The sequence below is a fragment of the Perca flavescens genome, chromosome 2 (genome assembly GCF_004354835.1).
Source record: "Perca flavescens isolate YP-PL-M2 chromosome 2, PFLA_1.0, whole genome shotgun sequence".
Classification (NCBI taxonomy): domain Eukaryota; kingdom Metazoa; phylum Chordata; class Actinopteri; order Perciformes; family Percidae; genus Perca; species Perca flavescens.
In genome coordinates this window covers 1,515,086-1,578,033 of record NC_041332.1, presented here as the reverse complement: position 1 = coordinate 1,578,033, position 62,948 = coordinate 1,515,086, and the positions used below count along the sequence as shown (strand labels likewise).

At 41.2% G+C, this 62,948-nt stretch overlaps 1 pseudogene; it reads left to right on the top strand.

The window, feature by feature from the left end:
• The first annotated feature begins 3,807 nt into the window (after positions 1–3,807).
• LOC114569771 (NACHT, LRR and PYD domains-containing protein 12-like) lies at positions 3,808–28,729 on the top strand (annotated as a pseudogene).
• The last annotated feature ends 34,219 nt before the right edge of the window (positions 28,730–62,948 follow it).

The following is a 62,948-nucleotide window of genomic DNA, read 5'->3' as shown; positions in this document are numbered from 1 at the left end:
TCTTATTACTGGTTCAAGAATCTAGTTTGTTGTAAGTGACCAAACAGGTAAACAATACGACAAAGTGGACATAATGATGGCATGAAGATAAGTCTTTGAGACAGAGAGCAGCAAATATGATCTTATTTTACTATAAACAAATAACTTTTGGTTTAACTTTCTGGTTAAGATTCGGACATGCTCACAATAAGTAAGATGTGAGTCAAGAGAGACTCCAAGATACTTATAAGTGGATACAACTGAAAGTGTTTGATTAGAAAACATGATGGGATTGGATATGGATAAATATATAAAAATGTTGTCAGAAAAGATAGTATTTCAACTTAGCATGTTTCCTTAATACCTGATGACATATTGGGGTCATTTTTGGATGTAATACAGTAAATATATTACATATTGCACCTTTAAGATGGTGGCAGGGATTCCCCCGAGGGCAAGTGCTTAGGGGAAGTGTAGGAGGATATGTTGAAACACTAATGAAACAGACCATTTCCTCATTTTTCATTTCTTGTAAACTGACTTGATTTAAACGCAGCAGCCAGACCGCAGAGCGAGCGGACTTTGATGTTGTCGACACATTTTTCCAAACCTTCAGGTGAGAGTTTTTATTTTTATGCTTCAGATCATCATGTAGAAACCTGAGGCTGGAGTCATGCTGCACTCTTTACTGGATTCCTACTGGTCCAGTTGAACAGACTGTAAAACTTAAACAGAGTACAGTTGAAAGAACATTGGATAAATATATTTCAGTTTTACATTTAAATGTTAATATTCTTACAATATTCTAGTATTAGACTACTACAATACTCTCAGTACTGGGTAATATTTACTACAAGTATCTGTATCTCTAACATAGTAAACAATATACTGTATCATGCTGATGAGTGGACCATTACAAAACGTGATGGACTCTTTAGAAGAGGTCATTATCTTCACTCGAGTTTTTGTGCGGGAAAGTCACCTGACGCCACAATCTTCTGAACATATTCATACTGAAAAATCCAGAGAGAGTTGTGTGGAGCTGATAGTCTTAATTAGCTTTGTAGCAACTCATTTGGCAACGGCTTGAATGTAACAGACGTTTATTAATATCCAACCCTGTCTCACGGCAGTTCGTGAAATGGTCACATTATTTTGATCTATTGATATGTGTACTGGAACACGATTTTCTCGTTTATGTCGTGTTGGTGAGGACGAAATAGGAATGTGACAATTTCACAAACTGCCATGAGACTGCAGCTGTTGCAGCCTGCTCTGAAATTCCAATACTTTGATGAAATATTACTCAAGTACAAGTAAAAATACCTATCTGAAAAATTCAAGTAAAAGTAATAATTAGCTCATTTTAAATGTACTTTAAGTAAAAGTTACTTAGTTACCAAAAAACACCCCTGTATAACGGGGCGGGGGGGAAGGGGCGGGGGATCTCTCCCATGTAGTAAAAATAGGACAAGGGTTCAGAAATCCAAAACTAAAAATCTATACAAATATATACAAATGTAATAACAATATAACACGTCACACATGACATTTCATGCTACAATCCTCTCTCCCTTTACCACTCACACTGCTGATAAATTTGATGTCTCTAAATTTGCTAGTAAAAACACTGGCGGACTTTCAAATAAAGAAAATAATATGAATTTATACCTAACACGCCTATTGTTGTTCGATATTTTCACTTTCTTACTGAATTAATGCTATATTTTTTTAACATGTATTAGTGTGAGCAAACTCCTAAAAAACATGTAAACTCCATAATGATAACTGGCTCTTTAACTAGAAAAAGATCTCAGACTAGGAATCAGTTCACTGAGGAGTGATGGTTAAAGTCTGTGATTATGGAAACATTACTGTAGTATGCAGCATCCTGATTGGTGGAAAATGCTTGCAGAAAGAAACGTTGTTGTCAGGTAAACATGTCACTGTCAAAGAGGCTGAAGAGAAAAGTTGACGTGGAAAAGCCAAAAGCCCAGCTTTAATGATGAATGACTGATAAGCTGGCCATTACACTCGTCATGTATGCCTCATTTGCAATGAAACAATGCTGTTGCAAAAAAATACAACCAGCATCATCATTATCACGAATGAAGAACGCGAATATAACAATCACGTCATTCACATGCATATTAAGTAGCCACATGCATATGTTTTGGTCTTATAATACATCCATAGGTTTACCGCTCCAGTGGAGAAGATGGTTTGTTCAGCCAGCAGTTAGGTCCATAAGAATTTGTCAAAATTTCAAGATTCCTAGCAAGCTAAGATAAACAGTTAGACTAAAAACCGAGCTTTTGTTTTATCTTGTTGGTAAAAATTCTCTATTTGCAGAGTAGAGCTGTGTTTGTGTAAAACAGCATGGAGGACGAGAGTGGACTGAGCAGACAGAGCAGATTCAATATCGCTTCCTACATGTTTATGCCGGTCTACACAGGTGAGTGCATTGTTAAGTATTGACTTTTTACTCACAAAGGTTTTATTGTAGCCTACAGTAACAAGACATGAGTTCATCTGCCCCCCCAGCGGCCATGGTAATCCTCTTTGTATCATTCCCTGCTGTAGTGGTTCCAGGCGCGACTTTTTTTTCTTCCTTTCAGTTTTCGTCAGTCAAAGTTTATTTTTTTTTTTACTCAGTAACGGATGGGATTTTTAATGTAGCGAAATACAATACTTCACTCAAAACGTAATAGTACATTTTAAAATATCGATTTTAAAAACTACTTGAAAACTACAAAATACACAACAAAACTACTCAATAAAGTAACGTGAATAAATGTATTTCGTTACTTTCCACCTCTGAAAATAGGCTAACGATTGTGTCATAACCACGCGACTTACTGTCACATAAGAGATAAATTACTGTACAGTAGCTACAGGAGTAGCTTGCAGGCAGTTTGGACTTCCATTAGCTGTTTAAGTTTAATTCCTAATGTTAACTAGCATGTTAGTGATCAGTAATTAGCCTGTGTCTATGTTATCTCCTTACATATACCTACACTCTCCGTCTCTGTGAGATTGGGAATGATTGAGATTTCTCTCTCACAGCTACCAGAAGACTTCACACTTTCAGACACGTTGCTCACGTCACATCTACGTCTTCAAGCTCAGTTGGAGGCTGCTCAGTAACACTCAGCCAGCACCGGGAAAGAGACTTCTGATATCCTCCACTGGTCTCAGACCAGAGACACAGGATCTGTTTCTTGTTTCTGGTTTTTAACGGTCCATGGATGAAACAGATAGGCCTACATTTTAATCACCACAGCTGTCATACAGTGGCCATGTTGGGACTCAAATGGCAGATGACTTTCTGGAGCGTCAGTAGTGAGACATTAATACATACAAAAAGTCTGAGAGAAAAGAAAAACTAGGATTATTATTTTCTCTTTTATTGACAGAATACAGTTTAGATGGAGACCGGACATGTGGACAGACAGAGAGAGGGAAGATGTTATATACAGTACAGGCCAAAGGTTTGGACACACCTTCTCATTCAATGAGTTTCCTTTTTATCTTCATGACTATTTACATTGTAGATTCTCACTGAAGGCATCAAAACTATGAATGAACAAATATGGAATTATGTACTTAACAAAAAAGTGTGAAATAACTGAAAACATGTCTTATATTTTAGATTCTTCAAAGTAGCCACCCTTTGCTTTTTTTGATAACTCTGCAAACCCTTGGTGTTCTCTCAATGAGCTTCATGAGGTAGTCACCTGAAATGGTTTTACCTTCACAGGTGTGCCTTGTCAGGGTTCATTAGTGGAATTATTTCCCTTATTAATAAAAAAAACATGAATGAGAAGGTGTGTCCAAACTTTGGCCTGTACTGTACATAGCTTACATTCCTCGGCCACGTCACATCTAAAAGAAACTCTCGTCAGCGGTGGAGCCAGACGTTGTAAACATTTGGGGCTTAGCCCAACCCTAGAGGGGGCGGATGCATGAGATTTATTTTCCCATTCATAGCAGCTGTATGCACAATTCTTCATAAACAGGAGAGAAAACTATAGAAAATGAATCAACAGAATTCATTTTTTGCCTCAAAGCAACTAATCAAATCATGTATCACTCAAATTTTTCGATTCATATGCATTTTCATAATGTCCATTTTTATGAAATGTTTTTCACTTCCACCCCTCACAGATCTGCAGTGTGTCAAAAAGTGGCAGAATTATACATTTACACCTGTTTGTTCTGGTGGTTTTGCCTTGTGTACGCTAATTCTCCTTAAAATATGATTTGTTTTTGCCTTGACACATTATTTATAACTGTTAAGGTCTCAACATCAAACAAATGCTGCTTGTGACTGTGTTTAGTGTTGAAGCCCAGAGCAGCAGCAGAGACCAGACTCTCCTGAACCTGAACCCAGCTGTGTGTCCATCAAGAGCCACCAGTCCATGGATCCACCTTTAGTGTTTAAAGGACAGCTTCCTGCAGAGACTCAGTAAGTCAACCTAGTCCCAGCTTTAACATTGCATCATGGTCTGTACATGTTCTAACAATGTTGTTATTGCTTTTCATATATACCATATATACACCCCTATCACATGACCCTTTTCCAGAAGAACATCAACTTTGACCAGTGTTGCCACAGTTACTTTGAAAAAGTAACTTAGTTACTTTACAGATTACTTGATTTTAAAAGTAACAAAGTTAGATTACAAGTTACTTTATTAGTTACATTCAACAACTGCCGACAACCCCCCCCCCACAGCCTCAACATAAAAATGACAACCGGTTTACTGTGAGGCAGCTCGGCGTGGCCAGTAGTAGGATCTGGTTTATTATGGCATCAAAGAGAGCCAGTCAACCGTGTTTAAGGGCAGCATTTCCTCGACAACATACTGCCCCAACAACTTCTTCAACTCTCCCCCACTTACTGGTTTTGCACCGAAGTCCAGCTTTTGTTGTTTGGGTGGTGGGGGGGCCTCCTCTCTGCTTCGCACCACCTGCTGGGACTTGCTCTGTAAGTTTGACTGCAGTGCTGCGACTCCAAGGGCCCTATTTTAACGATCTGAAACGCAAGTATGAAACGCAAAACGCAAGAAGCTTTGTGGGCGGATCTCGAGCGCTGTTGCTATGATACCGGCGGGATAAATGACTCTTGTGCCCGACACAAATCTAAAATGGGTTGGTCTGAAGTAGCTAGGTGTGGTTTGGGTGTAACGTGCAATAAACCAATCAGAGCGTCATCTCACATTCCCTTTAAGAGCAGGCACGCTTGTTCCATGGCGGATTGTTATTATAACGGTGGATTACTCCCAGACCAGATCCCGCCGTAGTTCAACACCACGTCTCCTTAATTCCTCTAATATTTCCTCATTTATGTCATCAACACATCCATGATTCATGGAAATGTTGTGTAAATCACAACAAGCCACAAAGAATGCTGGGACTTTTTGAGGGATGTACTGTAAAGTGCCTCCTGACCAATCCAAACACCTGAAGCGCGTTTTCAGTAATATTTTTCCTTGTAATTATGTATGGTTTGCAAAAATGGGAACTGCTGCGTCCGTTTAGATGAGAGAAGTGTATGCGCATTGTGCAAGCATGCGCCCCTAAAATACCATCTGAATAACGCATACTGACTTTAGACTAAACCACTACCATCTGAATAGCACCACTGACTTTAGACTAGCACCACTGACTTTAGACTAGCACCACTGACTTTAGACTAGCACCACTGACTTTAGACTAGCACCACTGACTTTAGACTAGCACCACCACTGACCACTTTTAGACCAGGACCACTGACTTTAGACTTAGCACCACTGACGACCACCACTGACTTTAGACCAGCACCACTGACTTTAGACTAGCGCCACTGACTTTAGACCAGCACCACTGACTTTAGACTAGCGCCACTGACTTTAGACCAGCACCACTGACTTTAGACCAGCACCACTGACTTTAGACCAGGTTTTTCCTGGTCAGTGGCGGAATTGTTTTCTGAAACTGTAAAATAGCACCAAGTAATGTTTGCGCCAGAACACGCCTCTTCTTTTCGCTGAACCACCCCCGGGAGCGCAAATACATTCCCTATTTTACCGACGTGCGTCTGTGGAGGGAAAAGTCCGCCGTGCGTCGGGTGCAAAATAGGAATGATACATGCGTCGGTGTACAAAGGCAATTGCGCTGGATGCAAGATAGGGCCCCAAATGTTTCTTAAAATTTGACGTATGTTTTTGTAGCTAGATAGCACTTTGTCACCACCAGCACAGAGTGTACAACCAACCTTAATATTGCCGTCTTTAGCTGACACAAACTCAAAACAGTGACTGTATTTCCAGCTAGAAAACGCGCATCTCCCTCCTCCTTCCATTGTTGTTTACGTTTGTTTTGTGCGTGGTACACGTGAACTGTCCTCATGCTGAAAACGTGACCTGACTTCACTCCCCGAGACGCAAGAAGAAAGCAAAAATTTATATTTTTACTAAGGAAAGTGACAAAAATAGTAACGCACAGTGACTTTGGATAAGTAACTTTAATCTGATTACATGTTTGGAAATAGTAACGCGTTAGTTTACTCGTTACTGAAAAAAGTGATCACATTAGAGTAATGCGTTACTAAGTAACGTGTTACTGGCATCCCTGACTTTGACTACCGATGGTTTTCCTGATCTTGTTGCTGTTGCTAGCAGCTGTTGTGCAGTTAAACGCTGCTGCTGCCCACACGTCCTCAACAATGTTCAAGAGGGAAGATATTATTTGAGTCATTTGCAACAATTATTGTGTTCATAATTATCTTACACTGTATTTCATGTGGATGAGGCCTTAGAATCATGTTGTTTTCGTTAGAATGAGCCCTTCATATCAACTTAGGGAGCAGGTCTTCTTTACAAAGTCTGCCATGAGGGAAGACCACCGTAGGTTTTTGTACTCGCTTGGAAAAGGGAGGTTTGCAGGTATTCAGTTGGTCGCAATCTGCAAACTCACCACGAGATCCTACACACTGGACCCACAGAGCAACAGCAGGACCTCTAACTGGCCAGACTCTGCACATAAATCCCACCAACACAGCTCCGGTGTCGACCAATTAGAACTCCTGTTGCTGCTCTTATACATTTGTGTTACAGTTTTACTTCAGTTTGACAGAACTGTCTGATTTTTAGCAGGAAACCACAATGACGGCAGAGGACCTTTTAAACACTCTGGAGGATTTAAAAGAAGAGGAATTTAAGCAATTCAAATGGTATCTGCAGCAGCAAGACATCCTGGAAGGCTACCAAAGCATCAAAGAATCCAAGCTGGAGAAGGCGGATAGGCCAGACACGGTGGATGTGATGGTTAAAACCTTTCATCTTCATGGAGCTCTGAAGGTGACGAAGAAGGTTTTAGAGAAGATCAACAGGAATGATCTGGTGCAGAGTCTGCCAGACACCAGGTCAGGACCAGAAGGTCAGTCAATCTTTTTAATATGTATTTTCAGTCAGAAAGACTGGGGAATGAAGTGTGCTTTTGCATCACAGTGACATACTGTATGTAGTGGGTTGACTGACTGTGAGGAGTATTTGCTTGTCTTTTAATTTTATTTAAATTAATTGTAACAGTACATCCTTTTCGGGTGAGTGCTGTTGCTGTTAATGACAGTGATTCGTCAATGATCATTTAAATGTTACTACACATTTCCACACAGAGTCAGTGGATGTCACTGATGTTGGAGAGACGTCAGAGAACAGAGGAACTCCCTCCTCTCAGAGCAAAGGTAAGCTGCTGTATTCTCTGGTTCGTATGGAAGCTCTGAGTGACAAAGTCCGCTTTTAAAGTTTGAAAAAATATAGTCCAAGTAAGTTAGTGACTTCATTCTCCAACAAGTTAATTATGGTGTACTACAATGTACTTCAAGAACCAGATTTACAACTCTTTAAATATAAATTACATTACATGTCATTTAGCAGATGCTTTTATCCAAAGCGACTTACAATTGCTATATGTGCTATATGTCAGACGCCACATGGCTCTGGAGCAACTATGGGTTAAGTTTCTTGGTCAGGGACACATTGGTTGATGTATCGCAGTGGGAATTGAACCCAGATCTAGGGCTGCAGCTATTGATTATTTTAGTAATCGAGTATTCTACCGATTATTCCATTGATTTATCGAGTAATTGATACCTGTCGTTTGTATATATACACAATACATGTTTCCTTTCTTAGAAAAAGCAACATTTTATATTGCCAAATTCCAAAACCCTTAAAAAAAAATACATTAGAATACTACATTTTTAGTGGCCCAAATGTTAATATTTTTCTTCTTGCCTCTGGCTCTTTGCACTGGATAGGCAAAAGAGCTGTTCACTGACCAGAGGGTAAATGTGACTATACAAAGCTTACAGCAGGTCTTTACAACTACACTGTTCTGGGGGAAAACATTTTCCGAAGCCTTATACACAGTGAGGAGACAGAATAAATAATGCATGATGACGTCATTCACGTGCATATTAAGTGGCCATGCTGAGGGGGGGGGAGCCGGTTTGTCTCCGGCAGCAGCTAAGTTTCCAAAGATTATTGTAGGCTAGTTGTGTAAAACATGGCTGTCAGCAGAGTAGCATGATGTAGCCTAGTTATGTAAAACATGGCTATTAGCAGAGTAGCATGCTGTAGGCTAGTTGTGTAAAACATGGCTATTAGCAGAGTAGCATGCTGTAGGCTAGTTATGTAAAACATGGCTATTAGCAGAGTAGCATGCTGTAGGCTAGTTGTGTAAAACATGGCTGTCAGCAGAGTAGCATGCTGTAGGCTAGTTATGTAAAACATGGCTATTAGCAGAGTAGCATGCTGTAGGCTAGTTTTGTAAACAGCGCTGTGGACAAGAGCAGCAGCGTTAGCTACCTTGTGTCGGGTTTGTTCTGTGGAATGGATGAGTACACTGGATGTTTTCTACAGAGGTGATGTAGCAGCATGTTTGCAGCTTAAAATGATCCCAAACTTTCTGTCGTTTTCTCTCGGCTGTCTCTTCTCTTAGACCTTCGCTATTTTCGTCTTCCTTCATTAGTAATCTGGGCCATCAGTCTTGTGTTTATATGCTGTCTGTGCTTGTGTTGTGTCCGCAGAAGCGCCAACCTCTTGTGCGCTAGTAATAGTCCTCCGTGCGGAAACCCAGTGAGCCGTACAACCTTAATTACATTGATTAAACGAAGCTTGAAGGCAAAGAATTTTGCTTTGAGGATTTTTTGTAATCAAATTATTCAAGTTATTCGAGGAATCGTTTCAGCCCTACACAGATCTCCCACACCAAAAGCATGTGTCATATCCACTGCGCCAAGGCTATAATGTTACAGTCATCAAATATCAAGCTCTGATAAGTTAGTGTGTAAAGCTGGTATGAAAATATGCAACCGATTTAGACATTTTAGTCATAAAGAGAGTCATTTTGCATACCTAATGCAGGGGTGTAAAAGATTAATGGATTGTGCTTGCATGTCAATCAAGCGTAGTCTGCAGCTGGCACGCACCTCGGTGACAAGAAGCAGAATGCACAGAGCCGGAGTTAAACAGTCTTTTTTCCTGCTGTGCGCACCTTCTGCTTCTTTTACAAACCTCCTGTCAAAATGTTTTTCTGCCACGGACAAAACTGTTGCCGAACCCACCATGTAGGGTGTGCGCGCTGGGGGATATTGTGGTTCGGGAAGAACACAGCGTGAACCGCGGCTTGCTGGTGGTGTGTGGGATTAGGTAATGGCCGTAGATTACAGCAGTTCTTCTGTGTCCGGCTGAGGCACAGTACTCCAGCAACCCGTGTTACCATTAACGAGGTTTATAGGCCTATATCCCACCCGCCAAAGTGGCTAGTAAGAGTTACTGTGTTAACCACCAAATTCAGGTGCTAATGTCAAGCCCTGGTAGTAATAACATGATTTCTATCTGTTTCAGTGGATGTTAAAAAAATAAATAAAATCAATCAGACAGCTGCAGCTGATTCAGAACTCTGCTGCCCGAGTCCTCACTAAAACCAAGAAAGTGGATCACATCACTCCAGTTCTGAAGTCTCTACACTGGCTTCCAGTGCCTCAAAGAATTGATTTCAAAATACTTTTCTGATCTGCTGCTACACTACGACCCACCCAGACCTCTCAGGTGGTCTGGGACAGGTCTACTTGTTGTTCCCAGAGTCAGAACTAAACAGGGGGAAGCAGCTTTCAGTTTTTATGCTCCACATATCTGGAACAAACTCCCAGATAACTGCAGGTCCGCTGCAACTCTCAGTTCTTTTAAATCAAGGCTGAAGACCTATCTTTTTGATCTTGCCTTTCTTTAAATAACCTATTTTATCTGCTTTTATGTTTAACTTTAACTTTCTTTAAATTCTTAACATTTTTTATACTGAAGTTGACACTGTATGACAATCTATAACTGCTCTTTAATGTTTAATTTCTTATACTGCACTGTAACTTGTATTCACATATTTTATCCCTCAGTTCTTTGGGGTTCTAGTTAGATCAATTAATAGAATTGAATTTATGATTATTCCAGTGAGATTTTGCAGAAACTGACATATTTCTGATTATTTCTTTGATACGGGTGTGACAATAGATTACAGAAGAGACAAGCTGTGGACTGTCAAGAAAGTTAGTTTGATAACTAACAAAAAAAAAAATAATTACAATTGAACAGAAATTCTAAAGACCGTTCCGGGTTTTGCAAGGTTTGCCGAAGAAAAGAACTAAGCCTTATGGTGACGACTCCATTGAAAAAGAAAAAGAGTATACTAAAGCTTCTGTAACTATGGGGAATGTATCCTCCATGGGAATCATCTGGACCCATTGTTGGTGAGATGAACCAGAAATATTGACCAAACTGCAAGGTGGAGGGTGGGGGTGTGGTCTTGACCAACTGCCATTTTGCTCATTTGAAAGCCATGATGTCTCTCTCTCTCTCTCTCATGGGTTGGCCAAATTCTCTGGGCGGGCAAAGCAGAGAAAGGGGAGGTAACCTTGCTCCTTATTCAATTCAATTCAATTCAATTTTATTTATAGTATCAAATCATAACAGAGTTATCTCGAGATACTTTACAGATAGAGTAGGTCTAGACCACACTCTATAATTTACAATTTACAAAGCCCCAACAATTACAGTAATTCCCTCAAGAGCAAGCATTATAAATGGCTATTGCGACAGTGGCGAGGAAAAACTCCCTCTTGGGAAGAAACCTCGGCAGACCCAGACTCTTGGTAGGCGGTGTCTGACGGGGCCGGTTGGGGGTGTGAAGGCGATAATAGTCGCATTGAAAATAGTGGAACAGTGATTTTGAAGGTAGTCGTTGTAGTTCATGTCACAGCAGGACGTTGCGGGATGAAACGTGGCGCTGCAGAGCACGGGTGGGTGCAGCAGACGCAGCAGGACGCGGCCGGGCGTTGAAGGGAAGAAGAAACATAAGGACTCCGGGGAGTAAACTCCCCAGAGCTAGGTTAATAACAAGCAGTTCTGGGACAGGATGCATACAAAAGGAAACAAATGAAAACATTGATGAGAGGCTGTACTGGCCTGCCTCCCTCTACTCTCACTATATTATTGATTATATGATCAATAAATCTGATGAATACGAAGAGAAGCAGGTGGGCCGGGTTAGGCGGACGCTGCAACTCCTCACTCCACCATAGACCCATATCTAACCTAACTATAAGCTTTATCAAAGAGGAGAGTTTTCAGTTTACTCTTAAATGAGGTGACGGTGTCTGCCCCCCTAACCCAGACTGGGAGCTGGTTCCACAGGAGAGGACCCTGGTAGCTGAAGGCTCTGGCTCCCAGTCTACTTTTGGAGACTCTAGGTACCACAAGTAACTCTGCATTCTGGGAGCGCAGTGCTCTAGTGGGACAATAAGGTACTAAGAGCTGTTCTAGATAGGATGGTGCTTGACCATTTAGGGCTTTGTAGGTCAGGAGAAGGACTTTAAAGTCAATCCTGTATTTTACAGGAAGCCAATGCAGAGAAGCTAAAACAGGAGAAATATGATCTCTTTTCTTAGTTCTCGTCAGAACACGTGCTGCAGCATTCTGGATCAGCTGGAGAGTCTTAAGGGACTTATTTGACCAACCTGACAGTAGGGAGTTACAATATTCCAGCCTGGAAGTAACGAATGCATGGACCAGTTTTTCTGCATCGTTTTGAGACAGGATATTCCTAATTTTGGCAATATTACGAAGATGAAAAAAGGCTGTTCTCGATGATTGTTTTAGATGGGCGTTAAAGGATATATCCTGATCAAAAATAACTCTGACAGTAATAATTTCTGACAGTAGTGCTGGAGGCCAGGACAACACCATCCAGAGTAGCTATATCTGTAGATAATGAAGTTCGGAGGTGTTTAGGACCCAGCACAATGACCTCATAACAAGCAAGATTCCAGATCGGCCCATCTGAGCTTTCATTTTCTCAAAGGTAGAGCAGGATACCCAGGGCTCGGTTTACACCTATCACCATTTCAAGCCAATTGGGGACTATAGCTAGGCTGGGGGAACGCATATTAATGTTAAAAAACTTTTCATGCCATGGGACCTTTAAGAAACTTCAGACAACAGAGGAGCTTCCTCTCCTCACACTGAAGTACATTAGCAACAGATTATTTACAGTAAGTGTGATTTTGGGAAGCGGAGGGTCCGTGGGGTGTGCTAATAATTACTAGGTTACTAAGTAAGCTTCCAAAGTGCTGCATTCAAACGCTGTTGGAAATTTTACAATCATTCTAAAATGAACGCAGAAAATAGCACAGTAAACACGGCTGGGAAATATTCAGGTTACTACAACATGAACACGAAGAGTAAACACAATTGTTACCAGATGGCTGTTGTTTGAATTAAATAATTTAACTTTAAATATCAGATTTGTATGTTTCATAATTTAAGAACAATATTCAATATATACCAAAACCATATCCGAAAAGTTATCGATGCTTACTCTTTTTCAACCATGCAAGCCATACTCTGGCCTTTCAACGTAAATTAAAACAAGCATTACTGTAGAATAATTATGAATTATTAGAGTGGAAATCCAACTAAATTGACTGAACTCACATTTGTAGATCAGAATAGTTGTTTTTGTTTGTTGTTTGGATGAATTGTTACAATGTATATTTGATTAATAAATTAATAAGAATCATTTTTTTTGGTTTGGCAGCGCGCATAAACTTTGTACATCATCCCACCAAACAGCATTGTTATGTGTTTTACTAGCAGACGGCATTGACAAGAAGGAACCTTCAGGCAACACAAAGTCAATGGAGAACAGAGAATTATTTCCCCTCCGATGGGATCGGGAACTAAATGCACTCAGTCCCTATGTAGTTCTACTCTTTACAGTCACTGTATCGTCCGGGTTAGTGAACAAACATTACAACATTAATGCAACAGATATGATAAAATCTAACCTAGGTCCTTATATACTGTTATTTCCTTTAACAATGTCATTAAATTCACCATTAACTATGCACCTGAACAGTTTATGATGTTGTAATCCTCTACAATCAAAACTCATGTATTCTGTTTTCATGTCCTCTTTTTTTATGTGTGGTGAAGGAGACATGATGCAATATGCATTATTTGGTTATGGCGGAGAGAAAATGGAAGCCATGGCCACCTTGAGGAGTCTTTGCATAACTCCATTTCTAAAAATGATCGGGGCCCCATTCTGCAAAAGTGTCCCACATTCCATGCTTTTTATAAAAAAGTGAACATATCAACCGGGCTACAGTATAATGCTTCTACACTTGAGACAAATAGCCTCATACTTTATATTTTTTATATTTGTGTTCAACACAGATGGGATGGTTCCAGTACCAAAGCCAGCACGGCACATCTCAAAATACCAAGAAAAGATTCAGCCAAACTTCAAAGACCGTTACATGCAACTACAAGAAGGGTTGACGGAGGTGAAACAACCTCTGGATGAGATGTACACACATCTGTTTGTCACAACTGGGGGTGACGTACACAACACACAGCATGAGGTTGGGCAGATTGAGACAGTGAAGCCAGCAGATATAGAGACAACAATTAAACCTTGCGACATGTTCAAACATCCCTCTGGAAAAGACAGACCCATAAGAACAGTGCTGACCAAGGGAATCGCAGGAATTGGAAAAACATTTCTTGTGCACAGGTTTGTGTTGGACTGGTGTAAAAGAGAAACCAATCAAGATGTGCATCTCATTTTCCCCTTCACCTTCCGTGAGCTGAATTCATGGAAGGGAGAGAAGGTATGTTTGGCAGAGCTCATTCATGAATGTATCTGGGAGACCAAAGACATCAAGGAAGAAGCTCTTAATCACATCTTTACAGCTCTGCAGTCATCAGGAAACACCAACTTTGACAGGAGTGAATTCAAACTTCTGTTTGTTTTGGATGGACTGGATGAGAGCCGCCTTGATCTGGACTGCTCCACCAATAAAAACAAGGCAGTTAAAATTGATGTGACAAAGCCGACCTCAGTGGATGAGCTGCTGACGAACCTCATCAAGAAGAAACTGCTTCCGTCTGCTCGCATCTGGATAACCACACGACCTGCAGCAGCCAATCAGATCCATTCTGATTTTGTTGACATCACAACGGAGGTCAGAGGGTTCACTGACCCACAGAAGGAGGAGTACTTCAGGAAGAGATTCAGAAATGAGGAGCAGGCCGGCAGAATCATCTCCCACATCAAGACATCACGAAGCCTCCACATCATGTGCCACATCCCAGTCTTCTGCTGGATCACTGCTACAGTTCTGGAGGACGTGTTGAAGACCAGAGAGGGAGGAGAGCTGCCCAAGACCCTGACTGAGATGTACGCAGAATTCCTGGTGTTTCAGATTCATCAGACAAAAAAGAAGTATGACCCAGAAAAGTGCAGCCCAGAAGAGAAGTATGACCAAAAGTGCATTCAGTACATTAAGTCATTAGCAAAACTTGCTTACCGTCAGCTGGAAATGCGTAACCTGATCTTCTATTAAGAAGACCTGAAAGAGAGTGGCATTGATGTCAGAGGAGCTTCGCTATGCTCAGGAGTGTTCACAGAGATCTTCAAAGAGGAAAGTCGGAGGAAGAAAGAAAAAAAAAAGATGTTTAGCTTCATCCATCTGAGCGTTCAAGAGTTTCTGGCTGCTCTTCATGTAGAGAGGGCAGTAATTAACAGAAACAAAAATGTGATGTTTGGCCAAAATTTGCGTGATCAAGGGCGAATGGTTTTCAGCAAAAAATCTGTGATGTCTAAGGTCCACAGGTTTGCTATTGACAAGGCCTTACAGAGTCCAAACGGCCACCTGGACTTGTTCCTTCGCTTCCTCCTGGGTCTTTCCCTGCAGACCAATCAGGATCTCCTTAAAGACCTGCTGGCTCAGACAGGAACTAGCTCAGAGACCAATCAGGAAACAGTCAACTACATCAAGAAGAAGATCAGTGAGAATCTGTCTCCAGAGAGAAGCATCAATCTGTTTCACTGTCTGAATGAACTGAATGATCGTTCTCTAGTGGAGGAGATCCAACAGTACCTGAGTTCAGGAAGTCTCTCCACAGATAAACTCTATCCTGCTCAGTGGTCAGCTCTGGTCTTCATCTTACTGTCATCAGGAAACGATCTGGACATGTTTGACCTGAAGAAATACTGTGCTTCAGAAGAGGCTCTTCTGAAGCTGCTGCCAGTGGTCAAAGCCTCAAAAACAGCTCTGTAAGTAACAGATAACTGCAGATACTAACTGTATTGAATGTGTAGTGTTCTTCTTAACTCAGACGTGCTGGAAGTTATTTTTCGCCAGGGGTGTTTGGGTGTGGGGGGTCTGTCTCTCCCCTCCCCTCCTGACGGTGCGTACTGCACAGCGAACTCTAAACAATGAGCAGTGAAGTATGTGACAAATTCTAAAAAGTTACAGACTATTTGTTTCTTAATAGGCATACATAAATCACAATCATACTAGGCTATATATATATATATATATATATATATATATATATATATATATATATATATATATTTCGGAACACCAAACGTAGATTTGTGCTCTGGAGTTCGGCTGATAAACTCAGCCGAACTCAGAGACCCTGAATATCCAGATCATCCAAAATTTCTTTGTGGACGTGAAGCAGTGCGATATGTGAAAGTCTACTCTGAGTGATAGTGGTATGGAGCCATGTTTTCAGGCGGTGAAGAGCTGATAAAGGAGTCTTAAGATTTAGTTAAGAATTTGATTAGTTGATCAATTGAAAAACCTGCAAATTGTTTCTTCGGTTTCATTGTACCTCCACAGAGTAATGCAGCCAAATAAAGAAAAAAAGATCCGCCACTTTGTAGTTCATTTGAGGCTGAAATTAATTAGTGTGAATGATTGGGATCCAACAGATGTGACTTTTTTTTATTTCCTTTAATAGTTTTCGGACTCCAGTAATATATACAATACAATACATACATTTGTTGTGTTAAAATCATTAACTCAGTTTGGACAACCATAGAAATTGTTGACAAGTTCACCATATCGCTCAGTCTCATTTACAGGTTTTGATAAAGTGTCCACACCATGACATTGAGGGAGTAAAAGTCAAGTCATTTGTTGGTGTTAAATAGCCTGATGGCTGTGGGGACAAAGGATCTCCTGAACCTCTCTGTCCTACAGTGCAGCGAGAGCAGTCGCTCACTGTAACTGCTCCTCTGTCCAGCCAGGACCTTGTAGAGGGGGGGGTTGTCATTACCCATTATGGCGTAAAGTTTGTTGCATGCACGCCCCTCTACTACAGTTCTCAGTGAGTCCAGTCTTCTGCGCAGCACTGAGCTGGCCTTTTTGACCAGCTTATCGAGACGTCTGCTGTTCTTGTCTTGTCATGTTGCCACCCCAACAAACCGCCCCATAAAACAGGACACTCGCCTGATAAAACATGAGCAGTAGATCGCTACTAATGTCAAAAGATCTGAGCCTCCTGAGAAAAAAGAGACGGCTCTGTCCCTTTTTGTACAGAGCAACATATTAGCGGACCAGTCAAGCTTACTGTCCAGGAGTACACCCAAGTACTTGTAGGTCTGCACAACCTCAATGGCCTCCCCCTTTATGCAGACCGGCTGACAGTTTGGCTTTGACTTCCTAAAATCCACCACCATCTCTTTAGTCTTGGTGGTGTTCAGGAGGAGACAGTTGTTATTGCTCCAGTCACAGAAGTCCTCCACAAGGTCCCTGTACTCCTCCTCCCGTCCACCTCGCACACATGCCACAACAGCCGTATCATTGGAGTACTTCTGGATGTGGCAGGACTCAGAATTGTACTTAAAGTCCGATGTGTGCAAAGTGAACAGGAACGGAGCCAGAACTGTCCCCTGTGGAGCCCCCGTACTGCACTCCAGTGACCCCGAAACACAATTCCCCAACTTGACAAACTGCAGCCTTGATGTTAAGTAATCCGTTATCCAGTTGGTCAAGGAGGGGCCACCCCTATACTTACGAGCTTGTCTCTCAGTATAAGGGGCTGGATGGATTTAAATACACTAGAAAAGTCAAAAAACTTGATCCTTACATAAGAACCAGGCACATCCAGATAGGCATAGGCCCGGTGCAACATGCAGATGACCGCATCCTCCACTCCTATATGTTCCTGGTAGGCAAACTGAAGGGGATCTAATTCTTGTGCAACCTGCGGTTTCAGGTGGCGGAGGAGCAGCCGCTCCAGAGCCATAATGTGGGATGTTAACGCCACTGGCCTGTAGTCCTTCATCTCCACTGGGCGTCCTGTTTTGGGCACTGGTACAAGACAGGATGTTTTCCACAACACCGGGACTTTCTCTGTCTGTAGACTCAGGTTGAAGAGGTTATGGAGGGGCTCCGCTAATTGAATCGAAAGCAAAGTTGTAGTGGGGGCTGCAGATACAGGTTTGGGGATGCCGCTACATAGCGGGTACACCAGAGAGGATGAAAAAACAGCAGCAGAAGGGGTATCTGAAGTAGTGGAGGTGACGGAGGTGACAGCGCCCCCCTGTTGAACCTATTGTAGAACTGGTTGAAGTCATTGGCTTTGTCCACATCTTCCTCAAAAACCTGGCCATTCTTCTTTTTAAATCCAGTGATGTTTCTCATCCCCTTCCACACCTCTTTAATGTTGTTATCCCGTAGTTTCCCTTCCACTTTGTTTTTATAGTCCACCTTTGCCTGCTTCAGTGTCCTCCTCAACTCATGTTGCACCCCTCTGAGCCTCACTCTGTCTCCATTCCTGAATGCCTGCTTTTTCTGATTCAGTAGCTGTTTGATGTCACTGGTAATCCAAGGTTTATTATTAGCAAAGCAGCGTACAGTCTTTACAGGTATCATAGTGTCCCTACAGAAGTTGATGTAGTCTGTGATGATGCCCACCCTTGCATCAATGTCCATGCTGTTTCCCTGGGACTCCAACAGCACATCCCAGTCTGTGCATTCGAAACAGTCCCTCAGGGCATCGCTGGCCTCTGGTGACCATTTCCTAAACGAACGCGTTGTAACTGGCAGCTTCTGTACACAAGGTTTGTATGTGGGCTGGAGAAAGACTAAACTATGGTCTGATCTGCCAAGTGGTGGTAGAGGTACAGCACTATAGGCCTCCTTGACATTTGCATTGAACAGATCAAGTGTATTATTCTCTCGTGTGGGACAGGCCACATACTGAACAAAACCAGTCAGATGGGAGGTGAGGGTAACATGATTAAAATCCCCTGTGATTACAATAAAAGCCTCAGGATGCTGGGTCTGTAATCGAGCCACAGCGTCATGAATGACGTCACACGCAGCCGCGGCCCCGCCCTCGGTGGAATGTAAACAACAATGGCAACCACATGTGAGAACTCCCTCGGAACATAGTATGGTCTAAGACCGACAGCCAGCAGTTCAATGTCCTGACAGCAGATCTTCTCATACACTGTACAATGTCGGGAGTTACACCATCTGCTGTTCACAAACAGAACCAGTCCCCCACCTTTACACTTGCCACTGGCCTTCGCATCTCTGTCAGCTCGCACAACAGAGAAGCCAGGTTAGTCCACACATGAGTCCGGTATGTTGTTGTTCAGCCAGGTCTCGGTAAAACAAATCAGACTGCACTCACGGTACAGTCGCTGATTCCTCACGAGTGCCTCCAACTCGTCACACTTATTAGTGAGCGAGTTTACGTTACCCGTGAGGACTGAAGGTAGAAAAGACTTGTACCTCCATCTCCTAGCTCTTAGCTTAGCCCCGGCTCTACATCCTCGATACGGCTTACACAGCACAGCCGGTATGGGATGTCTGGCTCCGTATCTGGTCTTCTGTATTACCAGAAGTTCCTCTCTTGTGTACACTACTCTTCGCAAAGTAGTATTCATCATACAACACAGGGAAACTCACGCAAAAACAGGACATACTGGAGCTACTCGGACCTTGGCTTCTTGGGAACAGGGATGATGGTTGAGGTCTTGAAGCAGGCTGGCACATGACATGTCTTCAGTGAGGTGTTAAAAATGTCTGTGAACATTGGAGACAGCTGATCAGCGCAGTGCTTCAAGCTTGATGGGGAGACAGCATCCGGTCCAGCAGCTTTCCGGGGGTTCTGTCTCCTGAAGAGTCTGTTGACGTCCCTCTTGTGGATGGAGAGAGTCGTCACTGAGGTGTGTGGGGAGGTGGAGGGGGGTACCATTAAGGAGGGCATTGGTGGGGGCACCCAGGACCCTGACTGAGGTGGGGGAGGTGATGCACTGTAGCTGGAGCTGTGGGGAGGTGTCGTGGGGGATGGTTTCAGGACTGTTCTTTTGTCTTTCAAATCGACAGTAGAACTCGTTCAGGTCATTGGCTAGGTGTCGGTCGTTGAAGGAGTGGGGGGCTTTAGGCTTATAGGTGGTGATCTGTCTAAGTCCTTTCCAGATAGTCACAGAGTTGTTAGCTTAAAACTGGTGTTGGAACTTCTCAGAGTACCACTGTTTAGCCTCCTTCACTGCCTTCCTAAACTTGTACTTTGCCTTTTTAATTCTGTCTTTGTCCCCACTCCTGAATGCGTCTTCCTTAGCCAGCCTTAACCTTCTGAGTTTGGCAGTGAACCAGGGATTGTCGTTGTTGTAACTCACCCTGGTGCTTGATGAAACACAGCAATCCTCACAGAAGCTGATGTATGATGTCACAGCCTCTGTGTACTCATCCAGACTGTTGGTAGCAGTCGTGAACACATCCCAGTCAGTAGAATCCAAACACGTCTGAAGATCCTCCACAGCCTCACTGATCCACTTCTTTGATGTCCTCACTACAAGTTTGCAGAGCATTAATTTCTGCCTGTACGCAGGGATCAGGTGGACCATGACATGGTCAGAGAGTCCCAGAGCTGCGTGGGGGATGGCGTGATAAGAATCCCTGACTGTGGTGTAACAGTGATCCAGAATGTTCTCCTCTCTGATCGGACATTTAATATGCTGTCTATATTTAGGGAGTTCATGAGTGAGGTTTCCTTTATTAAGGTAACCAAGGACAATAACTGGGGAGTCCGGGTTTGTCCACTCCACACTCAGTATCTGGTTAGCGAGCATGCGCTGCGCGTCCTGCACGTTGGCCTGCGGTGGGATGTAAACACCGACCAGAATGAATGAAGCAAACTCACGGGGTGAATAAAAAGGCTTGCAGTTTATAATTAAATATTCCAGGTCAGGAGAACAGTGCTGCTGAGTCAAGAAAAAGGCGACTCTAACAAGCGTTACACGCGGGACGCGAACCCGGGTCTCCTGCGGGAAAGCCACCCCAACCAACCTCCTTACGCAGCAATTCTTCCTTACATACTGCTCGCTAAATCTTATCTAAGTTTGGGTGTCCCCGCTTCGTTACATAAATACGCTGAAGGGTGCCTTTAACTTCGCATCAGACGCTGACAGCCACTGTCCAAAGGTCAAATTTTACGAGTTTGGAATGAGAACGGGCTGCATATACACGCCACTTGCCGTGTTATCGCAAGAAGAAACTGTTATTGCGAAGAAAGCTATGGTTGAGTTTAGAAAAACAAAACCGGTTGGGTTTAGGAAAAGAAGAATGGGGTTGGCTTTAGTAAAAGAAGAAAGCGATGGTTGAGTTTAGGAAACGCGACACGTGGGACAAGGAAACGTGACACGAGTGACACGATCCCCGGTCTCCTAGGTGAAAGTCCTGTGTTTTAGCCATCCACTACCCTGACCAACCTTTCAAACTACTCGTTACAGCGTAAATTCACATGCATTCACAAGGGAATGTAAGTCAATGGAGGCCAAACGGCATGATATACACGCAAAAAAGCCAGTATGCGTCTTGATAACATGCCAATAATGGCATACAAATTGGCGTGTCATACATACGCCATTTCATGAGATCAGTCTGCATTGTGAGTGCACAATGTTCTGACACAGATTCTCTCAAAGTTACCTGGTTGGTGCGCTCTATGAGGTAAGATGTGGACAGAGAGTGTGCAGAAACTGAGACACAGATCCTGAAGGATGGAAATGAGGTTCTGGTGGTTCACTGTTTCAAAGGCAGCAGAATGGTCCAGAAGGATGACCACAGAGGGGAGAGAGGCTGCTCTAGTAGATTCAAGCCGCTCAGTGACAGGCATGAGGGAAGTTTAAGTTGAGTGGCCTGCCTTGAAACAAAAATAGTTGGGATCAAGAAGATTCTGGTGAAGATAACAAGTTTGAGTGTTTTGGAGAAAAACGGAAGAAGAGAGACAGGTCTGTTGTTGTTAACTTCAGACAGGTTGAGTGTGACTTTCTTTTGGAGAGGGGTCAATCTCGCTTCTTTGAGAGAGTCCAGGAAACAGCCGGTTGACTAGGTGGTGATAATAAGATGAGTGAGAAAAGGATGACCCAAATCTTTCACAAGGTTTTTTTTTTTTTTCCTGGTAGCTACCTAAATATAAGTGTATGTCATATCAAATACAGATAAACATGTTTTCACTTACAGTCCCCTCCAAAATTAAATGTTCATATGTTTAGGCTGAGTGGCTGTGATCTGTCAGATAGAAGCTCTGTAAAGGGGGAGCCAGATCTGTCAAATGGTGTTGTCATTTTTATTTAGCTAACCACTTTATTTTCTGATAATAGTAATGCCTACCTAAACATCGGTGTAATTAAAATCAATGTGTTCTGTACATATTTTTAGGCTGAGTGGCTGTAATCTGTCAGAGAGAAGCTGTGAAGATCTGTCCTCAGTTCTCAGCTCAGAGTCCTCTAGTCTGACAGAGCTGGACCTGAGTAACAACGACTTGCAGGATTCAGGAGGGAAGCTGCTCTCTGCTGGACTGGAGAGTCCACACTGTACACTAGAGACTCTCAGGTCAGGAATAATAAACCTATAAAGGGGGAACCAGATCTGTCACACAGTGTTTTCATTTTTTGTTTGACAGTTAACCACTTTATTTTATGAAAGTAGATGCTATCTAAATATCAGTGTAAGTAATATCAAATACAGATAGAAATGTTTTTACATATGTTCTGTACATATTTTTAGGCTGAGCGGCTGTAATCTGTCAGAGAGAAGCTGTAAAGATCTGTCCGCAGTTCTCAGCTCCAAGTCCTCTAGTCTGAGAGAGCTGGACCTGAGTAACAACAACCTAAATGATTCAGGAGGGAAGCTGCTTTCTACTGGAGTGAAGAGTCCACACTGTACACTGGATACTCTCAGGTCAGGAATAATAAACCTGTAAAGGGGGAACCAGTTCTGTCACACAGTGTTTTCATTTTTCTTCAGTCAATTAACCATTTGTCTTTGATTATAGTAATGCCTACCTAAATATAAGTGTAAGTACAATCAAATACAGATATAAATGTTTTTTTTACATATGTTTTGTACATATGTTTAGGCTGAGTGGCTGTAATCTGTCAGAGAGAAGCTGTGAAGATCTGTCCTCAGTTCTCAGCTCCAAGTCCTGTAGTCTGAGAGAGCTGGACCTGAGTAACAATGACCTCAGGTCAGGAATAAAAACATATAAAGGGGTAACCAGATCAGGATGGAAGCTTTGATTATAGTAATGTCTACCTAAATATAAGTCTACAATCAAATACAGATAGAAATGGAGTTCTGAAGAGTCCACACTGTACACAGAGAGAAGCTGGATCTGTCCTCACTCTCAGGTCAGGAATAATAAACCTAAGAGTGAATAATGCAGGAGAGAAGCTGGATCTGAGTCCACACTGGCTGTCAAACCTGTAAAGGGGGGAACCAGTTCTGTCAACCAGTTTTTCTTTTTCTTCAGGTCTTTGATTATAGTAATGCCTACCTAAATATAAGTGTATATCAAATACAAGATCTTTCCTCTACACCTGAGTAACAGTGTTTTCTTTAAACCTGTAAAGGGGGTACAAGATCTTTCACACAGTGTTTTCTTTAGTCAGTTAATCATTTGTCTTTGATAATAGTAAAGCCTACTTAAATATATTAGTGTAAGTGATAACTACAGATATAACTGTTTTTTACATATGTTCTGTACATATTTTTAGGCTGAGTGGTTGTAACCTGTCAGAGCGAAGCTGTGAAGATATGTCCTCAGTTCTCAGCTTAGAGTCCTCTAGTCTGAGAGCGCTGGACCTGAGTAACAACGACCTGAAGGATTCAGGTGTTAAGCTGCTCTCTGCTGGACTAAAGAGTCAGCACTGTAAACTGGAGACTCTCAGGTCAGGATTCAGCTTCTGTTAAATAACCATTTAAATGTTGCTTGATATACAAGTTAATGTATGTTAAAAAATATACTCAACATCTTTCAGCCAATTTTTGTGTTTTCATGGCCCACAACTTCTGTGTTTTGATTCAGTCTCACTAGCCTCATCAGCACCTTCTTCAGAAGCAGCATGCAGCTGTTCCATCTATCAAGATCTCATAAACTAACTGTACACTACCTGCCCAGCAGCCAACAGCAGACAGATGCAGTTAGACACTAGCCAAAATTCTTTCTTAAGGGTTTATGGAGACCATTTAAAAAAAAATCAGAACTCTGTACGATACTCCGTGATTCGCTCACATATCATTCCCAGTGCAGCTGGCTGCATCATAAAGATCTTTTGTGATCTTATAGATGTCTGGGGTCTACCAGCCGTGCTAGAGAAAGCTTTAGGGCTATATCAACATAAGTCAAATTACTTTGTTGTTTCTATGCCAACTTTCAAATCTAATATTTCCACAGACTCCGCTTTATTTTGCTGTTTGGTTGGACTGGCTTTGGGTCACTGCAGAAGTTTGCCAATTGAGTCAAAAATAAATTAATGCAGTTCTGGTGGGATATGATTGTTTGGCAACAATATATTTCAAAGAAGTGGACTGATGAGACAATTTAACATTTAGCTAAAATTATGAAATTCACACTGAAGAAGAAAGACATGATGCAAATGAATTAATTATTATTATTGTAAATTTAAATCATTGTCTGTGTGTGTGTTTGTGCATGTGTGTGTATTCAGTTTTTCAGGCTGTCTGATCACAGAGGAAGGCTGTACTTCTCTGGCTTCAGCTCTGAGCTCCAACCCCTCCCATCTGAGAGTTCTGGACCTGAGCTACAATAATCCTGGAGACTTGGGAGTGAAGCTGCTTTCAGCTAGACGGGAAGATCCACACTGGAGACTGGACACTCTAAGGTATGAACAGACAGCAGAGCTCACTGTTGGTTCACAGTAACTGGTGTGCTGAGAATCTCCTCCCCGCTGAGACTCAACTCCTGTTAATAAATTACATTGTTATTGGAGTACTTTGAGGATTATGTTGATGATCAGCGTTAAACTTTGACCTTAGAAACCTGTGATGTTTGATATATTTTGAAGATGAGAGATGATGAAGCTTCTGAAGGTTCATTTTGACTTTGTTTTTTCCTCCAGTCTCGATCATTGTGGAGAGCAGAGGCTGAAACCTGGTCTGAGGAAGTGTAAGTGTGCTTTCACTTTGATTCATTAAAACAAGGCACAGCATCTTATAGTACAATTAGTTTTGTGTTAGTATTTTTTTATTGCTAACAAGCATCAGTTAAAATGGAAGTCACATTGTCAAAACTATTCACATGGACCAAACTGTGGATCATTTTTCATTGCTTTAACACAAGTCTTTTCTCATGCAGACTCCACCACCAGCAGAACACTTTATTTCTGCAGCACATTGTTCAAATGCTAAGAAACATGTAACCCCTGGTTACCAGAACCTTGTGAAATAGATTAGACTATAGGAAAGTTACTACATAGTGAAATGATTTGCTATTGAATATGAATAGATATATAACTAAATGCTAAGTCCATGCCCCCCCCCCCTCCCCCAAATAGAAAGGATGAGACCATGAATATGACACAGTAATTGAACTCTTCATGAAAATATCTTCGTACATTAATTTGTTATTGAATGTATGGTTATGTTATGTATTAATTGTGTTCAATTTTCACATTCAAGTTGGTATGTGTATTAGGAATATTATTGGGATTTTTGATGAGGAGGAAAAATTTAAATTGAATAAAATAGGATTTATAAGAGACAAAATAAGAAGAACAAATGAACTCAATCCGTGCCTAACTAATAATAATAAATTAAAATAGCATTTGAATCTGAAATAAACTAGGAAATGTAGTTAAACTAGATATTTACCTAACAGGTGGATTCCGAAATAAACCTTAAAACGAAAAGAGAACAGGTGAGTTAAGCCCAAGACACACTGAGCCGATAATCGGCCATTGGACAGTCTGGCGAGGTCAGTGACTCGAGTCTGTTTGGTGTGTCCTGTGCCGTTGTCCGTCTGAGGGGCTGTCGGCCTTCATTTTGGCCGACCTGACATGTTCAGTCGGAGGCAGGGAAGTCAGAACTCACCCAGATATGGCGAGAGGAATGAGCCTGACTAGAGTCTCTCAAAATCTGACAAAAATCTTTTAAACTGACCTTTGTTGAGTTGAAATGAAGACAGATTCAGCAACTGCATGGCCTATTTCTCGCTTAAAAGTTTTTCAGAAACATGTTTCAGTGAACTATTTTAGTACAATATGAGATTGTATTCTGAACAAGCCGCCATGACAGTCTGGTTTGAATTTCCGGAGAAAACAAACCCATGTGACGCGTTCGTCCAATCAGCTGCCGGTTTTCATTTCTTGGGCAACAATACAGAGTAGCGCCTCCTGCTGCTATGGAGACGTATTACGTTTCTCAAGTCGGTGTCGCCTCAGTGTGTTCCTAGGCAGTTTTTGGGACCTCTGGGACCCAAATGATCATTCCATTCCATCTAGCTATTAGAAGTGAAACGAATGTTTGAAATTAGTATTGCATCTTGATATCTGGTTTCACTTGTATATTGTTGTCATTATGTGTTGAATGGTATTTTAAGACAAACTAGCTAGAAAAACAAGATAACTGAAAGATGAAAAAATACTTTTTTTTTAAACATAACTGTAGAGTCTGTTTCTTGTTTCACCATTGCTGCCTGAGCGACCTTGGACAATATTTACAAATATAAACACAGGACAGAGACAAACACACGTCTGCATGCTATGTCATTCTTGGTTTAATTAACAGTTAGTCTGTTAAAAAGCAACAAATAAACCATCATGTGTGTTATATCATAAACTGCTGCTGTGTTGTGTCTTGTTCTCGTCATCAGATTCCTGTGAACTCAGACTGGACACAAACACTGTGAACAGAAAACTCAAACTGTCTGACAACAACAGGACAGTGACACGGGTGGCAGAGGATCAGCCATATCCTGATCATCCAGAGAGGTTTGAGAGGTTGGAACAGCTGATGTGTAGGGATGGTCTGACTGGTCGCTGTTACTGGGAGGTCGAGAGGAGAGGAGATGTTGATATATCAGTAAGTTACAAAGGAATCAGCAGGAGAGGATACAGTGCAGACTGTTTGTTTGGAGGTAATGATCAGTCCTGGCGTCTGTTCTGCTATGATAGTGGTTACTCTGTCAGTCACAATAAAAGAGACAGACACCTCTCCTCCTCCCCCTCCTCCTCTGTCTCTAGTAGAGTAGGGGTGTATGTGGACTGTCCTGCTGGTTCTCTGTCCTTCTACAGAGTCTCATCTGACTCACTGATCCACCTCTACACCTTCAACACCACATTCACTCAACCTCTTTATCCTGGGTTTAGGTTCTGGTCTGCACGGTATGGTTCTTCAGTGTCTTTGTGTTCTCTGTAGGTGGAGAGTCTCCTCCTGTGCACAGAAACCCACACACTGCTGACCAACACACACAATCTCTTTGTAAATCAAACTCAAAATTACAAGAGAACAATGCATTAAAGTCTTCACTAATATATACACTTTATAATCACCACTAATTAATGGTAAATTGAAAGTTAAACTTTAGTTAATAGTTATTTTACTGTCAACAAACAATTAAATGATTTATAATGTTTACTAATAATTAGTAATGTTATAATGTATGTTATTTTATCATTATGTTAATGTCACATAACATCATTAGTTTATACACTTAGATAGTTAATTAATAATTGTTTTGTAAACCATCTATCAACATTACTTGGATGCTATTATAACTAATACTTATAATAATCAGCTAATGATTAATACATGGTTTATAAAGCATCAAGTAAAATTAATTTAAATCTTTTTCGGCGATCTATAGAAGGAATGATGATTTGTACACTGATCATATATAAATGATGTTTATAGCTGCTTAACAAAGTCTTAAATAACTATTATCAAGGTATTATATTCATCAGATACAACTTTATGATCACCATCCAAATAATGTTTATTGACGGTTTATAAACAATTTCTTAAAAATTAATGAATCCTTTTAAAATATATAAAATGTCATGACGTGAGCAACAAACTGTTAAAACAACATAACGTATAGCATAACTAATAATTAGTCAACGTTATTAATTATCATTTTGTTGGTAGTTAACAGTAGAAACACTGTTAACTATAGTGTAGTTAACTATCAATTTACCATTTATTAGTCATAAACGGTACCCAATTCCTGTCTCCTGAACGGGTTTAGCCTCGTTTGAAAGTTTAGTGAATGTTGTGTGGATGGAAGAAAAGTTATATTTGTAAAGTTAGGTAATATTTTCTGTTGCTAAAAGTAGATATTTGCGCAGCTAAAAGACATATTAAGCATAAGGAACATTAGTTTTGTTTGAACATTAGATAATCAGAGTGTCAGCCTGCAGAGTGAACAGCAGGAAGCAGCAAATCCACAAATACTGAAATATTCTGCAACATTCAAATTGGAGAGAAACACTGAAGTCTTCAGATCAAAAGTGTCACATTAAAAATGTGTTGCAGAAAAATGTTTGCGTCCTCTGCAGCTGTTTGAACTTTTAAATACATAAATAAAGGAAATAATGAGATGGCTTTCTGTCTGGCTCATTGAGCTTTTAATCTCATCTCATGTCTGTATTAAAAACTGTGTAGCAAGAAAAATGATTTACAGTTTGAGTTTAATCTGATAATTGTGACTATGAGATGAATGTTTCTGTGATTCTGTAATGAAAGGCTTGTTAAATCACTTTTCTTCTGATTATAATGAATGTAATAAGTTGAATGTTTTTGATTCAGTAATGAAGAGAAAGAAATATAATAAAAACATCTTTTCTTAGTGTTCATGAGTTTGAGCATGAATAAATTCTTTAATTTCATATACTGTAAACATCCAGTGAAATTTGGCTTAACGTTTGTTATTTTGCATTTATGTATACACATCTTTACCAAATGCTATAAAATGAAGATTCCAGTGTTGTATTTATTATGTTTAAAATGTAAAATGACATTTTTACACTCAGTTTTGATATCATGATTAGTTTTAGTCATTCAAGTCCAAAAAGTAACTGATTGGATACAATGGTCAAATAAATGCAATAAATATTCTGCTTCAAATTACATTTGTTTTGTTTTAAATATATAACAATTTGGAGGAATATAGCTAGAATATAGCTAGACAAAACAAGTAAATAGGAAATAAGAAAATCAGAACACTGCATGCCAAAACAGCAGTATGCGCGCAAGCGTGAACCACTAGTGTTTCTTCTTACTTCGTATCTTTTACTGTCTATGGTGTCTGCCACTGCAACACATTTCTCCTTGAGACCAGAGTTGAAGAATGTATGGCTGCAGCCTGGAAAAACAAAAACACAGCAGTCTCTGAACTCGCGTTGGGAGTTTCGTTGAAGTTGGATGTAGTCCAGTTTGTTGTCTAATGAGCGGACACTTGCAAGCAGGATTGATGGGACATTTGGCCGGCTAGCGTTAGCTTTCCACCTAGCCGCTGAGGATGTCCCCTTACCCAGCTACCGACATCAAGCGACACCGCAGGCTGAGGTGCTGGTTTCCATTGCAGGCGAAGCTTGCGTAGTGTGTTGAGTGTTCCGTCCGTAATAACGTTTCCTGCATATTCTCCGATCTGTACCCATGTATCCCAGTGGTACATATGTGCGGTAGTTTGAATGCACATAATTGTTGTAAAAGTTTGCTGCTGAAAAGAGAGCACCTGTTTAGCGAAGCTTCAAGATGGCTGACAGTCGTTTTTCTTCAGCTTACTTCAACTCGCCAGTCCAACCCCCTATGGGCGGGTTAAAATCATGCGGGATTAGCTGATGACGCAAAAATCGTCTTTTTCCATCACCGGAAGATACAATACAATACAGAGATCGCTCATCTCAGGGGGACATGATGGAGGGGAAGCACGGTCATTTGAAAATACTACCATGTTTCTACTGATACAAAGCTTAATGCTAAATCGGTGAAGTATCCCTTTAAGAAAAGGAACCGTGAAAAGGACGGAAACTGCATCAGACCAGATGTGTTCGTATATGGTCCATACCCGCAAAGGTGTCCGATCATCAGCACAGTAATGGTACACAAAGTTCCTATTTTTACAGGCGACCCCTCCCCAGGGTTCCTCTCATCTTGTGCCTTGCACTCAAATTGGCTTTAGCTCTAAAAATGTATGTTTCAGATATTTTATTGAAAGCATTTGTGCATAAGTCTTGACATTTATATGCATTCACAAGCCAAGTACAGATTAAAGAAGGAAAAAGAAGGGAAAAGAGAACAAGTGGAAAGGGAAAACTCCTGATCTTTAGCTTGCTTGATATTTTGAATGCATCTGCGAATCACCTGTTTGTATCTTTAAACAGTTCACACATCACCTTAGAGCTTCCAATCTGGGGCTTTTATTCCAAAATGTGTTGACAAGTGAAAAATCACAGCTGGAGTCTTGTCTTGTTAACTAGGCTTTAATGTATTAATGTATTAAGGATCTATTAGATTACCATTATTCTAGAAACATTATATGAGAAATATATTATTTTCTGGGTCCTCTCCGTGAACCATCACCTTATTGTGGTGGAGAGGTTTGTGCGTCTCTGTGAACCTGAGGGCTGTGTTGTCTGGAGCTTTGTGCTCCTGGTAGGGTCTCCCAAGGCAAAGTGGTCTCAGGTGAGGGGCCAGACAAAGAATGGTTCAAAAACCCCAATGAAAAAGCTAAGTAGAGGTGAAGTTACCCTGCCGGAGGAAGCCCGGGGCCCCTGTCTGGAGCCAGGCCCAGACGGCGGGCTCGTCGGCGAGCGCCTGGTGGCCGGGTTTGCCACGGAGCCCGGCCGGGCACAGCCCGAACAAGCTACGTGGCAACTCCCTCTCCATCCCATGGGCCCACCACCTGTGGGAGGAACCGTTGGGGTCGGGTGCGATGCCACATGGGTGGCAGTGAAGGTCAGGGGCCTCGACGGACCAGACCCGGGCAGCAGACGCTGGCTCTGGGGACGTGGAACGTCACCTCTCTGTGGGGGAAGGAGCCGGAACTGGTGCGGGAGGTGGAGCGCTACCGGTTAGATCTGGTGAGGCTTACCTCTACGCACAGTCTTGGCTCTGGAACCATACTCCTGGATAGGGGTTGGACTCTTTTCTTCTCCGGAGTTGCCCAGGGTGTGAGGCGCCGGGCGGGTGTGGGGATACTCACAAGCCCCCGGCTGAGCGCCGCTGTGTTGGAGTTTACCCCGGTGGACGAGAGGGTCGCCTCCCTACGCCTGCGGGTTTTCGGGGGGAAAACTCTGACTGTTGTTTGTGCATATGCACCAAACAGGAGTTCGGAGTATTCGGCCTTCTTGGAGACCTCGACTGGAGTCCTGCATGGGGCTCCAGTGGGGGACTCCATTGTTCTGCTGGGGGACTTCAACGCACACGTGGGCAATGATGGAGACACCTGGAGAGGCGTGATAGGGAGGAACGGCCTTCCTGATCTAAACCAGAGTGGTTGTTTGTTGTTGGACTTCTGTGCTAGTCATGGATTGTCTATAACGAACACCATGTTCGAACATAGGGATGCTCATAAGTGTACCTGGTACCAGAGCACCCTAGGCCGAAGGTCAATGATCGATTTCATAATCGTTTCATCTGATCTGAGGCCGTATGTTTTGGACACTCGGGTGAAGAGAGGGGCAGAGCTGTCAACCGATCACCATCTGGTGATAAGTTGGGTCAGAGGGTGGGGGAAGACTCTGGACAGACCTGGTAAGCCCAAACGTGTAGTGCGGGTAAATTGGGAACGTCTGGAGGAGGCCCCTGTTCAACAGACTTTCAACTCACACCTCCGGCGGAGCTTTTCGTGCATCCCTGTGGAGGCTGGGGGCATTGAACCCGAGTGGACAATGTTCAAAGTTTCCATTGCTGAAGCTGCGGCGAGGAGCTGTGGTCTTAGGGTCTTAGGTGCCTCAAGGGGCGGTAACCCACGAACACCGTGGTGGACACCGGTGGTCAGGGAAGCCGTCCGACTGAAGAAGGAGTCTTTCCGGGATATGTTATCCCGGAGGACTCCGGAGGCAGTTGCAGGGCACCGGCGGGGCCCGAAGGGCTGCAGCCTCTGCCGTGAAAGAGGCAAAGCAGCGGGTGTGGGAGAAGTTTGGAGAAGACATGGAGAAGGACTTTCGGTCGGCACCAAAGTGCTTCTGGAAAACTGTTCGCCACCTCAGGAGGGGGAAGCGGGGAACCATCCAAGCTGTGTACAGTAAGGAGGGGACACTGTTGACCTCAACTGAGGAGGTAATAGGGCGGTGGAAGGAGTACTTTGAGGAACTCCTGAATCCGACTAATACGCCCTCTATGTTAGAGGCAGAGCTGGAGGATGATGGGGGATTGTCGTCGATTTCCCAGGCGGAAGTCATTGATGTAGTCAAACAACTACACAGTGGCAAAGCCCCGGGGATTGATGAGATCCGTCCAGAAATGCTCAAGGCTCTGGGTGTGGAGGGGCTGTCCTGGTTGACACGCCTCTTCAACATTGCGTGGAAGTCTGGGACGGTGCCAAAGGAGTGGCAGACTGGGGTGGTGGTTCCCCTTTTTAAAAAGGGGGACCAGAGGGTGTGTGCCAATTATAGGGGTATCACACTTCTCAGCCTCCCTGGTAAAGTCTACTCCAAGGTGCTGGAAAGGAGGGTTCGGCCGATAGTCGAACCTTGGGTTGAGGAGGAACAATGCGGATTCCGTCCTGGTCGTGGAACAACGGACCAGCTCTTCACTCGCAAGGATCCTGGAGGGAGCCTGGGAGTATGCCCAACCGGTCTACATGTGTTTTGTGGATTTGGAGAAGGCGTATGACCAGGTCCCCCGGGAGATACTGTGGGAGGTGCTGCGGGAGTATGGGGTGAGGGGGTCTCTACTCAGAGCCATCCAATCTCTGTATGACCAAAGTGAGAGCTGTGTCCGGGTTCTCGGTAGTAAGTCGGACTCGTTTCAGGTGAGGGTTGGCCTCCGCCAGGGCTGCGCTTTGTCACCAATCCTGTTTGTAATATTTATGGACAGGATATCGAGGCGTAGTCGGGGTGGGGAGGGGTTGCAGTTTGGTGGGCTGGGGATCTCATCGCTGCTCTTTGCAGATGATGTGGTCCTGATGGCCTCATCGGCCTGCGACCTTCAGCACTCACTGGATCGGTTCGCAACCGAGTGTGAAGCGGTTGGGATGAGAATCAGCACCTCTAAATCTGAGGCCATGGTTCTCAGCAGGAAACCGATGGAATGCCTTCTCCGGGTAGGGAATGAGTCCTTACCCCAAGTGAAGGAGTTCAAGTACCTTGGGGTTGTGTTCGCGAGTGAGGGGACAACGGAGCGGGAGATTGGTCGGAGAATCGGCGCAGCGGGTGCGGTATTGCATTCAATATATCGCACCGTTGTGACGAAAAGAGAGCTTAGCCAGAAGGCAAAGCTCTCGATCTACCGGTCAGTTTTCGTTCCTACCCTCACCTATGGTCATGAAGGCTGGGTCATGACCGAAAGAACGAGATCCAGGGTACAAGCGGCCAAAATGGGTTTCCTCAGGAGGGTGGCTGGCGTCTCCCTTAGAGATAGGGTGAGAAGCTCAGTCATCCGTGAGGAGCTCGGAGTAGAGCCGCTGCTCCTTTGCGTCGAAAGGAGCCAGTTGAGGTGGTTTGGGCATCTGGTAAGGATGCCCCCTGGGCGCCTCCCTAGGGAGGTGTTCCAGGCACGTCCAGCTGGGAGGAGGCCTCGGGGAAGACCCAGGACTAGGTGGAGGGATTATATCTCCAACCTGGCCTGGGAACGCCTCGATCCCCAGTCGGAGCTGGTTAATGTTGCTCGGGAAAGGGAAGTTTGGGGTCCCCTGCTGGAGCTGCTCCCCCCGCGACCCGACACCGGATAAGCGGACGAAGATGGATGGATGGATGGATGGATTATTTTCTGGGTGGATGTACAGTAAATATGTTTGATGTTGTAAATGTTTCCATTAAGATGAGCTGAGCGCCATGACTATGCAGAAGAAGCATCAGATCAGGGAGCAGGCGGTGGAGGACTATGCCGAGATGGTCCACCAGATATGGGTCACGACGCTGAAGTTGGCTTCTGATTCACAGCATCCAATTCAGCAGGATAATTTATATTGCTGAGTGACTGATCCTCCGTTTTTTGAACCTCTTACTGTATTGAAAGCGTGTTTGTCATTAAGGTTAATAATTAATTATGTCTAAAACACACTTTTTTAGATTTGTGAAAGCTTTATTCTATTTGTGAAAATGCAATTAAAGGAGATTTCACAGTTTTTCTTCATATGTAGACCCCATTAGACCAGGTCCAGATCCAAAACCACTACTCCAAGAGTTGTCAAATCTGGACTAAATTATCACAGAGAGGCTAAGGATTCTTACAAACACAGTCTCAGATTTGTAAAGGCTTTATTCTATTTATTTCCTTGTTCTTTTTCATATGTAGACCCCATTGGACAAGGTCCAGATCCAAAACCACTACTTATAAATTAGCCCAGATTTGACTAATCTAGGTATAGTGGTTTTGGATCTGGTCCAATGTGGTCTACATATGAAAAAGAACATGGAAATCCCCCTTTATTGCATTTTAACAAATATAATGTATGATGTAATATGTGCTAATGTAATCGCTTTTACAAATCTGAGATTGTGTTTTTAAGAATCCTTAGCCTCTCTGTGATAATTTAGTCCAGATTTGACAACTCTTGGTGTAGTGGTTTTGGATCTGGACCTGGTCTAATGTGGTCTACATTTAAAAAAAAACTGTGAAAATATCCCTTTATTGCATTCTCATGAACATCTAAAAATCTAAAAGTGTGTTTTAGACATAATCAATAATTTACCTTAATGACTAACACGCTTTCAATACTGTAAGAGGTTAAAAAAATGGAGGATCAGTCACTCAGCAATGTAATGAATCGGACGCTGCGAATCGGAAGCTAACTTCAGCTTAAGTTTCCCTTAAATTTCCGCTTAACCGCCGAATCGGAAGCCAACTACAGCGTCGTATAAAGGTCTCAGCCAAAATCCTGAAGCAAGCATCCAGTTCTTGTGTCTCTCAGCTCTACAGCCCCAACACATCAAACACACAACAGAGTCCCGGAGCAGTGTAGAGAGGCATCTCCAGGCAGCAGGCGCCCATAGGAAGGGGCTTACAAATATATTTATATATTAAGACATGGAAAATGTAAAGTAATCCTTAGAACTCAGGCACCAAAACATGGAATGTTATTGTTATGTAATTAATATTAATAAAGAGAAAGTTTGACTGTAGATTTATGTCAGATATCTGTTGGTTAGTTTCATGCCACCACTCTCTGTTGATGCAGATTGTACGGTGGCCCAGACGGTTCAAGAGAAATGCAAAAGTCACAACACAAATATAACTGAAATGAGCGACAACAGAAGTGAGCGTCTACATTAGTGTTGACCCTGCTGGGCCACTGTACGTTTTAGTTTGCTGTCATGAGTTTATAGACTGTTGTTCCTCCATCATTTAATAATGAACCTGTTGTTGTGTTTCTTCTTCTTTTGGGGCTTCAGTCTTCCTGCAGTTTGGACTCTTTGGAGTTGGGTCAGTGTCTCCAGCTGCCATCAGAGTGCTGACTGACAGCTTTAGTAACGCTGCCAGCTGCTTCTGATTGGCTGAACTACAGCTCAGACCGGCCCTCTGCTCTGACGTCAGACTGACATTTCTAGGTTGGGATTTAAAGGTGTGAGGAAGTGATGAACACAGACAGCAGCAGCGTCTGTCAGAGTCTGCAGACGGAGGAGGAGGAGGAGGAGGAGGAGGAGGAGGAGGAGGAGGAGGACGTCTCTCTGACCTCATCTGGACTTTAACAGGTGAGCAGCCTGACAGGTAAAATCACACACCTTTGATGGAGAAACTCTGCTGTTGCTCCTTATATTTGGGGGATTCATAACATACGTCAACACTGGGGTTTATTCAGATCTACAATTATTCTGCGATTTGTGACTTTTTCTCCAAAGTGAGTCTTTATATGTTCAGTGAAGTCAGATTTAATCAACAGGAAACAAGTTAGATTTGAATCCCTTCACTTCTGAGGAATGAGGGAGTGTCTTTCTGCTCCAACAGCCTGAAGACTTTTTACTCTCTGACTGAACCTTGATCAGCTGGTTACTCACTGACAGTACTAAACTACCCCCCCACAGCTGTTTGTAGTCTTTACCTGGAGACAAAGTTAGGAGACTCCATCCTTGGGGAGGCGGGGCCTGTGTTGTACTCCTCAGAGAGGTGTTTTTGATTGGCAGGTGTATGTCACAAACTTCATTGTATCCAAATTGTGAACGTGTGTTGGTTTGGATTGATGCTCAGCAGAACAGTCTTTTAATCCTGAACTACAGACTGAATGAAAACACACCCAGAAGTTTCTGAAGAGACATTTCAAACCTGCAGTTTGTCTCTGACAGTCACTGGAACCAGGAAATCCTAATATGGGCAAAGAGGGTGCAGCCTGGGTGGAGCTGAGCATCACATTTCACTAAATGTGGGAGTATTTCTGACTTGTTTGACTCCACATCAACATGTGACAGACACTGTTTGTTACGGAGATATGTGATGCTTAAATAAAACAAAAATTTTCCTAATGTGAAAAGTCACGTTTATTCATATTAGTGCAACGCCCGTTGAAAATGTGCCTGTTTGGAACGGGCTGATTACCTGGCCTGCGGTATTGCTGCTTGTAGAATTCTTCAAAACCAAATTGTAGCCTAGCCCAAAATTACGGAAGGACCCCAAACCACTTAATGTGCAACTCCACTGTATAGCCTACTACTGACTTACAGTGTAGGCTACTTCTAAATAAGAGGAAGACATTGTAGTACTGCATTTACCTGACAGAGAACGCTGCTGATTGCTGCAGAATGTAATAACAAAATATCACAATGACAATGTGGAGTAATCAGACATTAGCTTCATGGACTCATGGCAGTGCGCTACCCACCCGGCCCGTTATGAGAGCTAATCAGCACACATCTGCGGTCATCAACCACCAGAACCGGACTGTGTGTGTGTGTGTGTGTGTGTGTGTGTGTGTTGTGTGTGTCTGAAAGAGAGAGAGAGAGAGAGAGAGAGAGAGAGAGAGAGAGAGAGAGAGAGAGGGAGAGAGAGACGGTGTTGTCGCGTGTCATATGATCGTTAACTAATTTAACATTTCAGCAGAGGTGATCATTTCCACCAGAGCGGCAAAAGCCAATGTGTGCTTCTTTTACTGATATATACAGAATTTAACGATATATTTTGCATTTCTAATCCAAACAACGTCAAACTTGGCACTGCACGTAGTCGTGCCCGTAGAAAGACACCTGTCAAGTATGATTTATTACGACTGGTTCTGATTACTGGTTAGTTGTGTATTGTGTTCGATTGCTGTATGGTTGGTGGCAAACCAGTTTCCCTATCGGGATTAATAAAGTTTTTTCAATTCAATTCAATTCAATTCAATTTCTGAGGTGTTTGGTGTTTTAAGACCCCAATGTCGCCTTCCAGGCAGCGCGGCAATGGTTATGTTTAGGGTTAAGTTTAGGGTTACTTGCCTGGAAGGCGACGTTGGAGGCTTAAAACACCATCGATCGATTTCTGACTTCCACATTAGCAGGTAAAGGGGACATATCATGAAACTCTCACTTTATCAGAGCATGTTTACATTTAGGTATCTGGAGTACCGACCTACCCACAAACTGAAATAGTTTTTCCAGTCAGTCTACAGTCTAAGTTTACATAAAGGTCCTCTGTTGTATTAAAACAACAAATCTGCCAGATCCTGCTTTGAGTGTCTCGCAATTACAATTTTAATAAAAGTTCTCTGTCTTTTTGGTTTAGCGCACAACTAGGGGGGCCAAAATCTATTGTGAACCTAAATTAACAGGTGGGATGGATCAAAATGTGAGAGGGGCCGGGTTTGGCCCGCGGGCCTCAAGTTTGATGCATTAATGAATGAACTGTTCATTAACTCATGCATGAGATACCATTCATCCTCACAATACTGCTAGTTTATGAATATATTATATATAATGTACCTACCAAAACATCATACCAGCTTTCTTTAACAAAGAAAAGGAGATTATTAAGGTGTAACTGTTTAAAACTCCCAAAGTCAACCAGTCAGACGTTCTGACAGCAGAGACGGATCAGATCTCAGATCTCAGATCTCAGATCAGAGGGTTAGAACCCCTGTACGGTTCACATCAGTAAAAACAAACTGTATAATCAAGCTATTCTTTATTTGCCGTTCCCCTTTATCTTAAAAAAAGTCATCATAATGTGTAATATTTGGTTGAACAATACATTTCTGTCTACACATAATTGAAATCATGAAAATGTCATTATTTTTCTATCCATCTTGTATAAGAATAAAAACAAAAGAAAAAAAGAACCATTGGTTTGTTTTGTGACTGAGTGTAAAGTTAAATTACTGTATTCCACTGTGGTTGAACTAGGAGCTTTTATTTTGGTATTTCGCGTCTGAACGGTAGTGTTTTATTTTGAAAGGAAACTGCTCTTAAGTGAAAAACGTCACTTGACAGAAACCCAAACAGTAGAAACGTCAGCGGCAGTAGACTGTTTACTTTAGAGAGTGTTTGGGCGTAGTTTCCGGTCTTTAATGTGGACTAAAACGGGTCTAAATGTGCTGAAAGTTCGGAGAAGCTCGAGTCCAAGAGGTAACAAAGTAGTTTATGTAATGAACGTCTTGGTAAAGATTGTCTAAACTACTTTTAGATGAAGTTAGCTGACCGCTGATGTGTTGTAACGTTCCTCTAGCTTTACTGCTCCAGGTAGCTAGTTCCACTGGGTCAGTAGTTGAGAGGTAACTAGTTCCACTGGGTCAGTAGTTGAGAGGTAACTAGCTACACTGGGTCAGTAGTTGAGAGGTAACTAGCTACACTGGGTCAGTAGTTGAGAGGTAAGTAGTTACACTGGGTCTGTAGTAGAGAGGTATCTAGCTACACTGGGTCAGTAGCAGTGTTGGGCAAGTTACTTTCAAAATGTAATACATTATAAATTACTAGTTACTGTCATTTGAGAGTAATTATATTACAATATTACTGTCTCTGAATTGTAATGTGTTACACTACTTTTGCATTACTTTTGAGTTACTTTCACCAAAATAATAGCGGAAGTTTGACTTGGCAGCTAGCTTGTGAATTTCACCACTGGATCAATAAAGTCTCCTCTTTATCTACTTTGATACATCATAGATTATTCATAATATTTTGTATAATTAATATGGACATGCAAAGTAACTAAAGCTATAAAAAATAGATAAGTAAAACGTACAATATACAAGTAGGAGAAAATGAAAATACTCAATTAAAAGTATCTAATGGTTGTATTGAAGTACAGCATTGTTGTAAAATGTTTGTTTAAAGCACTTGAATAAGAAATTCATGTTATTTAGTTTAAAACAGTCTAAAGGAAATGGTCAATTATAGTGTGATTAAAACTAACTATTTACATTATTTACAGTACTTGATTTACGGCTGATATGTGAAAAGGTCCACAACCTTATTTTTTTAACAGTAATATAGTTTTACTGCGAACTGTCACAGGAAGTGCTTTTATTTTGAAGTAGCCTACACAGACGTTGTCTGTTGTGTACTTTTGCTAGCTTACTGAGATGCAACATGTCCGTCAAGCTAAGTTGCTCACTTTCTTGTTTGTAAAACTGCAACTGTAATAATTATTACCGTTGATGACAGAAACATATTGAACAGTAAATGGTCACAGTAAAAGACAAGCGTTTTTGGTCGTCATTCGAAGCAGTTCCACTACAGGCAGAGTTACTCTCCACGGCTGATAAACTGCAATGATTTACGTGTAACAACCTAAACATTAATTCCCGACATGTTTAAATCTGTCAGCGGCTCTGACACACTGCTGTCCGAGCTGACGTACCGTCACATGTTGGGACACAGATGTTATGAAATAATACTCACAGCTTCTTTCCCCCCTGTGAACAAATGCTTCACGGTGTTGGGAAATTCTTAAAAAATGTTGCATTAAAATGCGTTGTAACTCGCGTTACTGAGATTGTAACGGGTAATAATATTACCGAAATTTAATTAGTAATGCGTTATATTACTGCGTTACAGCAAAAAGGAATACATTACTGTAATTGCGTTACTTTTGTAACGCCTTACTCTCAACACTGGTCAGTAGTTGAGAGGTAACTAGCTACACTGGGTCAGTAGTTGAGAAGTAACTAGTAACACTGGGTCAGTAGTTGAGAGGTAACTAGTTACACTGGGCCAGTAGTTGAGAGGTAACTAGTTACATTGGGTCAGTAGTTGTGAGGTAACTAGTTACACTGGGTCAGTAGTTGAGAGGTAACTAGTTCCACTGGTCAGTAGTTGAGAGGTAATTAGCTACACTGTGTCAGTAGTTGAGAGGTAACTAGTGACACTGTGTCAGTAGTTGAGAGGTAACTAGTTACACTGTGTCAGTAGTTGAGAGGTAACTAGTTACACTGGGTCAGTAATTGAGAGGTAACTAGCTACACTGGGTCAGTAGTTGAGAAGTAACTAGTAACACTGTGTCAGTAGTTAAGAGGTAACTAGTGACACTGTGTCAGTAGTTGAGAGGTAATTAGCTACACTGTGTCAGTAGTTGAGAGGTAACTAGTTACACTGTGTCAGTAGTTGAGAGGTAACTAGTTACACTGTGTCAGTAGTTGAGAGGTAATTAGCTACACTGGGTCAGTAGTTGAGAGGTAACTAGTTACACTGTGTCAGTAGTTGAGAGGTAATTAGCTACACTGTGTCAGTAGTTGAGAGGTAACTAGTTACACTGTGTCAGTAGTTGAGAGGTAATTAGCTACACTGTGTCAGTAGTTGAGAGGTAACTAGTGACACTGGGTCAGTAGTTGAGAGGTAATTAGCTACACTGTGTCAGTAGTTGAGAGGTAACTAGTTCCACAGGGTCAGTAGTTGAGAGGTAACTAGTGACACTGTGTCAGTAGTTGAGAGGTAACTAGTTCCACTGGGTCAGTAGTTGAGAGGTAACTAGTTACACTGGGTCAGCTTTTAAAGGGTTTGAATGTGTGAGAGCTGATAACAGGCAGTAAGAATCAGTGTGGGAGCTTCTTTATTGTTCCAGCCATTTGTTTTTTTTTAATGTAGTTTATAATTTATGCTTGTTATTTTTCAGGATGTTTTCAAACAGGGAGGTAAAGAGAGAGAAACAGAGAGAGAGAGAGAGAGAGAGAGAGAGAGAGAGAGGTAAACCAGGTTAACATCTGTTTTCTTTCTGTCCCTCTAACTTTCCCATCTCAGATGATTTCCTCTCCCTCTAGACCCAAAGGGTCAGAGTGTGTTTTTAATGCTGGAGTTCTCTGACTGGTTGGGCCTCCTGTTCTAGTCTGACTCAGTCAGTCTGCTCTCCAGCTCTGTGGAGATGGTGTCGGTAAAAGTCTCCATCTAGTGGACTGATAGCACAACTACAGCTCATCTGGGCTTTCTCTGCCTCACACATGTTGGAACCATGGTTACCAACATGTGGTTACAGCTGCTCAACCATGGCTCATTAAATGTCACATTGTTATTTTTTTGTATTTTCCTCCTAAGTGCTACAAAAAATGACTCTCTTGAACCCAGCTGTGTGTCCATCAAGAGCCACCGGTCCATGGATCCACCTTTTAGTGTTTAAAGGACAGCTTCCTGCAGAGACTCAGTAAGTCAACATAGTCCCAGCTTTAACATTGCATCATGGTCTGTACACGTTGTAACAATATTGTTGTTGCATTCATCTCTAGCATTCAGATGCCTGCTGGATCAAGTCATTATCAGCTCATTTCAGACCTTTACATCCTGTAAAATACCTGCAGCACTACCAGTAATATTCTGAGTCATATCACTGCAGACTGATGGAACTGTCAGCAGAAAGTTCCACATTAAAGTGAGGGACTCATCAGTTGAGATGTTTTATCAGTGTGGTTGTCTGAGCTACTTCTCCATAGTCAGTGTGTTAGCTCCAGTAGGTTTCAGTTTGGTGAAGCAGGCAGGAGTACTGACACAGAAGCTAAGCAATGTCCTGCTGTGGACGGGGGCAGCAGCTAAACACATTTCAAACCCCTAAAAACATCTGTATCAGTGTCAGTGTAGGCTATGTTTACAATATTTTCATCCCTTTACCTTGCTGTCAGACGGCCCTTTAGGACGGGGAACTAAAGCCGTATCTCTGCTCTCTTCAAAGCCACCAGACTCCTTCGATAAAAACAGTCATGGGTGCGTGAATTTTGCATATTGCATCAATCAAGTAAAAATCAGTAGTAATCACATGATTTTCTGTTTCAGTGGATGTTGAAGGAACTTCAGGGAACAGAGGAGCTTCCTCTCCTCACCTTGAAGGTAATATAGCAACAGATTATTAAAGTGTGATTTGGATTTGTCATGTGTTTGTGTAAGATAATTGCCTTAAATGTTTATTTTATTCATTTTTAAAGAATTAAATATTTTCTGATATGTTCATCAGATGTGCTGTGCAAAGCATTTTAAGTTTATCACATTTCTACCATCAGGGTTTCTGTGGGGTCTTAAAAATAAAAAATTTCAAAATCAAAATTTTAGTTTTATACATTTTCCTACATCCATGTAACCTCTATAGTGCTTATTGAAATATACTTTCTAAATTCTGTGGTGTTGTAGTTCTTTTGCTAGTCCAAATATAATTTGCTGTATATGTACAGATCATTATTACTCTGTGTCGCTTTTAGTCAATTTGAATACATTTATTTACTATGCAAGTACTTTAGTGACTCTGCATTTCGTTGTACTTTGATGTCATGATATAGGTCTTAAATTGTATTCATACATGTCTTAAAAAGGTCTTTAAAAGTCCTAAATGTGACTTGGTAAAACCTCCAGAAACCCTGTACCAAGCTTTATTTGTTCTTGATCCTACAGGTCTTTGCTAAATCAGCTCTAACAAAAAATCATATCTGAACCCTTCTAGCAGTTCAGGATGTGATGAGTTCTGGTTTCTGATTATTTTGTCTATTCTCAATCAGCTGAAACTCAGAGGGGGGCAGGAAGCCCATCAGTCTCCGCCCAGTATGGAGGTGTCGTCAGCTCACCTCAGTTTACAGATGTCCATGTGGGAGGGAATATAACGCTTAATGTCAGCAACACATTTGGTAATGTTTCTGCTGAATTCATAAATGAAATAAAGCCTTATTCATGTTTAACTACGTACAGTCTTAAATTGTATTTAACGAAATGCCTTCAATTATTTTGTATTTCTCAAGAGCTGTTGCATGTTTGTGTTTCAGTCACGTCTCCTGACAGGACAGATGAGACGAAAGCCGTTTCTCCCAAAACCGAAGGTATTGTGTGTGTGTGTGTGTGTGTGTGTGTGTGTGTGTGTGTGTGTGTGTGTGGCTGCTAATTAAACATAACTACACTGAAGTACTACTGACAGAGGTAGTCTGAGAGGGAGGTGTGTGAATTTTAATGCAAATCAGATCAATCAAATAAAAAGTGGATGGTAATAATTACATTATTTCTGTTTCAGTGGATGCCAGTGGTGTTGAAGAAGCTAAAGGTACATTAGCAAAAGATTATTAAAGTGTGTGTGTGTGTGTGTGTGTGTGTGTGTGTGTGTGTGTGTGTGTGTGTGTGTGTGTGTGTGTGTGTGTGTGTGTGTGTGTGTGTGTGTGTGTGTGTGTCTGTCACCAGATTTTATTCTGAAGGTAAAGGGGTGTTCTATTGCATGCAAATAAAATCGGTAAAAATTGGGAACAATAAAGCCATTTGGAGTAGGTTGCTGTCAGCACACAAACATAGCACTCAGTGTAAACTAACAGAGGAGCAGCCATAAACTGTGTGTTGGATAGAGATGAGCATCTTAACCGCTTCCTCAAGTTCATCTCGGCATCATCAGCTCACACCTCTCTCTCCACCAGCTGGGTGTATTTGCCTCTTTTCATCTCGTTAGATTCCTAGATGCATTCTTCCCAAGGGACTATAGGTTCTAGGAGAATTACCAAGGCTTTGAGGCTTCGGAGAGCAGCACCATGTCTTGCCTCAAGGTGTGACAGCAACATTTACTGGATAATAGAGTTGCTTCCCCAGGTCAACTTTCAGTTCCCAGTGCTACCGAGTTGAGAGCAGAATGGAGAAGGAGGTCCTTAAAGCTTCTTCCTCCCACCAGTTTTAATGAAAGGTGGATGGTTTGACTGAGGACATGAGGGTGACTTTCCCATGGATTCACATGAAACAAGAACTTGATGCAGTTGGGCTCCGACCTCCAGAGCTTGTGTCACCTTTTGCTGCACTGCTTGCTTCTGTCTTGCCCAGGCTCCCTGCTTCTGTATTTCAACCATCCAAGTGGCAATGACAAATGCTCTACCCTGGGGCTGGTGCCTTTTTGACCACCTCCTGAATCTGCTTCAAGTTGGCCTTGCCCACGGTTGGTGAAGGTGGATTAATCAAAGACTTGAATTGACCAAGATCTTACTCCCTTTTTGCATCACTATAAAGGTGTCTCTGAGGTAGCTGTCAATCTCAGATTTGGAAGTGGTGAGCGATGTCCGCTGCAAATTGCAGTTTGCATAGTGGCCCTCTCCTTCCTCTCAGCTCTTGTCAAGGTAGTGAATATTTTGTGAAGAATGTGGCGCAGAAAGGGCTATCCTCTTCACTCGCTTCCTTTTACTGTCACTTCCGGCTCTTCAGCTCCTTCCTGAGCTGGAGGATCTTGGTCATTCTCTTGCTCATGATGAATGGGGCCTTTGCTCCTTTCTTTTCCTCCAGCCCAAATCCCTAGAAATAAAATGGATAGAAAGGGCATTGACTGTTTGCCGTGTTAACTTGATTGGTACACATCTAAATGCCGATTGATTTTAATTGTCAAGGTGACAATATGCGTCAATGGGGCGTTAAACTGTAGCAGCTCGCTGGGAGGAAAGATGCCCGACACAGCTCAGGGGACATTAGGGTTGTTTGAAATTAACTGTGCCTCGCCTGTAAAGTGGACGAGAGCAGGCGGCAGCAGCCGGGTCAAGTCGGACAGCCGGTGGATGACTTGTTAGTTGGCTAACTTTAGCTTGCTAAATCTGCCTTACCCCCTCGCCACATCAATCCCAGAAAACAAGACAAATGACTGAGAATCAGTACACTTGGGTATCAATTCACATAAGTACTGAGATGGGCTGATGCAACACATGCACCAAAAGCTACTGCTGTAATAGTAGAACATACTGTATATAACACATATCACTGCCAAATGATTGTTCATTTTGACAAGCTCAGCTGCTAAGCCTCCACACTGCCTCCTCATTATTTACAAGCCCAGTTTGTTTTGTGTCTAGTTCTGATCCTTCGGTGTCTAAAATGATGACGATAAAACTTCAGTAAAAGTGTTATGACGGTATCAGTGAGTAGTGTGCGATTATAAAGGCAGTGCTGTGCACCTGCTTGAATATCACTTAGAAGTTACTCATTGATGGTGAATCAATGCAAGATTCAGTTCAATGCTCTGCCCAAAATAACACAGAGACATTACTGACTGTATAAAATATGTTTGGTTGACCATAATGATATTTTAGATGGCTCCATTTTATGTTATTTAAAAGGAAAAATCTTTAAGTTATTGGTTATTCTCAGGAAGCAAATTATTTAGTTGAAGAGTATTTGTGTACTGATTTTGTCATCTGTAGACAAAGATCATCATACTTTATATTTTTTATTTTTGTTTTCAACACAGACGGGATTGTTCCAGTACCAAAGCCACCACGACACATCTCATATTACCAACAAAAGCTTCAGCCAAACCTCCAGAATGAGTTTTTGTGTGCACAAGAGGGGTGGGCACAGAATAAAGATGGGCGACCTCTGGATGATATCTACACAGATCTGTACGTCAAAGCTACTGGTGACGTACACATCAACACACAGCATGAGGTCAGGCAGATTGAGACAGTGAAGCCAACAGATACAGAGACAGCAATTACACCTTGTGACATGTTCAAACACCCCTCTGTAAAAAACAGACCCATAAGAACAGTGCTCACCAATGGAATCGCAGGAATTGGAAAAACATTTCTTGTGCATAAGTTTGTGTTGGACTGGGCTGAAGGAAGAGCCAATCAAGATGTGCATCTCGTTTTCCCCTTCACCTTCCGCCAGCTGAATTTAAAGAAGGGGGAAAAGTGGTGTTTGGCAGAGCTCATTCATGAATGTATCTGGGAGACCAGAGACATCAAAGAAGAAGCTCTTAATCACATCTTTACAGCTCTGCAGTCATCAGGAAACACCAACTTTGACAAGAGTGAATTCAAACTTCTGTTTGTTTTGGATGGACTGGATGAGAGCCGCCTTGATCTGGACTGCTCCACCAATAAAAACCAGACAGTTAAAATTGATGTGACAGCACCGACCTCAGTGGATGAGCTGCTGACGAACCTCATCAAGAAGAAACTGCTTCCCTCTGCTCGCATCTGGATAACCACACGACCTGCAGCAGCCAATCAGATCCATTCTGATTTTGTAGACATCGTGACAGAGGTCAGAGGGTTCACTGACCCACAGAAGGAGGAGTACTTTAGAAAGAGATTCACAGATCAGGAGCAGGCCAGCAGAATCATCTCCCACATCAAGACATCACGGAGCCTCCACATCATGTGCCACATCCCAGTCTTCTGCTGGATCACTGCTACAGTTCTGGAGGACGTGTTGAAGACCAGAGAGGGAGGAGAGCTGCCCAAGACCCTGACTGAGATGTACGCAGAATTCCTGGTGTATCGGATTCATCAGACAAAAGAGAAGTATGACCCAGAAGAGTACATTCAGTACATTGAGTCATTAGCAAAACTGGCTTACCATCAGCTGGAAAAGGGCAACCTGATCTTCTACGAGAAAAATCTAGAAGAGAGTGGCATTGACATCAGTGGAGCCCCGGTGTGCTCAGGAGTGTTCACAGAGATCTTCAAAGAGCAACGTGGGAGGAAGAATGATAAAAAAAAAGATGTTTAGCTTCATCCATCTGAGTGTTCAGGAGTTTCTGGCTGCTTTTCATGTAGCGAGTGCAGTCATTAACAGAAATGAGAATGTGATGTTCGGGCAAAGTATCTTCAAAAAAGTGTGGGAAGTTTTCAGCAGAACATCTACGACAGAGGTCCACAGGTTTGCTATTGACACAACACAGTCTCACTCCCTACTCGTCAAATGTATGACGCATGGTCAAGGACCCTGGCGTCAAGTTTCAACCAAATAGGGGTACCCTTGACGTTGTTTTTCGACGAGGGGGTCCGTCAGATAGACATTCATGTTATTCCCTCACCGTCGGATATCGACAAAAGAAATAAACACGCCCCCGGCCCCTTAACTCGAAATCTGTGACAGTTATTATTGGTATTTTTAGCCCAATAACCACTGTTTTAATCAACAATATTCACGAGATAGTATCATGGTTTATATGTATTTCTTTTTATGTTATTATTTCGGTATATTTCGCCAGGGAAGCTGGATTGCTTTTTTTTGATTTATATTTTTAAACTATAATGCTACATCTATCAACATTTATTTAGATGTTATCATGGTATTCATTTCTTTACTTTAATAATATTATTTCGGTCTTATTACCGGTGAAATATTACAGTATATGCTGTAATACAGAACATTACGATATGATCCGAGCAGGAAGCATTCAAAGCCGATAGGCCTATCCCACAATGCAATGCGGCCATTCATTTCAAAGAATCGGGCAGCGATCAGCTGGTCTTTAACGCCAGGATCGCTTCAATATACATATATACAGTCAGTGGTCAGTATTACTTCAATATACATATATACAGTCAGTGGTCAGTATCACTTCAATATACATATATACAGTCAGTGGTCAGTATCACTTCAATATACATATATACAGTCAGTGGTCAGTATCACTACAATATACATATATACAGTCAGTGGTCAGTATCACTTCAATATACATATATACAGTCAGTGGTCAGTATCACTACAATATACATATATACAGTCAGTGGTCAGTATCACTTCAATATACATATATACAGTCAGTGGTCAGTATCACTACAATATACATATATACAGTCAGTGGTCAGTATCACTACAATATACATATATACAGTCAGTGGTCAGTATCACTTCAATATACATATATACAGTCAGTGGTCAGTATCACTTCAATATACATATATACAGTCAGTGGTCAGTATCACTTCAATATACATATATACAGTCAGTGGTCAGTATCACTTCAATATACATATATACAGTCAGTGATTGTGTCACCAGCAACAACACGTTGCTCAGTTTTGTTCCAGTAAGTTATGAACCATAATAACGTTTAAACGAATCCGCGGAAAACTCCGGAAGTGACGTAGTACGTTCCGCTCAGCGGATACGAAGATAAAAATATATAATAATCATAATATTGATGTTTTTTTCTAACGTTGTATTTGAGGAGTTAAACAATAAAGATAGTTATAATAATAAAATACAGTTTCATGTATTTGTCTCATATATTGTGTGCTCGGCCGGCCGGCGGGCCATTTCACGGCAGACAGCAGAAAGAGGAGCGAGCGAGTCCCCCCACCCACCCCGAAAAACTACAAGTGCTCAAGCTTTGTAACAGCTTCTGTGGCGTTTCTTATGGGAGTTGTAGTTTTAAAGTATATTGGTATATTTCTCATAAGTAGAAGTTGGCATTGTATAATTTTGGATACACCCTGGGGTTTTTTGGGATGGAGAACACACTGGTGTCATCAGATTTTAAAAATCGAATCGTTAAATAGGTGAAAATAGCTTATTACCATATTTGACAGTGCTTACAGTAGGTAATTTGGTGACCATATCTACATGCCAGCTGAGGTCCAGAGCTTTCTATAACAGCTGGTTTTATGTGTGTAGAACCTTCTGTTGCTAAATGACAGGCCTTCATACATGTACTGGGTTCAAGGTTCAGAGGTCAATATTTCAAAGCAGGAGTAATGTATGCTCTTCAGACTGACATATGTTACTCTCCAGGTTGAGACCTTTCCAACGATGTGTTTGCTATAGTCCTACGACAACGTTTTAATTTTTACACATCATGGAGACCACTTAGCAGGAGATACTTTATTGTCCCCAGAGGGATATTTGCCTTGAGTTCAAATGCTTCGCAAATAAGACTTGACATATTGTTTTATCATACAGCTGACATACTTAAAATAAAAACAACATGAACAAAGTGATATAGGCTAGACTGAAGCACATCACACAGCAACAATCTATTGCTCATCTTTCACAAACAGTGACAAGAGCAACACAACCATGCTTCATATCATGAAGCTATTGCACACCCTCAATCTCAAGCAACATTATTTAAAGTTTTAATTGAGGTAGGTCCAAATTAGGCCTATATCATCATCAACGTTTTTATAGTTTAGAAATGTTAAGTTTACCCATATCTTCTGCCAGAGGATAAGAGCTCATACTTGGCATGGAGAATAAAGATAGAGCAGACCATATTCTGTGTGCTTGCCTGGAGACACTGGTTTCTATTCCTCTACACAACCTTCATGAGAGTCATAATAAAATTCTCTGTAATGCAGCCTTGTATAACATAAACCATCTGATTCACCGTGGGTGTCTGCTCTAAATGATAACACACACTTTCAACACGGGCCTTCCAGCCAAAGGTGCATGTTGTCCATATGAACACCATTGGGCCAATAGGAGCAGAGCCGATGATTGGTTCATCATTTATGACCTCTGATATCCTCTGACCCAGCTCTATCTCCAGAGTTACCTCAACTTCAGTTTCAAAGTGGGGGGGTGGTCAGCTTTTCTTAGACATGAGTAGGGGGGGGGCACCAAGGAAAAAAGGTTGGGAACCACTGCTCTGACCCATGTCATGACCCTTTTCTCAGCTTGTGAAATGGTTGAATGAGATGTGTGAGTTTTGTCTTTGTGCAGTAGTGCTGAGGTAGAAGTGTGCCAGAAATGCCAAAACGCATGTTGTATATGTAAACATATCCAAACAAAGCTATATACATCTAACTCAGTGAACAAAAACCTCGGTAACAATCTGCTTATCCTTTTAATTTCCTGAAAATGCTTTTTAAAACTAGTCCCTTCTTAATTTTGAAAAGGTAGTCTCAGTAAAGGCTACAAAGGTTAGGATGGCTACAAACTGTAACCACGGTGATTGATATGAGGATCATCTTCTGAATATAATAATGAATATGTTAGGCCTACCATAAATTGATATTTCAAAAAAGTAATTTATTTAAAACAACTAATAATGCAGTGTGATTTTAAATCAAACTAAGTCCCACACATAAATATACTTATGTTTTTCCCCTTTAGTCTTTGCTATTAATATTCATCAACTGCAAAATTAGAAAATTGCGTTTTTAAATAACTATCTATGGAAAATAAAATAAAAAATGCTTCTCTTTGTATATAGTTTATTGTTTTTCACAACAGTACAATTCAAAACAAATGCAAATTAGTCAAACAAGCCATTAGGCTGTATTTCTAAACACTCAACTGTAGGTTTTTATATAGTATATATAAGGCAAATCAAAGTGCTAAATATAAAACACAATTTTTTCATTATTAGTATTTTATTGTGTAAATTCTCACGTACAACGTGGAACATTCTTTCACAGACGAGATGTGGAATTTCACGTCACTTCCGCGGATTCGTTTAAACGTAGACAAATACATGAAACTGTATTTTAATATTATAACTATCTTTATTGTTTAACTCCTCAAATACAACATTAGAAAAAAACATTAATATTACGAATGTTAGGCCTATATATTTTATCTTCGTATCCGCTGAGCGGGACGCATTACGTCACTTCGGAGTTTTCCGCGGATTCGTTTAAACGTTATTATGGTTCATAACTTACTGGAACAAAACTGAGCAACGTGTTGTTGCTGGTGACACAATCACTGACTGTATATATGTATATTGTAGTGATACTGACCACTGACTGTATATATGTATATTGTAGTAATACTGACCACTGACTGTATATATGTATATTGTAGTAATACTGACCACTGACTGTATATATGTATATTGAAGTGATACTGACCACTGACTGTATATATGTATATTGAAGTGATACTGACCACTGACTGTATATATGTATATTGAAGTGATACTGACCACCACTGACTGTATATATGTATATTGTAGTGATACTGACCACTGACTGTATATATGTATATTGTAGTGATACTGACCACTGACTGTATATATGTATATTGAAGTGATACTGACCACTGACTGTATATATGTATATTGAAGTGATACTGACCACTGACTGTATATATGTATATTGAAGTGATACTGACCACTGACTGTATATATGTATATTGAAGTGATACTGACCACTGACTGTATATATGTATATTGAAGTGATACTGACCACTGACTGTATATATGTATATTGTAGTGATACGGACCACTGACTGTATATATGTATATTGAAGTGATACTGACCACTGACTGTATATATGTATATTGAAGTGATACTGACCACTGACTGTATATATGTATATTGAAGTGATACTGACCACTGACTGTATATATGTATATTGAAGTGATACTGATCACTGACTGTATATATGTATATTGAAGTGATACTGACCACTGACTGTATATATGTATATTGAAGTGATACTGACCACTGACTGTATATATGTATATTGAAGTGATACTGACCACTGACTGTATATATGTATATTGAAGTAATACTGACCACTGACTGTATATATGTATATTGAAGTGATACTGACCACTGACTGTATATATGTATATTGTAGTGATACTGATCACTGACTGTATATATGTATATTGAAGTGATACTGACCACTGACTGTATATATGTATATTGTAGTGATACTGATCACTGACTGTATATATGTATATTGAAGTGATACTGACCACTGACTGTATATATGTATATTGAAGTAATACTGACCACTGACTATATGTATATTGAAGTGATACTGACCACTGACTGTATATATGTATATTGAAGTAATACTGACCACTGACTGTATATATGTATATTGAAGTGATACTGACCACTGACTGTATATATGTATATTGAAGTGATACTGACCACTGACTGTATATATGTATATTGAAGTGATACTGACCACTGACTGTATATATGTATATTGAAGCGATCCTGGCGTTAAAGACCAGCTGATCGCTGCCCGATTCTTTGAAATGAATGGCCACATTGCATTGTGGGATAGGCCTATCGGCTTTGAATGCTTCCTGCTCGGATCATATCGTAATGTTCTGTATTACAGCATATACTGTAATATTTCACCGGTAATAAGACCGAAATAATATTATTAAAGTAAAGAAATGAATACCATGATAACATCTAAATAAATGTTGATAGATGTAGCATTATAGTTTAAAAAATATAAATCAACAAAAAAGCAATCCAGCTTCCCTGGCCGAAATATACCGAAATAATAACATAAAAAGAAATACATATAAACCATGATAATATCTCGTGAATAATGTTGATTAAAACAGCGGTTATTGGGCTAAAAATACCAATAATAACTGTCACAGATTTCGAGTTAAGGGGCGGGGGCGTGTTTTTTTCTTTCGTCGATATCCGACGGTGAGGGAATAACATGAATGTCTATCTGACGGACCCCCCTCGTCGAAAAATAACGTCAAGGGTACCCCTATTTGGTTGAAACTTGACGCCAGGGTCCTTGACCATGCGTCATACATTTGACGAGTAGGGAGTGAGACTGTGTTGGCAATGTAAGTTATGTTTCCCTGCTGAATCATAAGCTAATGTCAGCGTCGTATAAAGGTCTCAGCCACAATCCTGAACCCAGCTTCCAGTTCTTCTGTCTCTCAGATCTAGCCCCCAACAAATCAAACACACAACAGAGTCCCGGAGCAGTGTAGAGAGGCATCTCCAGGTGGCAGGTGCCCACAGGAAGGGGCTTACAAATATATGACCTGAGTTTTCTATTTATATATTAAGAGTTGGAAAATGTAAAGTAATCCTTAGAACTTAGGCACTAAAACATAGAATGTTGTTTTTATTGATTTAATATTAATAAAGAGACAGTTTGACTGTAGATGTACTGTATGATAGATATCTATTGGTTAGTTTCCACCACTCTCTGTTGATGCAGATTGTACGGTGGCCCAGACGGTTCAAGAGAAATGCAAAAGCCACAACACAAATATAACGGAAATGAGCGACAACAGAAGTGAGCGTCTACATTAGTGTTGACCCTGCTGGGCCACTGTACGTTTTAGTTTGCTGTCATGAGTTTATAGACTGTTGTTCCTCCATCATTTAATAATGAACCTGTTGTTGTGTTTCTTCTTCTTTTGGGACTTCAGTCTTCCTGCAGTTTGGACTCTTTGGAGTTGGGTCAGTGTCTCCAGCTGCCATCAGAGTGCTGACTGACAGCTTTAGTAACGCTGCAGCTGCTTCTGATTGGCTGAACTCCAGCTCAGACCGGCCCTCTGCTCTGACGTCAGACTGACATTTCTAGGTTGGGATTTAAAGGTGTGAGGAAGTGATGAACACAGACAGCAGCAGCGTCTGTCAGAGTCTGCAGACGGACGAGGAGGAGGACGACTCTCTGACCTCATCTGGACTTTAACAGGTGAGCAGCCTGACAGGTAACATTACACACCTTTGATGGAGAAACTCTGCTGTTCCTTATATTTGGGGGATTCATAATACATGTCAACACTAGAGGTGTTGAAATTAATCAAATAATCAATGCAATCATTGACATGGACGATGCTACATCGATAATCGGCCGGCTCATAATCGATTATTTCTGTTTACAATGTAATGTAGGCCTAACAACATTTCTGTTTACATATTCTGGTATGTGTTTTGCACATTCAAGAAGTGCAATGTGCTCAGTGTTGTAGTTTTATGTATCCAATTTATTTAGTATTAGAGCACTGCAGAATGTTTTGTTTTTGAAGTTTGAAAAGCTATGAATTAAATATCCTACATGGCTTTAATAGAAAAATGTATTTGACGCATCGGGATGCATCGAGATATCGTATCGAATTGAATCGCTGACATGATAATCATAATCGAATCGGGAGATCAGTGAAGATTCACACCTCTAGTCAACACTGGTTTTTACTGTTTGTAGATCTGAATATACACTACTTCATTTACTAATTATTCTGTGAATTGTGACGTTTTGGCCAAAGTGAGTCTTTATATGTTCAGTGAAGTCAGATTTAATCAACAGGAAACAAGTTAGATTTTAATCCCTTCACTTCTGAGAAATGAGGGAGTGTCTTTCTGCTCTGACAGCCTGAAGACTTTTTACTCTCTGACTGAACCTTGATCAGCTGGTTACTCACTGACAGTACTAAACTACCCCCCCACAGCTGGTTGTAGTCTTTACCTGGAGACAATGTTAGGAGAATCCATGTTGGGGAGGTGAGGCCAGTGTTGTACTCCTCAGAGAGGTGTTTTTGATTGGCAGGTGTGTGTCACAAACTTCATTGTATCCAAAGTGTGAATGTGTGTTGGTTTGGATTGGTGGACAGCAGAGCAGTCTTTTAATCCTCAACTACAGACTGAATGAAAACACACCCAGAGGTTTCTGAAGAGACGAGTTAAAACCTGCAGTTTGTCTCTGGCAGTTACTGGAGCCAGGAAATCCTTATATGGGCATAGAGGGTGTCGCCTGGGTGGAGCTAAGTGTGATAGGCTGGGACAGTTTGTGTTCTTCAGGTAGGACAGCAGGGTGTTCAATGCACCAACCAAAAGGTTTAAATAAAGGTTTTACTACGTTTTGTCGAGGCAGAATGTGTCAAATTCAGAATAGTTGAAATAACACTGCATGAGAAAAACTGCATGAGATTATCATAAAGAGGTGGTGTCTGTAAAGAGTAGACTCGTTGGTAACCCATTTACATTCACTTATCTGGGGTCAGAGTTCAAGGGACCCCGTTAAAAATGGTTATGCCAGTCTTTTTCCTGCCGAATTGTAGCTTAACTTTTAGAGCATTATTTACTGAAGCTCTTTTCCTGACAGGCAGCTTTGGAAGTTGTGTGTTTAATGGTCTCATCATCTCAGCTGGACTTGTAGCCGTTATATTGTTGGCTAGTTTACTTTAGAATCAAACATCAGATTTATAAACTACCTGCTGCTGTGTGTGTGTGTGTGTGTGTGTGTGTGTGTGTGTGTGTGTGTGTGTGTGTGTGTGTGTGTGTGTGTGTGTGTGTGTGTGTGTGTGTGTGTGTGTGTGTGTCTGTGTGTGTGTCTGTGTGTGTGTCTTTGTGTGTGTTTTGTTAAAGGAATTATGTTCCTTTGAGTTTTGTTAATCATTTGAACATTTTTATGTATGCATCATGTTCAAAAATGCTCACACTTTTCACTGAGCTGTGATATGGACATCTAGTCAGAGGCCAATGTCGTTTTTTTTACCTCCGGTGGCAGGAACTAGGCAATTCGTAGACTGGACGGAAACACCATGTATGTGGACTGAATGTGAACTGATGTATATGTCAAGGTTAGCAGTGGAGGAAAACTACTGTTTTCTTACAGGACACAAAGGAGTATTGCTTGAGGACTTTTGTCCAATGAAAATAGAGTATTGTAGAGAGACTATTTCCCATAGCATAAGGAAAGGATTTCTTTTGTTCTGTGACAGTATAAAATCAATGTGCACAACTGTCTGTGGGAGTTACTGGGGAAAACTATGGCGAGACCTTGACACTTTTCCTCTGTAACTTCCCTGTAATTAATTACATCAACTTTTGCAATATATCACTTTAACCATCTCTGTGTCCTCTGTGCTTCTGTGTTTGTATATTGAGTTCTAAAGCACATCACTGGAGAGGTCGGATAATCTCCATAACAGTGTGTGTGTGTGTGTGTGTGGGTCATTCTACAGATTCTGTGCCATTTTTGATTGAGGAGGATGAAACAATGAACATTAAAATCTTAAGCTTTTTTTTATTTAACTTATTATTATGCATTATTTTCTCAAACAAGTCCCAATTTAATTCAACCCCGTCACAGTCATTTTATTATTCAACTATAAATTTTTCCAATAAGCTTAAGCAACAAGCTAATTAAAGAGAAAATCAAGGAAAACTGACCAGCACCATCCTTTCCAGTTTACGATGAAGAAATTTTTAATCCAACTCCACATTTTTGTAAGAAATGTGCAAGACTGCTGCGTAATTCCTGACTAAATTTAAATAGACTTATTTACCCTGATTTAATACACACAATAAAAACACTATTGATATTATATTTTGTGTATTTAATACAAAAATGTAAAAAAATAATCTCGTAACAGGGATGAATGCACCGCAACAGGGTTGAAAATCATGTAACAGGGTTGAGTGAAAAGCATCACATGTGATATGTTTTATCCTTCTTTTGTGAGATCACTCACATGTTGCCATTTTTGAAACATTTTTAAAGTTACTGTCAACATATCTAAACAATCTAGATGAAATCTAGACAGATTAAAACAGATTAATAAATTAACAACAGTTACAACATTTAATTGATTACATAGAAATATCCAGAGTAATGGCAGGAATGTCTGTTTGAACATTGAGCAAACATCTTAACATTATAGCTAAGCCTACAGTTTGTTCACCATTTTCTGGGGCTGTGCTCGATTGAAGAAATTCTTAGTCAACTAACACTCATTCAATTGTATCGACTAATCGATTAGTTGATTTAATCTATTAGTTGATTTAATCAACAGATCTGTAAATCTGAGTTTCTCTGCAAAGAGTCATGCAAAAGCACCATTTTAATTCTTGTGTTTACCAGAGATGTGCTCGTACGTTTCTTGGAAATAAGTCATTCTGCATGAAAAAAGCATCAGACATGACTAATGGACTAAAGAAATCTAAGTTGACCAAGACCAAAATGACCGATTAGTCGACTAATCGACTAAGAGGGAGCAGCCCTACCATTTTCACTTACCATTTTTAACTTATTATTTTCAAAAATTCCTTGTACTTTTAGTTAATACTGGAAAACCGTAAACAACAAACATTCACATCAACAAGAAAATATGATTGGTATTAAGCAATATACATTAAATATTGCTAAGATTTAACAGCTATTCAACCCTGTAACAGCCATTCAACCCCGTAACATTGAAAAATGTGATGGGGTTGAATGTTCTAGGGTTGAAGATTTTGTGCTATCTGTTGCTAATTCGGGATGCTAGCAGCTACCAGTGTGCCACATGGCCTTATTCAATTCAGACATTATTATACTTTGGTAAAATCTTCTTAACTATGAATTTCCCCCCCAACAGAGTTGAATACCTGAGATTGACAAGGCCCATATGTGCTTAAAAAACATGAAATATTTATAAAAAAGTGAGAGAGCAGCTTACCACTTGTCACACCAGGCTTCTCTGAAGACTTTTATGATGTGACTTCCTCATAAATTTTGTCCAAAGGATCAAACCATTATTTCATTTTGAGTGGGGGAATTGTTGTGTTACGGGGTTGAAAGAAATACAAGGACAGGGGTAAAAGCCTAAATTTCTCTGACAATAAAATGTCTTTTGCTGAGAAAATGCATTATGCATGAAAAGGGGGCACATACAATTAATTTAACAAAAAAAACATTATTATTTAACACTGTGTACTCAAAATGAGTCACGCCATTTGCATGATGGTCAATGGGTCCAGGCAAAATTTTTAATACTCTTAAGAAAAGCAAATTCTCTGTTTAAAATCATATTAAAAACATGTAACACTTTGAAACGTTGTAATTGAAGTGTAGTTTGATAACTGTTCTGAAGAGTTATAACAGTAGTACATCTTGGGACACCGACACTACTGAAATGTCACCAAATCTGTAGAATGACGTGTGTGTGTGTGTGTGTGTGTGTGTGTGTGTTTCTTAAACTATAATTGTGGGGTCCAAAAACCGGCAGTCCAGTATATTTGTGGGGTACCGACAGCTTTGTGGGGCCAAAATGCAGGACCCCACAAGTGGTTAGAATTATTTTATGGTTAGGTTTGGGTTAAAACGCAGCGCCCAGGATGGGTGCTGCGAGGGGCACGGGCACAAGGGGACCACTGGTGTGAATAAAACACTTCTCCTTAAAAAGACAGGTTCAGTTATATAAAAGCTGTTTAAAAGACGGCCAGATGTTAAAAGAACCACTGGACAGCGGAAGATTAAACTTTAAATAAAAGGTCACCTCAACACCTGCCCTGGTCTCTCTCCTAGAGACATTACAAAATAAATAATTAAAATAAATAATATATATATATATATATATATATATATATATATATATATTTATATATAGTTTTGTAAATAAATAGCAAGGCGTCGCAATACAAAATAAATTCTATCCCAATATTAAAGGCATATTATTTAACCTAAAAAATTTAAATAAAAACATTTAAAGGGTCTAAAATACTATCTGAATTACTTGCCCTTGAGGTTAAAAAAATATATATATATACGCACATACCATTAAAAATTGGTAATAAGAACTGTTTAAAAGTACTTTATAAAGTGCCACACAATAAATAACCATAAATAATTTAAAATACATCATAGAATAAAAACACACTGTTAGTAAAATGCATAAAACCAATGGCATGTGTATCATCATGTTAAAATCGTGAGGCAAGTAATTCAATTTGTAATAATAATAATAATAATAAATATTAGTAATGAAGACAGAAGCACAATGAAATTATTAAAATATAGATAAGGCAGAATAAAAGTTATAAAGGACAACCAAGGCATCTTTAAAATATTTATTAAATAAACCATAAAAACATTAACATATTAGGTAGGACCTCCTCTGCAGGTAGAAATTAACCCCCAAAAAGAAAAGAATAATAAAATCTGAGAAGCATGCTATAAAAGACGTAAATATGGAAATATTACAACAAATACAGTTATTATTAATCATAAATATGGATTAAAGCAATAAAAAAGGTCATTTGAAATAGAAAACGAAGGAAAAACAAGGAAAAGAGAGCATGCAGGGGGGTTAAAAGGTTGGTTATGATGCGCTGCAGAGCAGGTCCAGATAAAACCTAAGGAGAGAGGAGACCAGAGCAGTGGGGGGAAGTATTTCTAAAAATACCCTGTAAAACTTAGATTAAAAAGAGAAGTGGATCCATTTTAGTATTTTTCATTTAGACCGTAGGGTCTATGGTTTTTAAAAGATGGATCCACTTCCTCTTTGCCGCCCAACACTGAGCCGTGGTCCAGGCTCTGTTGCTCTCCAGGCCCATGCTCTGAACATTTTGAGAGCCGTGGAGTTTAAAATGTGCATATAAAACAGTTGTGCCATGGCCGTTATTTAAAATATACTGGTGTTGCTTGATTCTTAAATATAGTGCATTTCTTGTCTCCCCCACTTACAATTTGTGGCAGCTCCTGTACCTAAACCTTGCGTAAACCACATTAATGGTTGTGTGCTGCAGGACCTGCCCCGGGTTAAAACCAAATCTGCTGTGGGGGTGAAAAATGTGGGGGAGACTCAAAACCAACATCCAAACCCCGAAGCGCCTCCCTAGGTTCATTATTTTTGTTGAGGTTGGTATGGACTAAAATATCTTTGAGATTTTTGTTCCTCCTGTAGGCGGAGATCATACGGCAGTCTCTCAGCACGTCACACTCTTCCCCCGCCCCCTGGAAATTCCTTTTGATGGATGGTATCAGGTTCCTCAGACTCTCTGAGTAGGTAATAACTTCTGCGGGACACATAATCTGTTTGGTGTTGTTCCAGAGGCCGAAGATGTCGTCCAAGTACCAGAAATAAAGCAGAGGTTTATGGTGAGTTTATGGAATAGTGTTACCTCCCAATGGTGCCAGGTAGATGTCTGTGTATGATGATCATTGCACACCCACAAAGCTGGAGATAGTGTTTATTGTTAAAAGTAATTTCTGGTGAGTGTGATCTTGAGTGACTGTAAAATGTGGCTGTCGGGTCTGGATATTTATTAGAAATGTGTTTTATGGCAGAGAGGCCAAGTGGGGTTTCTATGTTAGTGTATAAGGAGTCTATATCTATTGAAAAGAGGAGAGTGTGACCGGGTACTTTTTTATTTTTTTAACAAATTCTCTCTTCTGTCTTTGATGTAGCTAGGGTGGAGTTTAGAAAGTGGGTTAATGGAATGGTCTATGTATTCTGTAATGTGATATGATTTGGATCCGCAGTCACTTACTATTGGTCTGCCGACTGTCCAAGTCGCAGGAAGCTTGTGGATCTTCGGGAGGAGGTAGAAAAGGCGAGACCTGGGCTCATCCGGACTGTCTAGGTATTTTTTCTGTTTTAAGTTAATGTATTTGTTTTGATAAAGGTTGTCTGTAATGTCCTTAATTGGCTTCTAAAATGTAATTGTTCTTATCCTGGATGACTATTTGGCCCCCTTTGTCTGCAGGATTTATGACTGTTATGTTTGTTATTACCTAATTAATTAATTAATAACATGTTTGTGTTCCTGACTAAAGTTGGGTGTTCTGTGTGGAAATGGGCATCAATGTGTGAGTGTTAGGTTGTTTTTAATATGGAATGCGTGAGAGGTTGGATTCCCCAAGAAAAAGAGTCCGTCTTGTATTTTTTCTAATGTGCATGTGGTTCTGGGTGTCCTGGGGAGCCAGGCACTGCCGCAAAGACCCTGTTTGGGATAGAGGTGGATAACTCAGATGTTTAGGGTAAGGTTAGGTTTAGGTGCCTTGAAGTCAACGGACGCAGCGCTGCTTGGAAGGAGACGTTGGGGGCTTAAAACACCATCGAGCACCAGGTTAAAATCTGTTTGCTTTCTGTCCCTCTAACTTTCACATCTCAGATTATTTTCTCTCCCTCTAGACCCAAAGGTCAGAGTGTGTTTTTAATGCTGGATGTTGTTATATTGTGTAATGACTGGAGTTCTCCAACTGGTTGGGCCTCCTGTTCTAGTCTGACTCAGTCAGTCTGCTCTCCAGCTCTGTGGGGATGGTGGGGGTAAAATGCTCCATCTAGTGGACTGATAGCACAACTACATCTCATCTGGGCTTTCTCTAGCAGTGCTAGCATTGTGACTCTAGAAAAGACAATGTTGGTCCGTCTCACAATCGGCCTGTCGATCCACCCTTTTGGTCCAAACTGAAATATCTCAACAACTATTGGATGTGATGTCATAAGGACATTCATGTTCCCCACAGGATAAATCTTAATGACTTTGGTGATCCTCTGACGTTTCCTCTACTGCCATCGCGGAGTTGAGATTTGTGGTGTTGAGTGAAATGTTTGATCCACATGATTATTAAAAAAGTAGTTTATTTAACTAAGTAAAAGTAAAAACTCAAACCTAGGATCTTCAACAATTTAACTCATTTCAACACTCATTTAATATCAACATTAACCTGTGTCTGTCTATACAACCTGCAGACACTCTCATAGCTTAATCATCAAGGTCACCTACTCAGCAACCTTGGGACCTAGGAAGCAATTTAAGAGAGTATAACCAAATGGCCAAAATGGCTAGAAAAAGATACTGCAGGAAGGCATCTTATACAGTCACAGCTCTGGACATGGCATCTGCCACTGTATTTTTAGCTCCTTGATGTGGGCATCTCTCTTTTTCACCACTTCTTTCTGCTTGATGAGTTCCTGCACAACCTCATCAAAGGGGTGATAGAATGATTATATAGGGTATTTCACACTGTTCCTTAAGGTCTCCTTATAGGGTATGTAACATTGGTTGGGCTGAAAATAGCCTGTTTGATATTTTATTGGCCCTTATGCATCTCTGTGTTTTGGCCCTATTTCTAACAAGAGCCTTTCTTCCAAATATGGTATGCTCATGAATATTTAGATGAGCTGCGCGCTGATTGGTTGAGCAAATCTCCATACACACACATTGGAGATGAGACAGTAGGTCTCATATTTCAGACACTGCAATTTTTCATTACCAAATTCACTTCTGAGACTGTTTACTATACAAAGCTCAAATATGGGCCGTTTTACGAATAATTGATGGCTAATTGCAAATTTGGTAAGACGTGTCAGACTTTAGGAGCTCCACACAGTCTGATGAGAAAGCAGCAGCCTGCTGAGCCCCATACCCAGGGTCACTCTTTGTGGATAAGTGCGCTACCGGGGCTCCAAGGAGCTGGGCGGCTGCCGGCATAACTATAATATATTTACAGTTTGAATTTCGTCACAGCACTTATATCACAGCTACCCCAAGGTCTTACAAAGCAAAGTTGTGTCCAATTTCAATGTAAGGCATCTGTGTGAACGTGAGGGGTCTTGTTAGGAGGAACAGCTAGCTAGCTATGTTTCCCATTCAATACAATGGGAAAAGATCGCGGATAGCTAGCTACACTTTCAGCATAACTATAGTATATTTACAGTTAGAATTTCGCCACAAATTTCACTTTATGAGGTTTTTTAACATTAATATGTGTTCCCCCGGCCTGCCTATGGTCCCCCAGTGGCTAGAAATGGTGATAGGTGTAAACCGAGCCCTGGGTGTCCTGCTCTGCCTTTGAGAAAATGAAAGTTCAGATGGGCCGATCTGGAATCTTCTCCTTATGAGGTCATAAGGAGCAAGGTTACCTCCCCTTTCTCTGCTTTACCCGCCCAGAGAATTTAGCCCACCCATGAGAGAGAGACATCATGGCTTTCAAACGAACAAAGTGGCAGTTGGTCAAGGCCACACCCCCACCCTCTACCTTGCCCCCCCTCTCTCCTCCTCAATAGCTACAGACACAGAAATGGCACATCCTAAAGAAAGCTTTGGCCAAAGCTTTGAAATTGGCCAAACGTGATGTCTTCATTTTCTGTTAACTTATTATCGGTTTCTTTGTAGTTGGAGATAAACGGGTTAGTGTCTGCTTGCGAGTCTCCACTAACCCGTTGGGGGAACGCCGATCTCCAGAACTGCCCGAACGCCCAGTTGGAGGAGATGGTCTAGGGGTATGATTCTCGCTTGGGGTTCAAGAGGTCCTGGGTTCAGATCCTGGACGAGCCCCCATTTGTTAACGTCTGGCTCAAGGCTGGCAAAAAAAGGGAAGTCACACAGATAGATTAGTCAAAAAGTAGTTTATTTAACTAAGTAAACTAATAACACAACTTAACTCAACATAATTGTGATGGTGGGGTGTAGAAGTGTAGAAGACATCAGTCGTGTTTGCCATGTGTGGATGAGAGAATGAATGGTGTGATGTGTGGCCAGATGGCCAGGTACAGACGACCCTCGCAGCTCCACCTACCCGCCCACTCCTAGTCCCTGCAAACAAAGGAGCCTAACATGACAGGCAGGCAGATTGGTTAGGGT